The following is a 72,089-nucleotide window of genomic DNA, read 5'->3' on the forward strand; positions in this document are numbered from 1 at the left end:
AAAAAAAAAGCAACACACCACTCCCGGGAGGGCTCGAAACTCCAACCTTTCGGTCAACAGCCGATCGCGCTAGCCCATTGCGCCACGGAGACAGTCTTGCTCATCTCTCACCACCATCAGATCATATCGTCAAAGCTATCAGCCCAAAGAAAAAAAAGCACCGCACCACCACCGGGTGGGCTCGAACCTCCAACTTTTCGGTTAACAGCCGATCGCGCTAGCCAATTGCGCCATGGAGACAGTCTTGCTCCGCTCTCACCACCATCAGAACATATCTTCAAAGCTATCATCGCAAAAAAAAAAGCAACACACCACTCCCGGGAGGGCTCGAAACTCCAACCTTTCGGTCAACAGCCGATCGCGCTAGCCCATTGCGCCACGGAGACAGTCTTGCTCATCTCTCACCACCATCGGATCATATCATCAAAGCTATCAGCCCAAAGAAAAAAAAGCACCGCACCACCACCGGGTGGGCTCGAACCTCCAACTTTTCGGTTAACAGCCGATCGCGCTGGCTATTGCGCCACGGAGACAGTCCTGCTCCACTCTCACCACAATTAGAACATATCTTCAAAACTATCAGCCCAAAGAAAAAAAGTGCCGCACCACCACTGGGTGGGCTCGAACCTCCGACTTTTCGGTTAACAGCCGATCGCGCTAGCCAATTTCGCCACGGAGACAGTCCTGCTCCACTCTCACCACCATCAGAACATATCTTCAAAGCTATCAGCCCAAAGAAAAAAAACCACCGCACCACCACCGGGTGGGCTCGAACCTCCAACCTTTCGGTTAACAGCCAATCGCGCTAGCCAATTGCGCCACGGAGACAGTCCTGCTCCACTCTCACCACCATCAGAACATATCTTCAAAGCTATCAGCACAAAGAAAAGAAGCGCCGCACCACCCCCGGGTGGGCTCGAACCTCCAACCTTTCGGTTAACAGCCGATCGCGCTAGCCAACTGCGCCACGGAGACAGTCGTGCTCCACTCTCACCACCATCAGAACATATCTTCAAAGCTATCAGGGCAAAGAAAAAAGCAACACACCACTCCTGGGAGGGATCGAAACTCCAACCTTTCGGTTAACAGCCGATCGCGCTAGCCAATTGCGCCACGGAGACAGTCCTGCTCTACTCTCACCACCATCAGAACATATCTTCAAAGCTATCAGCCCAAAGAAAAAAAAGCGCCGCACCACTGCCGGGTGGGCTCGAAACTCCTACCTTTCGGTCAACAGCCGATCGCGCTAGCAAATTGCGCCACGGAGACAGTCCTGCTTCACTCTCACCACCATCAGAACATATCTTCAAAGCTATCAGCCCAAAGAAAAAAAAGCGCCATACCACCACCGGGTGGGCTCGAACCTCCGACCTTTTGGTTAACACCGATCGCGCTCGCCAATTGCGCAATGGAGACAGTCCTGCTCCACTCTCACCAACATCAGAAGATATCTTCAAAGCTATCAACCCACAGAAAAAAAAGCGCCGCACAACCACCAGGTAGGCTACAACCTCCGAATTTTCGGTTAACAGCCGATCGCGCTAGCAAATTGCGCCACGGAGACAGTCCTGCTTCACTCTCACCACCATCAGAACATATCTTCAAAGCTATCAGCCCAAAGAAAAAACAGCGCCATACCACCACCGGGTCGGCTTGAACCTCCGACCTTTTGGTTAACACCGATCGCGCTCGCCAATTGCGCCATAGAGACAGTCCTGCTCCACTCTCACCACCATCAGAAGATATCTTCAAAGCTATCAGCCCAAAGAAAAAAAGCACCGCACCACCACCGGGTGAGCTCGAACCTCCAACTTTTCGGTTAACAGCCGATCACGCTAGCCAATTGCGCCACGGAGACAGTCCTGCTCCACTCTGACCACCATCAGAACATATCTTCAAAGCTATCAACCCACAGAAAAAAAAAGCACCGCACAACCACCGGGTAGGCTCCAACCTCCGAATTTTCGGTTAACAGCCGATCGCGCTAGCCAATTGCGCCACGAAGACAGTCCTGCTCCACTCTCACCACCATAAGAACATATCTTCAAAGCTATCAGCCCAAAGAAAAAAAAGCGCCGCACCACCACTGGGTGGGCTCGAACCTCCGACCTTTTGGTTAACAGCCGATCGCGCTAGCCATTGCGCCACGGAGACAATCCTGCCCCACTCTCACCACCATCAGAACATATCTTCAAAGCTATCAGCCCAAAGAAAAAAAAGCGACGCACCACCACCGGGTGGGCTCGAACCTCCAACTTTCCGGTTAACAGGCGATCACGCAAGCCAATTGCGCCACGGAGACAGTCCTGCTCCACTCTCACCACCATCAGAACATATCTTCAAAGCTATCAGCCCACAGAAAAAAAGCGCCGCACCACCACTGGTTGGGCTCGAACCAACAACCTTTCGGTTAACAGCCGATCGCGCAAGCCAATTTTGCCATGGAGACAGTCCTGCTCCACTCTCACCACCATCAGAACATATCTTCAAAGCTATCAGCCCAAAGAAAAAAAAAGCGCCATACCACCACAGGGTGGGCTCGAACCTCCGACCTTTTGGTTAACAGCCGATCGCGCTAGCCAATTGCGCCATGGAGACAGTCCTGCTCCACTCTCACCACCATCAGAACATATCTTCAAAGCTATCAGCCCAAAGAAAAAAAAGCACCGCACCACCACCAGGTGGGCTCGAACCTCCAACTTTTCGGTTAACAGCCGATCACGCGAGCCAATTGCGCCACGGAGACAGTCCTGCTCCACTCTCACCACCATCAGAACATATCTTCAAAGCTATCAGCCCACAGAAAAAAAAGCGCCACACAATCACCGGGTAGGCTCGAACCTCCGACTTTTCGGTTAACAGCCGATCGCGATAGCCAATTGCGCCACGGAGACAGTCCTGCTCCACTCTCACCACCATAAGAACATATCTTCAAAGCTATCAGCCCAAAGAAAAAAAATCGCCGCACCACCACTGGGTGGGCTCGAACCTCCAATCTTTTGGTTAACAGCCGATCGCGCTAGCCAATTGCGCCACGGAGACAGTCCTGCTCCACTCTCACCACCATCAGAACATATTTTCAAAGCTATCAGCCCAAAGAAAAAAAAGCGCCGCACCACCACCGGGTGGGCTCGAACCTCAGACTTTCCGGTTAACAGCCGATCAAGCTAGCCAATTGCGCCACGGAGATAGTCCTGCTCCACTCTCACCACCATCAGAACATATCTTCAAATCTATCAGCCCACAGAAAAAAAAGCGCTGCACAACCACCGGGTAGGCTCGAACCTCCAACTTTTCGGTTAACAGCCGATCGCGCTAGCCAATTGCGCCACGGAGACAGACCTGCTCCACTCTCACCACCATAAGAACATATCATCAAGGCTATCAGCCCGAAGAAAAAAAAGCGCCACACCACCACTGGGTGGGCTCGAACCTCCGACCTTTTGGTTAACAGCCGATCGCGCTAGCCAATTGCGCCACGGAGACAGTCCTGCTCCACTCTCACCACCGTCAGAACATTTCTTCAGAGCTATCAGCCCAAAGAAAAAAAAAGCGCTGCACCACCACCGGGTGGGCTCGAACCTCCAACCTTACGGTTAACAGCCGATCGCGCTAGCCCATTGCGCCACGGAGACAGTCTTGCTCCACTCTCACCACCATCAGAACATATCTTCAAAGCTATCAGCGCAAAGAAAAAAGCAACACACCACTCCCGGGAGGGCTCGAAACTCCAACCTTTCGGTCAACAGCCGATCGCGCTAGCCCATTGCGCCACGGAGACAGTCTTGCTCCCTTCTCACCACCATCAGAACATAACTTCAAAGCTATCAGCCCAAAGAAAAAAAAGCACCGCACCACCACCATGTGGGCTCGAACCTCCAACCTTTTGGTTAACAGCTGATCGCGCTAGCCAATTGCACCACGGAGACAGTCGTGCTTCACTCTCACCACCATCAGAACATATCTTCAAAGCTATCAGTGCAAAGAAAAAAGCAAAACACCACTCCCGGGAGGGCTCGAACCTCCAACTTTTCGGTTAACAGCCGATCGCGCTGGCCAATTGCGCCACGGAGAAAGTCCTGCTCCACTCTCACCACCGTCAGACCATTTCTTCAGAGCTATCACCCCAAAGAAAAAAAAAGCGCCGCACCACCACCGGGTGGGCTCGAACCTCCAACCTTTCGGTTAACAGCCGATCGTGCTAGCCAATTGCCCCACGGTGACAGTCGTGCTCCACTCTCACCACCATCAGAACATATCTTCAAAGCTATCAGCCCATAGAAAAAAAAGCGCCACACCACCACCGGGTGGGCTCGAACCTCCAACTTTTCGGTTAACAGCCGATTGCGCTAGCCAATTGCGCCACGGGGACCGTCCTGCTCCACTCTCACCACCGTCAGACCATTTCTTCAGAGCTATCACCCCAAAGAAAAAAAAAGCGCCACACCACCGCCGGGTGGGCTCGAAACTCCAACCTTTCGGGTAACAGCCGATCGCGCTAGCCAATTGCCCCACGGAGACAGTCGTGCTCCACTCTCACCACCGTCAGAACATTTCTTCAGAGCTATCACCCCAAAGAAAAAAAAGCGCCGCACCACCACCGGTTGGGCTAGAACCTCCAACCTTTCGGTTAACAGCCGATCGCGCTAGCCAATTGCGCCACGAAGACAGTCCTGCTCCACTCTCACCACCATCAGAAGATATCTTCAAAGCTATTACCGCAAAGAAAAAAGCAACACACCACTCCCGGGAGGGCTCAAAACTCCAACCTTTCGGTTAACAGCCGATCGCGCTAGCCCATTGCGCCACGGAGACAGTCTTGCTCCACTCTCACCACCATCATAACATATCTTCAAAGCTATCATCGCAAAGTAAAAAGCAACACACCACTCCCGGGAGGGCTCGAAACTCCAACCTTTTGGTCAACAGCTGATCGCGCTAGCCCATTGCGCCACGGAGACAGTCTTGCTCATCTCTCACCACCATCAGATCATATCATCAAAGCTATCAGCCCAAAGAAAAAAAAGCACCGCACCACCACCGGGTGGGATCGAACCTCCAACTTTTCGCTTAACAGCCGATCGCGCTGGCCAATTGCGCCACGGAGACAGTCCTGCTCCACTCTCACCACAATTAGAACATATCTTCAAAGCTATCAGCCCAAAGAAAAAAAAAGCGCCGCACCACCACCGGGTGGGCTGGAACCTCCAACCTTTCGGTTAACAGCAGATCGCGCTAGCCAATTGCGCCACGGAGACAATCGTGCTCCACTCTCACCACCATCAGAACATATCTTCAAAGCTATCAGCGCAAAGAAAAAAAAGCGCCGCACCATCAGTGGGTGGGCTCGAACCTCCAACCTTTCGGTTAACAGCCGATCGCGCAAGCCAATTTTGCCATGGAGACAGTCCTGCTCCACTCTCACCACCATCACAACATATCTTCAAAGGTATCAGCCCAAAAAAAAGCGCCGCACCACCACTGGGTGGGCTCGAACCTCCGACTTTTCGGTTAACAGCCGATCGCGCTAGCCAATTTCGCCACGGAGAAAGTCCTGCTCCACTCTCACCACCATCAGAACATATCTTCAAAGCTATCAGCCCAAAGAAAAAAAACCACCGCACCACCACCGGGTGGGCTCGAACCTCCAACCTTTCGGTTAACAGCCAATCGCGCTAGCCAATTGCGCCACGGAGACAGTCCTGCTCCACTCTCACCACCATCAGAACATATCTTCAAAGCTATCAGCACAAAAAAAGAAGCGCCGCACCACCACCGGGTGGGCTCGAACCTCCAACCTTTCGGTTAACAGCCGATCGCGCTAGCCAACTGCGCCACGGAGACAGTCGTGCTCCACTCTCACCACCATCAGAACATATCTTCAAAGCTATCAAGGCAAAGAAAAAAGCAACACACCACTCCTGGGAGGGATCGAAACTCCAACCTTTCGGTTAACAGCCGATCGCGCTAGCCAATTGCGCCACGGAGACAGTCCTGCTCTACTCTCACCACCATCAGAACATATCTTCAAAGCTATCAGCCCAAAGAAAAAAAAGCGCCGCACCACTGCCGGGTGAGCTCGAAACTCCTACCTTTCGGTTAACAGCCGATCGCGCTAGCAAATTGCGCCACGGAGACAGTCCTGCTTCACTCTCACCACCATCAGAACATATCTTCAAAGCTATCAGCCCAAAGAAAAAAAAGCGTCATACCACCACCGGGTGGGCTCAAACCTCCGACCTTTTGGTTAACACCGATCGCGCTCGCCAATTGCGCAATGGAGACAGTCCTGCTCCACTCTCACCACCATCAGAAGATATCTTCAAAGCTGTCAGCCCAAAGAAAAAAAGCACCGCACCACCACCGGGTGGGCTCAAACCTACAACTTTTCGGTTAACAGCCGATCACGCTAGCCAATTGCGCCACGGAGACAGTCCTGCTCCACTCTCACCACCATCAGTACATATCTTCAAAGCTATCAACCCACAAAAAAAAAGCGCCGCACAACCACCAGGTAGGCTCCAACCTCCGAATTTTCGGTTAACAGCCGATCGCGCTAGCAAATTGCGCCACGGAGACAGTCCTGCTTCACTCTCACCACCATCAGAACATATCTTCAAAGCTATCAGCCCAAAGAAAAAACAGCGCCATACCACCACCGGGTCGGCTTGAACCTCCGACCTTTTGGTTAACACCGATCGCGCTCGCCAATTGCGCCATAGAGACAGTCCTGCTCCACTCTCACCACCATCAGAAGATATCTTCAAAGCTATCAGCCCAAAGAAAAAAAGAACCGCACCACCACCGGGCGAGCTCGAACCTCCAACTTTTCGGTTAACAGCCGATCACGCTAGCCAATTGCGCCACGGAGACAGTCCTGCTCCACTCTGACCACCATCAGAACATATCTTCAAAGCTATCAACCCACAGAAAAAAAAAGCACCGCACAACCACCGGGTAGGCTCCAACCTCCGAATTTTCGGTTAACAGCCGATCGCGCTAGCCAATTGCGCCACGAAGACAGTCCTGCTCCACTATCACCACCATCAGAACATATCTTCAAAGCTATCAGCCCAAAGAAAAAAAAGCGACGCACCACCACCGGGTGGGCTCGAACCTCCAACTTTCCGGTTAACAGCCGATCACGCAAGCCAATTGCGCCACGGAGACAGTCCTGCTCCACTCTCACCACCATCAGAACATATCTTCAAAGCTATCAGCCCACAGAAAAAAAAGCGCCGCACAACCACCGGGTAGGCTCGAACCTCCAACTTTTCGGTTAACAGCCGATCGCGCTAGCCAATTGGGCCACGGAGACAGTCCTGCTCCACTCTCACCACCATAAGAACATATCTTCAAAGCTATCAGCCCGAAGAAAAAAGCAACACACCACTCCCGGGAGGGCTCGAAACTCCAACCTTTCGGTCAACAGCCGATCGCGCTAGCCCATTGCGCCACGGAGACAGTCTTGCTCATCTCTCACCACCATCAGATCATATCGTCAAAGCTATCAGCCCAAAGAAAAAAAAGCACCGCACCACCACCGGGTGGGCTCGAACCTCCAACTTTTCGGTTAACAGCCGATCGCGCTAGCCAATTGCGCCATGGAGACAGTCTTGCTCCGCTCTCACCACCATCAGAACATATCTTCAAAGCTATCATCGCAAAAAAAAGCAACACACCACTCCCGGGAGGGCTCGAAACTCCAACCTTTCGGTCAACAGCCGATCGCGCTAGCCCATTGCGCCACGGAGACAGTCTTGCTCATCTCTTACCACCATCGGATCATATCATCAAAGCTATGAGCCCAAAGAAAAAAAAGCACCGCACCACCACCGGGTGGGCTCGAACCTCCAACTTTTCGGTTAACAGCTGATCGCGCTGGCTATTGCGCCACGGAGACAGTCCTGCTCCACTCTCACCACAATTAGAACATATCTTCAAAGCTATCAGCCCAAAGAAAAAAAGTGCCGCACCACCACTGGGTGGGCTCGAACCTCCGACTTTTCGGTTAACAGCCGATCGCGCTAGCCAATTTCGCCACGGAGACAGTCCTGCTCCACTCTCACCACCATCAGAACATATCTTCAAAGCTATCAGCCCAAAGAAAAAAACCACCGCACCACCACCGGGTGGGCTCGAACCTCCAACCTTTCGGTTAACAGCCAATCGCGCTAGCCAATTGCGCCACGGAGACAGTCCTGCTCCACTCTCACCACCATCAGAACATATCTTCAAAGCTATCAGCACAAAGAAAAGAAGCGCCGCACCACCCCCGGGTGGGCTCGAACCTCCAACCTTTCGGTTAACAGCCGATCGCGCTAGCCAACTGCGCCACGGAGACAGTCGTGCTCCACTCTCACCACCATCAGAACATATCTTCAAAGCTATCAGGGCAAAGAAAAAAGCAACACACCACTCCTGGGAGGGATCGAAACTCCAACCTTTCGGTTAACAGCCGATCGCGCTAGCCAATTGCGCCACGGAGACAGTCCTGCTCTACTCTCACCACCATCAGAACATATCTTCAAAGCTATCAGCCCAAAGAAAAAAAAGCGCCGCACCACTGCCGGGTGGGCTCGAAACTCCTACCTTTCGGTTAACAGCCGATCGCGCCAGCAAATTGCGCCACGGAGACAGTCCTGCTTCACTCTCACCACCATCAGAACATATCTTCAAAGCTATCAGCCCAAAGAAAAAAAAGCGCCATACTACCACCGGGTGGGCTCGAACCTCCGACCTTTTGGTTAACACCGATCGCGCTCGCCAATTGCGCAATGGAGACAGTCCTGCTCCACTCTCACCACCATCAGAAGATATCTTCAAAGCTGTCAGCCCAAAGAAAAAAAGCACCGCACCACCACCGGGTGGGCTCAAACCTACAACTTTTCGGTTAACAGCCGATCACGCTAGCCAATTGCGCCACGGAGACAGTCCTGCTCCACTCTCACCACCATCATAACATATCTTCAAAGCTATCATCGCAAAGTAAAAAGCAACACACCACTCCCGGGAGGGCTCGAAACTCCAACCTTTTGGTCAACAGCTGATCGCGCTAGCCCATTGCGCCACGGAGACAGTCTTGCTCATCTCTCACCACCATCAGATCATATCATCAAAGCTATCAGCCCAAAGAAAAAAAAGCACCGCACCACCACCGGGTGGGATCGAACCTCCAACTTTTCGCTTAACAGCCGATCGCGCTGGCCAATTGCGCCACGGAGACAGTCCTGCTCCACTCTCACCACAATTAGAACATATCTTCAAAGCTATCAGCCCAAAGAAAAAAAAAAGCGCCGCACCACCACCGGGTGGGCTGGAACCTCCAACCTTTCGGTTAACAGCAGATCGCGCTAGCCAATTGCGCCACGGAAACAATCGTGCTCCACTCTCACCACCAACAGAACATATCTTCAAAGCTATCAGCGCAAAGAAAAAAAAGCGCCGCCCATCAGTGGGTGGGCTCGAACCTCCAACCTTTCGGTTAACAGCCGATCGCGCAAGCCAATTTTGCCATGGAGACAGTCCTGCTCCACTCTCACCACCATCACAACATATCTTCAAAGGTATCAGCCCAAAAAAAAGCGCCGCACCACCACTGGGTGGGCTCGAACCTCCGACTTTTCGGTTAACAGCCGATCGCGCTAGCCAATTTCGCCACGGAGACAGTCCTGCTCCACTCTCACCACCATCAGAACATATCTTCAAAGCTATCAGCCCAAAGAAAAAAAACCACCGCACCACCACCGGGTGGGCTCGAACCTCCAACCTTTCGGTTAACAGCCAATCGCGCTAGCCAATTGCGCCACGGAGACAGTCCTGCTCCACTCTCACCACCATCAGAACATATCTTCAAAGCTATCAGCACAAAGAAAAGAAGCGCCGCACCACCACCGGGTGGGCTCGAACCTCCAACCTTTCGGTTAACAGCCGATCGCGCTAGCCAACTGCGCCACGGAGACAGACGTGCTCCACTCTCACCACCATCAGAACATATCTTCAAAGCTATCAGGGCAAAGAAAAAAGCAACACACCACTCCTGGGAGGGATCGAAACTCCAACCTTTCGGTTAACAGCCGATCGCGCTAGCCAATTGCGCCACGGAGACAGTCCTGCTCTACTCTCACCACCATCAGAACATATCTTCAAAGCTATCAGCCCAAAGAAAAAAAAGCGCCGCACCACTGCCGGGTGGGCTCGAAACTCCTACCTTTCGGTTAACAGCCGATCGCGCTAGCAAATTGCGCCACGGAGACAGTCCTGCTTCACTCTCACCACCATCAGAACATATCTTCAAAGCTATCAGCCCAAAGAAAAAAAAGCGCCATACCACCACCGGGTGGGCTGGAACCTCCGACCTTTTAGTTAACACCGATAGCGCTCGCCAATTGCGCAATGGAGACAGTCCTGCTCCACTCTCACCACCATCAGAAGATATCTTCAAAGCTGTCAGCCCAAAGAAAAAAAGCACCGCACCACCACCGGGTGGGCTCGAACCTACAACTTTTCGGTTAACAGCCGATCACGCTAGCCAATTGCGCCACGGAGACAGTCCTGCTCCACTCTCACCACCATCAGTACATATCTTCAAAGCTATCAACCCACAGAAAAAAAAGCGCCGCACAACCACCAGGTAGGCTCCAACCTCCGAATTTTCGGTTAACAGCCGATCGCGCTAGCAAATTGCGCCACGGAGACAGTCCTGCTTCACTCTCACCACCATCAGAACATATCTTCAAAGCTATCAGCCCAAAGAAAAAACAGCGCCATACCACCACCGGGTCGGCTTGAACCTCCGACCTTTTGGTTAACACCGATCGCGCTCGCCAATTGCGCCATAGAGACAGTCCTGCTCCACTCTCACCACCATCAGAAGATATCTTCAAAGCTATCAGCCCAAAGAAAAAAAGCACCGCACCACCACCGGGCGAGCTCGAACCTCCAACTTTTCGGTTAACAGCCGATCACGCTAGCCAATTGCGCCACGGAGACAGTCCTGCTCCACTCTGACCACCATCAGAACATATCTTCAAAGCTATCAACCCACAGAAAAAAAAGCACCGCACAACCACCGGGTAGGCTCCAACCTCCGAATTTTCGGTTAACAGCCGATCGCGCTAGCCAATTGCGCCACGAAGACAGTCCTGCTCCACTCTCACCACCATAAGAACATATCTTCAAAGCTATCAGCCCAAAGAAAAAAAAGCGCCGCACCACCACTGGGTGGGCTCGAACCTCCGACCTTTTGGTTAACAGCCGATCGCGCTAGCCATTGCGCCACGGAGACAATCCTGCTCCACTCTCACCACCATCAGAACATATCTTCAAAGCTATCAGCCCAAAGAAAAAAAAGCGACGCACCACCACCGGGTGGGCTCGAACCTCCAACTTTCCGGTTAACAGCCGATCACGCAAGCCAATTGCGCCACGGAGACAGTCCTGCTCCACTCTCACCACCATCAGAACATATCTTCAAAGCTATCAGCCCACAGAAAAAAAAGCGCCGCACAACCACCGGGTAGGCTCGAACCTCCAACTTTTCGGTTAACAGCCGATCGCGCTAGCCAATTGCGCCGCGGAGACAGTCCTGCTCCACTCTAACCACCATAAGAACATATCTTCAAAGCTATCAGCCCGAAGAAAAAAGCAACACACCACTCCCGGGAGGGCTCGAAACTCCAACCTTTCGGTCAACAGCCGATCGCGCTAGCCCATTGCGCCACGGAGACAGTCTTGCTCATCTCTCACCACCATCAGATCATATCGTCAAAGCTATCAGCCCAAAGAAAAAAAAGCACCGCACCACCACCGGGTGGGCTCGAACCTCCAACTTTTCGGTTAACAGCCGATCGCGCTAGCCAATTGCGCCATGGAGACAGTCTTGCTCCGCTCTCACCACCATCAGAACATATCTTCAAAGCTATCATCGCAAAAAAAAAGCAACACACCACTCCCGGGAGGGCTCGAAACTCCAACCTTTCGGTCAACAGCCGATCGCGCTAGCCCATTGCGCCACGGAGACAGTCTTGCTCATCTCTTACCACCATCGGATCATATCATCAAAGCTATCAGCCCAAAGAAAAAAAAGCACCGCACCACCACCGGGTGGGCTCGAACCTCCAACTTTTCGGTTAACAGCCGATCGCGCTGGCTATTGCGCCACGGAGACAGTCCTGCTCCACTCTCACCACAATTAGAACATATCTTCAAAGCTATCAGCCCAAAGAAAAAAAGTGCCGCACCACCACTGGGTGGGCTCGAACCTCCGACTTTTCGGTTAACAGCCGATCGCGCTAGCCAATTTCGCCACGGAGACAGTCCTGCTCCACTCTCACCACCATCAGAACATATCTTCAAAGCTATCAGCCCAAAGAAAAAAAACCACCGCACCACCACCGGGTGGGCTCGAACCTCCAACCTTTCGGTTAACAGCCAATCGCGCTAGCCAATTGCGCCACGGAGACAGTCCTGCTCCACTCTCACCACCATCAGAACATATCTTCAAAGCTATCAGCACAAAGAAAAGAAGCGCCGCACCACCCCCGGGTGGGCTCGAACCTCCAACCTTTCGGTTAACAGCCGATCGCGCTAGCCAACTGCGCCACGGAGACAGTCGTGCTCCACTCTCACCACCATCAGAACATATCTTCAAAGCTATCAGGGCAAAGAAAAAAGCAACACACCACTCCTGGGAGGGATCGAAACTCCAACCTTTCGGTTAACAGCCGATCGCGCTAGCCAATTGCGCCACGGAGACAGTCCTGCTCTACTCTCACCACCATCAGAACATATCTTCAAAGCTATCAGCCCAAAGAAAAAAAAGCGCCGCACCACTGCCGGGTGGGCTCGAAACTCCTACCTTTCGGTTAACAGCCGATCGCGCCATCAAATTGCGCCACGGAGACAGTCCTGCTTCACTCTCACCACCATCAGAACATATCTTCAAAGCTATCAGCCCAAAGAAAAAAAAGCGCCATACCACCACCGGGTGGGCTCGAACCTCCGACCTTTTGGTTAACACCGATCGCGCTCGCCAATTGCGCAATGGAGACAGTCCTGCTCCACTCTCACCACCATCAGAAGATATCTTCAAAGCTGTCAGCCCAAAGAAAAAAAGCACCGCACCACCACCGGGTGGGCTCGAACCTACAACTTTTCGGTTAACAGCCGATCACGCTAGCCAATTGTGCCACGGAGACAGTCCTGCTCCACTCTCACCACCATCAGAACATATCTTCAAAGCTATCAGCCAAAAGAAAAAACAGCGCCATACCACCACCGGGTCGGCTTGAACCTCCGACCTTTTGGTTAACACCGATCGCGCTCGCCAATTGCGCCATAGAGACAGTCCTGCTCCACTCTCACCACCATCAGAAGATATCTTCAAAGCTATCAGCCCAAAGAAAAAAAGCACCGCACCACCACCGGGCGAGCTCGAACCTCCAACTTTTCGGTTAACAGCCGATCACGCTAGCCAATTGCGCCACGGAGACAGTCCTGCTCCACTCTGACCACCATCAGAACATATCTTCAAAGCTATCAACCCACAGAAAAAAAAAAGCACCGCACAACCACCGGGTAGGCTCCAACCTCCGAATTTTCGGTTAACAGCCGATCGCGCTAGCCAATTGCGCCACGGAGACAGTCCTGCTGCACTCTCACCACCATAAGAACATATCTTCAAAGCTATCAGCCCAGAGAAAAAAAAGCGCCGCACCACCACTGGGTGGGCTCGAACCTCCGACCTTTTGGTTAACAGCCGATCGCGCTAGCCAATTGCGCCGCGGAGACAGTCCTGCTCCACTCTCACCACCATAAGAACATATCTTCAAAGCTATCAGCCCGAAGAAAAAAGCAACACACCACTCCCGGGAGGGCTCGAAACTCCAACCTTTCGGTCAACAGCCGATCGCGCTAGCCCATTGCGCCACGGAGACAGTCTTGCTCATCTCTCACCACCATCAGATCATATCGTCAAAGCTATCAGCCCAAAGAAAAAAAAGCACCGCACCACCACCGGGTGGGCTCGAACCTCCAACTTTTCGGTTAACAGCCGATCGCGCTAGCCAATTGCGCCATGGAGACAGTCTTGCTCCGCTCTCACCACCATCAGAACATATCTTCAAAGCTATCATCGCAAAAAAAAGCAACACACCACTCCCGGGAGGGCTCGAAACTCCAACCTTTCGGTCAACAGCCGATCGCGCTAGCCCATTGCGCCACGGAGACAGTCTTGCTCATCTCTTACCACCATCGGATCATATCATCAAAGCTATCAGCCCAAAGAAAAAAAAGCACCGCACCACCACCGGGTGGGCTCGAACCTCCAACTTTTCGGTTAACAGCCGATCGCGCTGGCTATTGCGCCACGGAGACAGTCCTGCTCCACTCTCACCACAATTAGAACATATCTTCAAAGCTATCAGCCCAAAGAAAAAAAGTGCCGCACCACCACTGGGTGGGCTCGAACCTCCGACTTTTCGGTTAACAGCCGATCGCGCTAGCCAATTTCGCCACGGAGACAGTCCTGCTCCACTCTCACCACCATCAGAACATATCTTCAAAGCTATCAGCCCAAAGAAAAAAACCACCGCACCACCACCGGGTGGGCTCGAACCTCCAACCTTTCGGTTAACAGCCAATCGCGCTAGCCAATTGCGCCACGGAGACAGTCCTGCTCCACTCTCACCACCATCAGAACATATCTTCAAAGCTATCAGCACAAAGAAAAGAAGCGCCGCACCACCCCCGGGTGGGCTCGAACCTCCAACCTTTCGGTTAACAGCCGATCGCGCTAGCCAACTGCGCCACGGAGACAGTCGTGCTCCACTCTCACCACCATCAGAACATATCTTCAAAGCTATCAGGGCAAAGAAAAAAGCAACACACCACTCCTGGGAGGGATCGAAACTCCAACCTTTCGGTTAACAGCCGATCGCGCTAGCCAATTGCGCCACGGAGACAGTCCTGCTCTACTCTCACCACCATCAGAACATATCTTCAAAGCTATCAGCCCAAAGAAAAAAAAGCGCCGCACCACTGCCGGGTGGGCTCGAAACTCCTACCTTTCGGTTAACAGCCGATCGCGCCAGCAAATTGCGCCACGGAGACAGTCCTGCTTCACTCTCACCACCATCAGAACATATCTTCAAAGCTATCAGCCCAAAGAAAAAAAAGCGCCATACCACCACCGGGTGGGCTCGAACCTCCGACCTTTTGGTTAACACCGATCGCGCTCGCCAATTGCGCAATGGAGACAGTCCTGCTCCACTCTCACCACCATCAGAAGATATCTTCAAAGCTGTCAGCCCAAAGAAAAAAAGCACCGCACCACCACCGGGTGGGCTCGAACCTACAACTTTTCGGTTAACAGCCGATCACGCTAGCCAATTGCGCCACGGAGACAGTCCTGCTCCACTCTCACCACCATCAGTACATATCTTCAAAGCTATCAACCCACAGAAAAAAAAGCGCCGCACAACCACCAGGTAGGCTCCAACCTCCGAATTTTCGGTTAACAGCCGATCGCGCTAGCAAATTGCGCCACGGAGACAGTCCTGCTTCACTCTCACCACCATCAGAACATATCTTCAAAGCTATCAGCCAAAAGAAAAAACAGCGCCATACCACCACCGGGTCGGCTTGAACCTCCGACCTTTTGGTTAACACCGATCGCGCTCGCCAATTGCGCCATAGAGACAGTCCTGCTCCACTCTCACCACCATCAGAAGATATCTTCAAAGCTATCAGCCCAAAGAAAAAAAGCACCGCACCACCACCGGGCGAGCTCGAACCTCCAACTTTTCGGTTAACAGCCGATCACGCTAGCCAATTGCGCCACGGAGACAGTCCTGCTCCACTCTGACCACCATCAGAACATATCTTCAAAGCTATCAACCCACAGAAAAAAAAAGCACCGCACAACCACCGGGTAGGCTCCAACCTCCGAATTTTCGGTTAACAGCCGATCGCGCTAGCCAATTGCGCCACGAAGACAGTCCTGCTCCACTCTCACCACCATAAGAACATATCTTCAAAGCTATCAGCCCAAAGAAAAAAAAGCGCCGCACCACCACTGGGTGGGCTCGAACCTCCGACCTTTTGGTTAACAGCCGATCGCGCTAGCCATTGCGCCACGGAGACAATCCTGCTCCACTCTCACCACCATCAGAACATATCTTCAAAGCTATCAGCCCAAAGAAAAAAAAGCGACGCACCACCACCGGGTGGGCTCGAACCTCCAACTTTCCGGTTAACAGCCGATCACGCAAGCCAATTGCGCCACGGAGACAGTCCTGCTCCACTCTCACCACCATCAGAACATATCTTCAAAGCTATCAGCCCACAGAAAAAAAAGCGCCGCACAACCACCGGGTAGGCTCGAACCTCCAACTTTTCGGTTAACAGCCGATCGCGCTAGCCAATTGCGCCGCGGAGACAGTCCTGCTCCACTCTCACCACCATAAGAACATATCTTCAAAGCTATCAGCCCGAAGAAAAAAGCAACACACCACTCCCGGGAGGGCTCGAAACTCCAACCTTTCGGTCAACAGCCGATCGCGCTAGCCCATTGCGCCACGGAGACAGTCTTGCTCATCTCTCACCACCATCAGATCATATCGTCAAAGCTATCAGCCCAAAGAAAAAAAAGCACCGCACCACCACCGGGTGGGCTCGAACCTCCAACTTTTCGGTTAACAGCCGATCGCGCTAGCCAATTGCGCCATGGAGACAGTCTTGCTCCGCTCTCACCACCATCAGAACATATCTTCAAAGCTATCATCGCAAAAAAAAAGCAACACACCACTCCCGGGAGGGCTCGAAACTCCAACCTTTCGGTCAACAGCCGATCGCGCTAGCCCATTGCGCCACGGAGACAGTCTTGCTAATCTCTCACCACCATCGCATCTTATCATCAAAGCTATCAGCCCAAAGAAAGAAAAGCACCGCACCACCACCGGGTGGGCTCGAACCTCCAACTTTTCGGTTAACAGCCGATCGCGCTGGCTATTGCGCCACGGAGACAGTCCTGCTCCACTCTCACCACAATTAGAACATATCTTCAAAGCTATCAGCCCAAAGAAAAAAAGTGCCGCACCACCACCGGGTGGGCTCGAACCTCCAACCTTTCGGTTAACAGCAGATCGCGCTAGCCAATTGCGCCACGGAGACAGTCCTGCTCCACTCTCACCACCATCAGAACATATCTTCAAAGCTATCAGCCCACAGAAAAAAAAGCGCCGCACAACCACCGGGTAGGCTCGAACCTCCAACTTTTCGGTTAACAGCCGATCGCGCTAGCCAATTGCGCCACGGAGACAGTCCTGCTCCACTCTCACCACCATAAGAACATATCTTCAAAGCTATCAGCCCGAAGAAAAAAGCAACACACCACTCCCGGGAGGGCTCGAAACTCCAACCTTTCGATCAACAGCCGATCGCGCTAGCCCATTGCGCCACGGAGACAGTCTTGCTCATCTCCCACCACCATCAGATCATATCGTCAAAGCTATCAGCCCAAAGAAAAAAGAGCACCGCACCACCACCGGGTGGGCTCGAACCTCCAACTTTTCGGTTAACAGCCGATCGCGCTAGCCAATTGCGCCATGGAGACAGTCTTGCTCCGCTCTCACCACCATCAGAACATATCTTCAAAGCTATCATCGCAAAAAAAAAGCAACACACCACTCCCGGGAGGGCTCGAAACTCCAACCTTTCGGTCAACAGCCGATCGCGCTAGCCCATTGCGCCACGGAGACAGTCTTGCTCATCTCTCACCACCATCGGATCATATCATCAAAGCTATCAGCCCAAAGAAAAAAAAGCACCGCACCACCACCGGGTGGGCTCGAACCTCCAACTTTTCGGTTAACAGCCGATCGCGCTGGCTATTGCGCCACGGAGACCGTCCTGCTCCACTCTCACCACAATTAGAACATATCTTCAAAGCTATCAGCCCAAAGAAAAAAAGTGCCGCACCACCACCGGGTGGGCTCGAACCTCCAACCTTTCGGTTAACAGCAGATCGCGCTAGCCAATTGCGCCACGGAGACAATCGTGCTCCACTCTCACCACCATCAGAACATAACTTTAAAGCTATCAGCGCAAAGAAAAAAAAGCGCCGTACCACCACCGGGTGGGCTCGAACCTCTAACCTTTCGGTTAACAGCCGATCGCGCAAGCCAATTTCGCCATAGAGACAGTCCTGCTCCACTCTCACCACCATCAGAACATATCTTCAAAGGTATCAGCCCAAAGAAAAAAAAGCGCCGCACCACCACTGGGTGGGCTCGAACCTCCGACTTTTCGGTTAACAGCCGATCGCGCTAGCCAATTGCGCCACGGAGACAGTCCTGCTCCACTCTCACCTCCATCAGAACATATCTTCAAAGCTATCAGCCCAAAGAAAAAAAACCACCGCACCACCACCGAGTGGGCTCGAACCTCCAACCTTTCGGTTAACAGCCAATCGCGCTAGCCAATTGCGCCACGGAGACAGTCCTGCTCCACTCTCACCACCATCAGAACATATCTTCAAAGCTATCAGCACAAAGAAAAAAAACGCCGCACCACCACCGGGTGGGCTCGAATCTCCAACCTTTCGGTTAACAGCCGATCGCGCTAGCCAACTGCTCCACGGAGACAGTCGTGCTCCACTCTCACCACCATCAGAACATATCTTCAAAGCTATCAGCAAAAGAAAAAAAGCGCCGCACCACCGCCGGGTGGGCTCGAAACTCCAACCTTTCGATTAACAGCCGATCGCGCTAGCCAATTGCGCCACGGAGACAGTCCTGCTTCACTCTCAACACCATCAGAACATATCTTCAAAGCTATCAGCCCAAAGAAAAAAAAGCGTCATACCACCACCGGGTGGGCTCCAACCTCCAACCTTTCGGTTAACAGCCAATCGCGCAAGCCAATTGCGCCACGGAGACAGTCCTGCTCCACTCTCACCACCGTCAGAACATATCTTCAAAGCTATCAGCCCAAAGAAAAAAAAGCGCCGCGCCACTACCGGGTGGGCTCGAACCTCCAAACTTTCGGTTAACAGCCGATCGCGCTAGCCAACTGCGCCACGGAGACAGTCCTGCTCCACTCTAACCACCATCAGAACATATCTTCAAAGCTATCAGCGCAAAGAAAAAATCAACACACCACTCCCGGGAGGGCTCGAAACTCCAACGTTTCGGTTAACAGCCGATCGCGCTAGCCCATTACGCCACGGAGACAGTCCTGCTTCACTCTCACCACCATAAGAACATATCTTCAAAGCTATCAGTCCAAAGAAAAAAAAGCACCGCACCACCACCGGGTGGGCTAGAACCTCCAACTTTTCGGTTAACAGCCGATCGCGCTGGCTATTGCGCCACGGAGACAGTCCTGCTCCACTCTCACCACAATTAGAACATATCTTCAAAGCTATCAGCCCAAAGAAAAAAAGTGCCGCACCACCACCGGGTGGGCTCGAACCTCCAACCTTTCGGTTAACAGCAGATCGCGCTAGCCAATTGCGCCACGGAGACAATCGTGCTCCACTCTCACCACCATCAGAACATAACTTTAAAGCTATCAGCGCAAAGAAAAAAAAGCCCCGTACCACCACCGGGTGGGCTCGAACCTCTAACCTTTCGGTTAACAGCCGATCGCGCAAGCCAATTTCGCCATAGAGACAGTCCTGCTCCACTCTCACCACCATCAGAACATATCTTCAAAGGTATCAGCCCAAAGAAAAAAAAGCGCTGCACCACCACTGGGTGGGCTCGAACCTCCGATTTTTCGGTTAACAGCCGATCGCGCTAGCCAACTGCGCCATGGAGACAGTCGTGCTCCACTCTCACCACCATCAGAACATATCTTCAAAGCTATCAGGGCAAAGAAAAAAGCAACACACCACTCCTGGGAGGGATCGAAACTCCAACCTTTCGGTTAACAGCCGATCGCGCTAGCCAATTGCGCCACGGAGACAGTCCTGCTCTACTCTCACCCCCATCAGAACATATCTTCAAAGCTATCAGCCCAAAGAAAAAAAAGCGCCGCACCACTGCCGGGTGGGCTCGAAACTCCTACCTTTCGGTTAACAGCCGATCGCGCTAGCAAATTGCGCCACGGAGACAGTCCTGCTTCACTCTCACCACCATCAGAACATATCTTCAAAGCTATCAGCCCAAAGAAAAAAAAGCGCCATACCACCAACGGGTGGGCTCGAACCTCCGACCTTTTGGTTAACACCGATCGCGCTCGCCAATTGCGCAATGGAGACAGTCCTGCTCCACTCTCACCACCATCAGAAGATATCTTCAAAGCTGTCAGCCCAAAGAAAAAAAGCACCGCACCACCACCGGGTGGGCTCGAACCTACAACTTTTCGGTTAACAGCCGATCACGCTAGCCAATTGCGCCACGGAGACAGTCCTGCTCCACTCTCACCACCATCAGTACATATCTTCAAAGCTATCAACCCACAGAAAAAAAAGCGCCGCACAACCACCAGGTAGGCTCCAACCTCCGAATTTTCGGTTAACAGCCGATCGCGCTAGCAAATTGCGTCACGGAGACAGTCCTGCTTCACTCTCACCACCATCAGAACATATCTTCAAAGCTATCAGCCCAAAGAAAAAACAGCGCCATACCACCACCGGGTCGGCTTGAACCTCCGACCTTTTGGTTAACACCGATCGCGCTCGCCAATTGCGCCATAGAGACAGTCCTGCTCCACTCTCACCACCATCAGAAGATATCTTCAAAGCTATCAGCCCAAAGAAAAAAAGCACCGCACCACCACCGGGTGAGCTCGAACCTCCAACTTTTCGGTTAACAGCCGATCACGCTAGCCAATTGCGCCACGGAGACAGTCCTGCTCCACTCTGACCACCATCAGAACATATCTTCAAAGCTATCAACCCACAGAAAAAAAAAGCACCGCACAACCACCGGGTAGGCTCCAACCTCCGAATTTTCGGTTAACAGCCGATCGCGCTAGCCAATTGCGCCACGAAGACAGTCCTGCTCCACTCTCACCACCATAAGAACATATCTTCAAAGCTATCAGCCCAAAGAAAAAAAAGCGCCGCACCACCACTGGGTGGGCTCGAACCTCCGACCTTTTGGTTAACAGCCGATCGCGCTAGCCATTGCGCCACGGAGACAATCCTGCTCCACTCTCACCACCATCAGAACATATCTTCAAAGCTATCAGCCCAAAGAAAAAAAAGCGACGCACCACCACCGGGTGGGCTCGAACCTCCAACTTTCCGGTTAACAGCCGATCACGCAAGCCAATTGCGCCACGGAGACAGTCCTGCTCCACTCTCACCACCATCAGAACATATCTTCAAAGCTATCAGCCCACAGAAAAAAAAGCGCCGCACAACCACCGGGTAGGCTCGAACCTCCAACTTTTCGGTTAACAGCCGATCGCGCTAGCCAATTGCGCCACGGAGACAGTCCTGCTCCACTCTCACCACCATAAGAACATATCTTCAAAGCTATCAGCCCGAAGAAAAAAGCAACACACCACTCCCGGGAGGGCTCGAAACTCCAACCTTTCGGTCAACAGCCGATCGCGCTAGCCCATTGCGCCACGGAGACAGTCTTGCTCATCTCTCACCACCATCAGATCATATCGTCAAAGCTATCAGCCCAAAGAAAAAAAAGCACCGCACCACCACCGGGTGGGCTCGAACCTCCAACTTTTCGGTTAACAGCCGATCGCGCTAGCCAATTGCGCCATGGAGACAGTCTTGCTCCGCTCTCACCACCATCAGAACATATCTTCAAAGCTATCATCGCAAAAAAAAAGCAACACACCACTCCCGGGAGGGCTCGAAACTCCAACCTTTCGGTCAACAGCCGATCGCGCTAGCCCATTGCGCCACGGAGACAGTCTTGCTCATCTCTCACCACCATCGGATCATATCATCAAAGCTATCAGCCCAAAGAAAAAAAAGCACCGCACCACCACCGGGTGGGCTCGAACCTCCAACTTTTCGGTTAACAGCCGATCGCGCTGGCTATTGCGCCACGGAGACCGTCCTGCTCCACTCTCACCACAATTAGAACATATCTTCAAAGCTATCAGCCCAAAGAAAAAAAGTGCCGCACCACTACCGGGTGGGCTCGAACCTCCAACCTTTCGGTTAACAGCAGATCGCGCTAGCCAATTGCGCCACGGAGACAATCGTGCTCCACTCTCACCACCATCAGAACATAACTTTAAAGCTATCAGCGCAAAGAAAAAAAAGCGCCGTACCACCACCGGGTGGGCTCGAACCTCTAACCTTTCGGTTAACAGCCGATCGCGCAAGCCAATTTCGCCATAGAGACAGTCCTGCTCCACTCTCACCACCATCAGAACATATCTTCAAAGGTATCAGCCCAAAGAAAAAAAAGCGCCGCACCACCACTGGGTGGGCTCGAACCTCCGACTTTTCGGTTAACAGCCGATCGCGCTAGCCAATTGCGCCACGGAGACAGTCCTGCTTCACTCTCAACACCATCAGAACATATCTTCAAAGCTATCAGCCCAAAGAAAAAAAAGCGTCATACCACCACCGGGTGGGCTCCAACCTCCAACCTTTCGGTTAACAGCCAATCGCGCAAGCCAATTGCGCCACGGAGACAGTCCTGCTCCACTCTCACCACCGTCAGAACATATCTTCAAAGCTATCAGCCCAAAGAAAAAAAAGCGCCGCGCCACTACCGGGTGGGCTCGAACCTCCAAACTTTCGGTTAACAGCCGATCGCGCTAGCCAACTGCGCCACGGAGACAGTCCTGCTCCACTCTAACCACCATCAGAACATATCTTCAAAGCTATCAGCGCAAAGAAAAAATCAACACACCACTCCCGGGAGGGCTCGAAACTCCAACGTTTCGGTTAACAGCCGATCGCGCTAGCCCATTACGCCACGGAGACAGTCCTGCTTCACTCTCACCACCATAAGAACATATCTTCAAAGCTATCAGTCCAAAGAAAAAAAAGCACCGCACCACCACCGGGTGGGCTAGAACCTCCAACTTTTCGGTTAACAGCCGATCGCGCTGGCTATTGCGCCACGGAGACAGTCCTGCTCCACTCTCACCACAATTAGAACATATCTTCAAAGCTATCAGCCCAAAGAAAAAAAGTGCCGCACCACCACCGGGTGGGCTCGAACCTCCAACCTTTCGGTTAACAGCAGATCGCGCTAGCCAATTGCGCCACGGAGACAATCGTGCTCCACTCTCACCACCATCAGAACATAACTTTAAAGCTATCAGCGCAAAGAAAAAAAAGCCCCGTACCACCACCGGGTGGGCTCGAACCTCTAACCTTTCGGTTAACAGCCGATCGCGCAAGCCAATTTCGCCATAGAGACAGTCCTGCTCCACTCTCACCACCATCAGAACATATCTTCAAAGGTATCAGCCCAAAGAAAAAAAAGCGCCGCACCACCACTGGGTGGGCTCGAACCTCCGACTTTTCGGTTAACAGCCGATCGCGCTAGCCAACTGCGCCATGGAGACAGTCGTGCTCCACTCTCACCACCATCAGAACATATCTTCAAAGCTATCAGGGCAAAGAAAAAAGCAACACACCACTCCTGGGAGGGATCGAAACTCCAACCTTTCGGTTAACAGCCGATCGCGCTAGCCAATTGCGCCACGGAGACAGTCCTGCTCTACTCTCACCACCATCAGAACATATCTTCAAAGCTATCAGCCCAAAGAAAAAAAAGCGCCGCACCACTGCCGGGTGGGCTCGAAACTCCTACCTTTCGGTTAACAGCCGATCGCGCTAGCAAATTGCGCCACGGAGACAGTCCTGCTTCACTCTCACCACCATCAGAACATATCTTCAAAGCTATCAGCCCAAAGAAAAAAAAGCGCCATACCACCAACGGGTGGGCTCGAACCTCCGACCTTTTGGTTAACACCGATCGCGCTCGCCAATTGCGCAATGGAGACAGTCCTGCTCCACTCTCACCACCATCAGAAGATATCTTCAAAGCTGTCAGCCCAAAGAAAAAAAGCACCGCACCACCACCGGGTGGGCTCGAACCTACAACTTTTCGGTTAACAGCCGATCACGCTAGCCAATTGCGCCACGGAGACAGTCCTGCTCCACTCTCACCACCATCAGTACATATCTTCAAAGCTATCAACCCACAGAAAAAAAAGCGCCGCACAACCACCAGGTAGGCTCCAACCTCCGAATTTTCGGTTAACAGCCGATCGCGCTAGCAAATTGCGTCACGGAGACAGTCCTGCTTCACTCTCACCACCATCAGAACATATCTTCAAAGCTATCAGCCCAAAGAAAAAACAGCGCCATACCACCACCGGGTCGGCTTGAACCTCCGATCTTTTGGTTAACACCGATCGCGCTCGCCAATTGCGCCATAGAGACAGTCCTGCTCCACTCTCACCACCATCAGAAGATATCTTCAAAGCTATCAGCCCAAAGAAAAAAAGCACCGCACCACCACCGGGTGAGCTCGAACCTCCAACTTTTCGGTTAACAGCCGATCACGCTAGCCAATTGCGCCACGGAGACAGTCCTGCTCCACTCTGACCACCATCAGAACATATCTTCAAAGCTATCAACCCACAGAAAAAAAAAAGCACCGCACAACCACCGGGTAGGCTCCAACCTCCGAATTTTCGGTTAACAGCCGATCGCGCTAGCCAATTGCGCCACGAAGACAGTCCTGCTCCACTCTCACCACCATAAGAACATATGTTCAAAGCTATCAGCCCAAAGAAAAAAAAGCGCCGCACCACCACTGGGTGGGCTCGAACCTCCGACCTTTTGGTTAACAGCCGATCGCGCTAGCCATTGCGCCACGGAGACAATCCTGCTCCACTCTCACCACCATCAGAACATATCTTCAAAGCTATCAGCCCAAAGAAAAAAAAGCGACGCACCACCACCGGGTGGGCTCGAACCTCCAACTTTCCGGTTAACAGCCGATCACGCAAGCCAATTGCGCCACGGAGACAGTCCTGCTCCACTCTCACCACCATCAGAACATATCTTCAAAGCTATCAGCCCACAGAAAAAAAAGCGCCGCACAACCACCGGGTAGGCTCGAACCTCCAACTTTTCGGTTAACAGCCGATCGCGCTAGCCAATTGCGCCACGGAGACAGTGCTGCTCCACTCTCACCACCATAAGAACATATCTTCAAAGCTATCAGCCCGAAGAAAAAAGCAACACACCACTCCCGGGAGGGCTCGAAACTCCAACCTTTCGGTCAACAGCCGATCGCGCTAGCCCATTGCGCCACGGAGACAGTCTTGCTCATCTCTCACCACCATCAGATCATATCGTCAAAGCTATCAGCCCAAAGAAAAAAAAGCACCGCACCACCACCGGGTGGGCTCGAACCTCCAACTTTTCGGTTAACAGCCGATCGCGCAAGCCAATTGCGCCACGGAGACAGTCCTGCTCCACTCTCACCACCATCAGAACATATCTTCAAAGCTATCAGCGCAAAGAAAAAAGCAAACCACCACTCCCGGGAGGGCTCGAACCTCCAACTTTTCGGTTAACAGCCGATCGCGCTGGCCAATTGCGCCACGGAGAAAGTTCTGCTCAACTCTCACCACTATTAGAACATATCTTCAAAGCTATCAGCACAAAGAAAAAAAAAGCGCAGCACCACCACCGGGTGGGCTCGAACCTCCAACCTTTCGGTTAACCGCAGATCGCGCTAGCTAATTGCGCCACGGAGACAATCGTGCTCCACTCTCACCACCATCAGAACATATCTTCAAAGCTATCAGCGCAAAAAAAAGCAACACACCCCACCCGGGAGGGCTCGAACCTCCAAATTTTCGGTTAACAGCCAATCGCGCTAGCCAATTGCGCCACGCAAACCGTCCTGCTCCACTCTCACCACAATTGGAACATATCTTCAAAGCTATCAGCCCAAAGAAAAAAAAAGCGCCGCACCACCACCGGTTGGGCTCGAACCTCCAACATTTCGGTTAACAGCAGATCGCGCTAGCCAATTGCGCCACGGAGACAATCGTGCTCCACTCTCACCACCATCAGAACATATCTTCAAAGCTATCAGCGCAAAAAAAGCAACACACCCCACCCGGGAGGGCTCGAACCTCCAAATTTTCGGTTAACAGCCGATCGCGCTAGCCAATTGCGCCACGCGGACCGTTCTGCTCCACTCTCACCACCGTAAGACCATTTCTTCAGAGCTACCACCCCAAAGAAAAAAAAGCGCCGCACCACCACCGGGTGGGCTCGAACCTTCAACCTTTCGGTTAACAGACGATCGCGCTAGCCAATTGCCCCACGGAGACAGTCGTGCTCCACTCTCACCACCGTCAGAACCTTTCTTCAGAGCTATCACCCCAAAGAAAAAAAAGCGCCGCACCACCACCGGTTGGGCTCGAACCTCCAACCTTTCGGTTAACAGCCGATCGCGCCAGCCAATTGCGCCACGAAGACGGTCGTGCTCCACTCTCACCACCATCAGAACATATCTTCAAAGCTATTACAGCAAAGAAAAAAGCAACACACCACTCCCGGGAGGGCTCAAAACTCTAACCTTTCGGTTAACAGCCGATCGCGCTAGCCCAATGCGCCACGGAGGCAGTCTTGCTCCACTCTCACCATCATCAGAACTTATCTTCAAAGCTATGAGCGCAAAGAAAAAAAGCGCTGCACCACCACCAGGTGGGCTCGAACCTCCAACCGTTCGGTTAACAGCCGATCGCGCTAGCAAATTGCGCCACGGAGACAGTCTTGCTCCACTCTCACCACCATCAGAACATATCTTCAAAGCGATCAGCGCAAAGAAAAAAGCAACACACCACTCCCGGGAGGGCTCGAAACTCCAACCTTTCGGTCAACAGCCGATCGCGCTAGCCCATTGCGCCACGAAGACAGTCCTGCTCCACTCTCACGACCATTAGAACATATCTTCAAAGCTATCAGCCAAAAAAAAGCGCCGCACCACCACCGAATGGGCTCGAACCTCCAACCTTTCGGTTAACGGCCGATCGCGCTAGCCAAGTGATCCACGGAGACAATAGTGCTCCACGCTCACCACCATCAGAACATATCTTCAAAGCTATCAGCGCAAAGAAAAAAGCAACACACCCCACCCGGGAGGGCTCAAACCTCCAACTTTTCGGTTAACAGCCGATCGCGCTAGCCAATGGCGCCACGGGGACATTCCTGCTCCACTCTCACCACCGTCAGAACATTTCTTCAGAGCTACCAGCCCAAAGAAAAAAAAGCGCCGCACCACCACCGGGTGGGCTAGAACCTCCAACCTTTCGGTTAACAGCCGATCGCGCTAGCCTATTGCGCCAAAGAGACAGTCGTGCTCCACTCTCACCACCATCAGAAAATATCTTCAAAGCTATTACCGCAAAGAAAAAAGCAACACACTACTCCCGCGAGGGCTCGAAACTCCAACCTTTCGGTTAACAGCCGATCGCGCTAGCCAATTGCGCCACGGAGACAATCGTGCTCCACTCTCACCACCATCAGAACATATCTTCAAAGCTATCAGCGCGAAAAAAAGCAACACACCCCACCCGGGAGGGCTCGAAACTCCAACCTTTCGGTCAACAGCCGATCGCGCTAGCCCATTGCGCCACGGAGACAGGCTTGCTCCACTCTCACCACCATCAGTACATATCTTCAAAGCTATCAGCCCAAAGAAAAAAAAGCGCCGCACCACCACCGGTTGGGCTCGAACCTCCAACCTTTCGCTTAACAGGAGATCGCGCTAGCCAATTGCGCCACGGAGACAATCGTGCTCCACTCTCACCACCATCAGAACATATCTTCAAAGTTATCAGCGCAAAAAAAAGCAACACACCCCACCCGGGAGGGCTCGAACCTCCAAATTTTCGGTTAACAGCCGATCGCGCTAGCCAATTGCGCCACGCGGACCGTCCTGCTCCACTCTCACCACCGTCAGACCATTTCTTCAGAGCTACCACCCCAAAGAAAAAAAAAGCGCCGCACCACCACCGGGTGGGCTCGAACCTTTAACCTTTCGGTTAACAGACGATCGCGCTAGCCAATTGCCCTACGGAGACAGTCGTGCTCCACTCTCACCACCGTCAGAACATTTCTTCAGAGCTATCACCCCAAAGAAAAAAAAGCGCCGCACCACCACCGGTTGGGCTCGAACCTCCAACCTTTCGGTTAACAGCCGATCGCGCTAGCCAATTGCGCCACGAAGACGGTCCTGCTCCACTCTCACCACCATCAGAACATATCTTCAAAGCTATTACCGCAAAGAAAAAAGCAACACACCACTCCCGGGAGGGCTCAAAACTCTAACCTTTCGGTTAACAGCCGATCGCGCTAGCCCATTGCGCCACGGAGGCAGTCTTGCTCCACTCTCACCATCATCAGAACTTATCTTCAAAGCTATGAGCGCAAAGAAAAAGAAGCGCTGCACCACCACCAGGTGGGCTCGAACCTCCAACCTTTCGGTTAACGGCCGATCGCGCTAGCCAATTGATCCACGGAGACAATAGTGCTCCACGCTCACCATCATCAGAACATATCTTCAAAGCTATCAGCGCAAAGAAAAAAGCAACACATCCCACCCGGGAGGGCTCGAACCTCCAACTTTTCGGTCAACAGCCGATCGCGCTAGCCAATGGCGCCACGGGGACAGTCCTGCTCCACTCTCACCACCGTCAGAACATTTCTTCAGAGCTATCAGCCCAAAGAAAAAAAAGCGCCGCACCACCACCGGGTGGGCTCGAACGTCCAACGTTTCGGTTAACAGCCGATCGCGCTAGCCTATTGCGCCAAAGAGACAGTCGTGCTCCAGTCTCACCACCGTCAGACCATTTCTTCAGAGCTATCACCCCAAAGAAAAAAAAGCGCCGCACACCACCGGGTTGGCTCGAACCTCAAACCTTTCGGTTAACAGCCGATCGCGCTAGCCAATTGCGCCACGAAGACAGTCCTGCTCCACTCTCACCGCCATCAGAATATATCTTCAAAGCTATTACCGCAAAGAAAAAAGCCACACACCACTCCCGGGAGGGCTCGAACCTCCAACCTTTCAGTTAACAGCCTATCGCGCTAGCCCAATGCGCCAAGGAGACAGGGTTGCTCCACTCTCAACACCATCGGAACATATCTTCAAAGCTATCAGCGCAAAGAAAAAAAGCGCCGCACCACGACCGGGTTGGCTCGAACCTCCAACCTTTCGGTTAACAGCCGATCGCGCTAGCCAATTGCGCCACGGAGACAGTCCTGCTCCACTCTCACCACCATCCGAACATATCTTCAAAGCTATCAGCATAAACAAAAAAGCAACACACCACTCCCGGGAGGGCTCGAAACTCCAACCTTTCGGTTAACAGCCGATCACGCTAGCCCATTGCGCCACGGGGACAGTCTTGCTCCACTCTCACCTGCATCAGAACATATCTTCAAAGCTATCATCGCAAAGAAAAAAAAGCGCCGCACCACCACCGGGTGGGCTCGAACCTCCAACCTTTCGGTTAACAGCCGATCGCGCAAGCCAATTGCGCCACGGAGACAGTCCTGCTCCACTCTCACCACCATCAGAACATATCTTCAAAGCTATCAGCGCAAAGAAAAAAGCAAACCACCACTCCCGGGAGGGCTCGAACCTCCAACTTTTCGGTTAACAGCCGATCGCGCTGGCCAATTGCGCCACGGAGAAAGTTCTGCTCAACTCTCACCACTATTAGAACATATCTTCAAAGCTATCAGCACAAAGAAAAAAAAAGCGCAGCACCACCACCGGGTGGGCTCGAACCTCCAACCTTTCGGTTAACCGCAGATCGCGCTAGCTAATTGCGCCACGGAGACAATCGTGCTCCACTCTCACCACCATCAGAACATATCTTCAAAGCTATCAGCGCAAAAAAAAGCAACACACCCCACCCGGGAGGGCTCGAACCTCCAAATTTTCGGTTAACAGCCAATCGCGCTAGCCAATTGCGCCACGCAAACCGTCCTGCTCCACTCTCACCACAATTGGAACATATCTTCAAAGCTATCAGCCCAAAGAAAAAAAAAGCGCCGCACCACCACCGGTTGGGCTCGAACCTCCAACATTTCGGTTAACAGCAGATCGCGCTAGCCAATTGCGCCACGGAGACAATCGTGCTCCACTCTCACCACCATCAGAACATATCTTCAAAGCTATCAGCGCAAAAAAAGCAACACACCCCACCCGGGAGGGCTCGAACCTCCAAATTTTCGGTTAACAGCCGATCGCGCTAGCCAATTGCGCCACGCGGACCGTTCTGCTCCACTCTCACCACCGTAAGACCATTTCTTCAGAGCTACCACCCCAAAGAAAAAAAAGCGCCGCACCACCACCGGGTGGGCTCGAACCTTCAACCTTTCGGTTAACAGACGATCGCGCTAGCCAGTTGCCCCACGGAGACAGTCGTGCTCCACTCTCACCACCGTCAGAACCTTTCTTCAGAGCTATCACCCCAAAGAAAAAAAAGCGCCGCACCACCACCGGTTGGGCTCGAACCTCCAACCTTTCGGTTAACAGCCGATCGCGCCAGCCAATTGCGCCACGAAGACGGTCGTGCTCCACTCTCACCACCATCAGAACTTATCTTCAAAGCTATTACAGCAAAGAAAAAAGCAACACACCACTCCCGGGAGGGCTCAAAACTCTAACCTTTCGGTTAACAGCCGATCGCGCTAGCCCAATGCGCCACGGAGGCAGTCTTGCTCCACTCTCACCATCATCAGAACTTATCTTCAAAGCTATGAGCGCAAAGAAAAAAAGCGCTGCACCACCACCAGGTGGGCTCGAACCTCCAACCGTTCGGTTAACAGCCGATCGCGCTAGCAAATTGCGCCACGGAGACAGTCTTGCTCCACTCTCACCACCATCATAACATATCTTCAAAGCGATCAGCGCAAAGAAAAAAGCAACACACCACTCCCGGGAGGGCTCGAAACTCCAACCTTTCGGTCAACAGCCGATCGCGCTAGCCCATTGCGCCACGAAGACAGTCCTGCTCCACTCTCACGACCATTAGAACATATCTTCAAAGCTATCAGCCAAAAAAAAGCGCCGCACCACCACCGAATGGGCTCGAACCTCCAACCTTTCGGTTAACGGCCGATCGCGCTAGCCAAGTGATCCACGGAGACAATAGTGCTCCACGCTCACCACCATCAGAACATATCTTCAAAGCTATCAGCGCAAAGAAAAAAGCAACACACCCCACCCGGGAGGGCTCAAACCTCCAACTTTTCGGTTAACAGCCGATCGCGCTAGCCAATGGCGCCACGGGGACATTCCTGCTCCACTCTCACCACCGTCAGAACATTTCTTCAGAGCTACCAGCCCAAAGAAAAAAAAGCGCCGCACCACCACCGGGTGGGCTAGAACCTCCAACCTTTCGGTTAACAGCCGATCGCGCTAGCCTATTGCGCCAAAGAGACAGTCGTGCTCCACTCTCACCACCGTCAGACCATTTCTTCAGAGCTATCACCCCAAAGAAAAAAAAAGCGGCGCACACCACCGGGTTGGCTCGAACCTCCAACTTTTCGGTTAACAGCCGATCACGCTAGCCAATTGCGCCACGGAGACAGTCCTGCTCCACTCTCACCACCATCCGAACATATCTTTAAAGCTATCAGCATAAACAAAAAAGCAACACACCACTCCCGGGAGGGCTCGAAACTCCAACCTTCCGGTTAACAGCCGATCACGCTAGCCCATTGCGCCACGGGGACAGTCTTGCTCCACTCTCACCTGCATCAGAACATATCTTCAAAGCTATCAGCGCAAAGAAAAAAAAAGCGCCGCACCACCACCCGGTGGGCTCGAACCTCCAACCTTTCGGTTAACAGCCGATCGCGCAAGCCAATTGCGCCACGGAGACAGTCCTGCTCCACTCTCACCACCATCAGAACATATCTTCAAAGCTATCAGCGCAAAGAAAAAAGCAAACCACCACTCCCGGGAGGGCTCGAACCTCCAACTTTTCGGTTAACAGCCGATCGCGCTGGCCAATTGCGCCACGGAGAAAGTCCTGCTCAACTCTCACCACTATTAGAACATACCTTCAAAGCTATCAGCACAAAGAAAAAAAAGCGCCGCACCACCACCGGGTGGGCTCGAACCTCCAACCTTTCGGTTAACCGCAGATCGCGCTAGCCAATTGCGCCACGGAAACAATAGTGCTCCACGCTCACCACCATCAGAACATATCTTCAAAGCTATCAGCGCAAAGAAGAAAGCAACACACCCCACCCGGGAGGGCTCAAACCTCCAACTTTTCGGTTAACAGCCGATCGCGCTAGCCAATGGCGCCACGGGGACAGTCCTGCTCCTCCCTCTCACCACCGTCAGAACATTTCTTCGGAGCTATCAGCCCAAAGAAAAAAAAGCGCCGCACCACCACCGCGTGGGCTCGAACCTCCAACCTTTCGGTTAACAGCTGATCGCGCTAGCCTATTGCGCCAAAGAGACAGTCGTGCTCCACTCTCACCACCGTCAGACCATTTCTTCAGAGCTATCACCCCAAAGAAAAAAAAGCGGCGCACACCACCGGGTTGGCTCGAACCTCCAACTTTTCGGTTAACAGCCGATCGCGCTGGCCAATTGCGCCACGGAGAAAGTCCTGCTCAACTCTCACCACAATTAGAACATATCTTCAAAGCTATCAGCCCAAAGAAAAAAAAGCGCCGCACCACCACCGGGTGGGCTCGAACCTCCAACCTTTCGGTTAACAGCCGATCGCGCTAGCCAATTGCCCCACGGAAACAGTCGTGCTCCACTCTCACCACCGTCAGAACATTTCTTCAGAGCTATCACCCCAAAGAAAAAAAAGCGCCGCACCACCACTGGTTGTGCTCGAACCTCCAACCTTTCGGTTAACAGCCGATCGCGCTAGCCAATTGCGCCACGGAGACAGTCCTGCTCCACTCTCACCACCATGAGAACATATCTTCAAAGCTATTACCGCAAAGAAAAAAAGCAACACACCACTCCCGGGAGGGCTCAAAACTCCAACCTTTCGGTTAACAGCCGATCGCGCTAGCCCATTGCGCCACGGATACAGTCGTGCTCCACTCTCACCACCATCAGAACATATCTTCAAAGGTATCAGCCCAAAGAAAAAAAAGCGCCGCACCACCACCGGGTGAGCTCGAACCTCCGACTTTTCGATTAACAGCCGATCGCGCTAGCCAATCGCGCCACGGAGACAGTCCTGCTCAACTCTCACCACCATCAGAACATATCTTCAAAGCTATCAGCGCAAAGAAAAAAGCAACACACCACTCCCGGGAGGGATCGAAACTCCAACCTTTCGGTTAACAGCCGATCGCGCTAGCCAATTGCGCCACGGAGACAGTCCTGCTCTACTCTCACCACCATCAGAACATATCTTCAAAGCTATCAGCCCAAAGAAAAAAAAGCGCCGCACCACCGCCGGGTGGGCTCGAAACTCCAACCTTTCGGTTAACAGCCGATCGCGCAAGCCAATTGCGCCACGGAGACAGTCCTGCTCCACTCTCACCACCATCAGAACATATCTTCAAAGCTATTACCGCAAAGAAAAAAGCAACACACCACTCCCGGGAGGGCTCAAAACTCTAACCTTTCGGTTAACAGCCGATCGCGCTAGCCCAATGCGCCACGGAGGCAGTCTTGCTCCACTCTCACCATCATCAGAACTTATCTTCAAAGCTATGAGCGCAAAGAAAAAGAAGCGCTGCACCACCACCAGGTGGGCTCGAACCTCAAACCGTTCGGTTAACAGCCGATCGCGCTAGCCAATTGCCCCACGGAGACAGTCGTGCTCCACTCTCACCACCGTCAGAACAAGAGCTATCACCCCAAAGAAAAAAAAAGCCGCACCACCACCGGTTGGGCTCGAACCTCCAACCTTTCAGTTAACAGCCGATCGCGCTAGCCCATTGCGCCACGGAGACAGTCTTGCTCCACTCTCACCACCATCAGAACATATCTTCAAAGCTATCAGCGCAAAGAAAAAAGCAACACACCACTCCCGAGAGGGCTCGAAACTCCAACCTTTCGGTTAACAGCCGATCACGCTAGCCAATTGCGCCACGAAGACAGTCCTGCTCCACTCTCACCACCATCAGAAAATATCTTCAAAGCTATTACCGCAAAGAAAAAAGCAACACACTACTCACGCGAGGGCTCGAAACTCCAACCTTTCGGTTAACAGCCGATCGCGCTAGCCAATTGCGCCACGGAGACAATCGTGCTCCACTCTCACCACCATCAGAACATATCTTCAAAGCTATCAGCGCGAAAAAAAGCAACACACCCCACCCGGGAGGGCTCGAAACTCCAACCTTTCGGTCAACAGCCGATCGCGCTAGCCCATTGCGCCACGGAGACAGGCTTGCTCCACTCTCACCACCATAAGTACATATCTTCAAAGCTATCAGCCCAAAGAAAAAAAAGCGCCGCACCACCACCTGGTGGGCTCGAACCTCCAACCTTTCGGTTAACAGCAGATCGCGCTAGCCAATTGCGCCACGGAGACAATCGTGCTCCACTCTCACCACCATCAGAACATATCTTCAAAGCTATCAGCCCAAAGAATAAAAAAGCGCCGCACCACCACCGGTTGGGCTCGAACCTCCAACCTTTCGCTTAACAGGAGATCGCGCTAGCCAATTGCGCCACGGAGACAATCGTGCTCCACTCTCACCACCATCAGAACATATCTTCAAAGTTATCAGCGCAAAAAAAAAAGCAACACACCCCACCCGGGAGGGCTCGAACCTCCAAATTTTCGGTTAACAGCCGATCGCGCTAGCCAATTGCGCCACGCGGACCGTCCTGCTCCACTCTCACCACCGTCAGACCATTTCTTCAGAGCTACCACCCCAAAGAAAAAAAAAGCGCCGCACCACCACCGGGTGGGCTCGAACCTTTAACCTTTCGGTTAACAGACGATCGCGCTAGCCAATTGCCCTACGGAGACAGTCGTGCTCCACTCTCACCACCGTCAGAACATTTCTTCAGAGCTATCACCCCAAAGAAAAAAAAGCGCCGCACCACCACCGGTTGGGCTCGAACCTCCAACCTTTCGGTTAACAGCCGATCGCGCTAGCCAATTGCGCCACGAAGACGGTCCTGCTCCACTCTCACCACCATCAGAACATATCTTCAAAGCTATTACCGCAAAGAAAAAAGCAACACACCACTCCCGGGAGGGCTCAAAACTCTAACCTTTCGGTTAACAGCCGATCGCGCTAGCCCATTGCGCCACGGAGGCAGTCTTGCTCCACTCTCACCATCATCAGAACTTATCTTCAAAGCTATGAGCGCAAAGAAAAAGAAGCGCTGCACCACCACCAGGTGGGCTCGAACCTCCAACCTTTCGGTTAACGGCCGATCGCGCTAGCCAATTGATCCACGGAGACAATAGTGCTCCACGCTCACCACCATCAGAACATATCTTCAAAGCTATCAGCGCAAAGAAAAAAGCAACACATCCCACCCGGGAGGGCTCGAACCTCCAACTTTTCGGTCAACAGCCGATCGCGCTAGCCAATGGCGCCACGGGGACAGTCCTGCTCCACTCTCACCACCGTCAGAACATTTCTTCAGAGCTATCAGCCCAAAGAAAAAAAAGCGCCGCACCACCACCGGGTGGGCTCGAACCTCCAACGTTTCGGTTAACAGCCGATCGCGCTAGCCTATTGCGCCAAAGAGACAGTCGTGCTCCAGTCTCACCACCGTCAGACCATTTCTTCAGAGCTATCACCCCAAAGAAAAAAAAGCGCCGCACACCACCGGGTTGGCTCGAACCTCCAACCTTTCGGTTAACAGCCGATCGCGCTAGCCAATTGCGCCACGAAGACAGTCCTGCTCCACTCTCACCGCCATCAGAACATATCTTCAAAGCTATTACCGCAAAGAAAAAAGCCACACACCACTCCCGGGAGGGCTCGAACCTCCAACCTTTCAGTTAACAGCCTATCGCGCTAGCCCAATGCGCCAAGGAGACAGGGTTGCTCCACTCTCAACACCATCGGAACATATCTTCAAAGCTATCAGCGCAAAGAAAAAAAGCGCCGCACCACGACCGGGTTGGCTCGAACCTCCAACCTTTCGGTTAACAGCCGATCGCGCTAGCCAATTGCGCCACGGAGACAGTCCTGCTCCACTCTCACCACCATCCGAACATATCTTCAAAGCTATCAGCATAAACAAAAAAGCAACACACCACTCCCGGGAGGGCTCGAAACTCCAACCTTTCGGTTAACAGCCGAGAGAGAGAGAGAGAGAGAGAGAGATTAATGAAAGAGGAAGAGACAAAAAGGACGCTATTTTCTGCCTCCCGTCGCGGGGGCACGGCTCAGCGCCTTTAGGGATCGGGGAAGGGGAAGTAAAGATGATAGGAAGAAGAGAGGAAGGAAAGAAAAAGTGAATGTCATGGCAAGAGAACGTCTTGTCAGTACAGTCAGTAGTGCGAGTGAAAAAAGTCCGTCTATAAGGCGGCGAGGTCCGCGCAAGCACAGAACTCGAGGAAGGCTCGAAGGGCTTTCGTCTTCGAGCGCGCGGGAAAAAGTATGTCTTCCATTGTTTCGGCAGGTAGTCCAAGCAGACGATAGCGGCTTACCAGTGCGCAACGCTCAGTGGCCAGGTCAGGGCAGGAGCAAACAATATGCTGCAGCGTTTCGTCATCACCGCACCTTCGGCACGCTGGCGATGAAGAGCGACCCGCGGAATACATGCGTGCCGCAGGCCAGACGCTGCCAGTAACAGCCGATCACGCTAGCCCATTGCGCCACGGGGACAGTCTTGCTCCACTCTCACCTGCATCAGAACATATCTTCAAAGCTATCAGCGCAAAGAAAAAAAAGCGCCGCACCACCACCGGGTGGGCTCGAACCTCCAACCTTTCGGTTAACAGCCGATCGCGCAAGCCAATTGCGCCACGGAGACAGTCCTGCTCCACTCTCACCACCATCAGCACATATCTTCAAAGCTATCAGCGCAAAGAAAAAAGCAAACCACCACTCCCGGGAGGGCTCGAACCTCCAACTTTTCGGTTAACAGCCGATCGCGCTGGCCAATTGCGCCACGGAGAAAGTTCTGCTCAACTCTCACCACTATTAGAACATATCTTCAAAGCTATCAGCACAAAGAAAAAAAAAGCGCCGCACCACCACCGGGTGGGCTTGAACCTCCAACCTTTCGGTTAACCGCAGATCGCGCTAGCTAATTGCGCCACGGAGACAATCGTGCTCCACTCTCACCACCATCAGAACATATCTTCAAAGCTATCAGCGCAAAAAAAAGCAACACACCCCACCCGGGAGGGCTCGAACCTCCAAATTTTCGGTTAACAGCCAATCGCGCTAGCCAATTGCGCCACGCAAACCGTCCTGCTCCACTCTCACCACAATTGGAACATATCTTCAAAGCTATCAGCCCAAAGAAAAAAAAGCGCCGCACCACCACCGGTTGGGCTCGAACCTCCAACATTTCGGTTAACAGCAGATCGCGCTAGCCAATTGCGCCACGGAGACAATCGTGCTCCACTCTCACCACCATCAGAACATATCTTCAAAGCTATCAGCGCAAAAAAAGCAACACACCCCACCCGGGAGGGCTCGAACCTCCAAATTTTCGGTTAACAGCCGATCGCGCTAGCCAATTGCGCCACGCGGACCGTTCTGCTCCACTCTCACCACCGTAAGACCATTTCTTCAGAGCTACCACCCCAAAGAAAAAAAAGTGCCGCACCACCACCGGGTGGGCTCGAACCTTCAACCTTTCGGTTAACAGACGATCGCGCTAGCCAATTGCCCCACGGAGACAGTCGTGCTCCACTCTCACCACCGTCAGAACATTTCTTCAGAGCTATCACCCCAAAGAAAAAAAAGCGCCGCACCACCACCGGTTGGGCTCGAACCTCCAACCTTTCGGTTAACAGCCGATCGCGCCAGCCAATTGCGCCACGAAGACGGTCGTGCTCCACTCTCACCACCATCAGAACATATCTTCAAAGCTATTACAGCAAAGAAAAAAGCAACACACCACTCCCGAGAGGGCTCAAAACTCTAACCTTTCGGTTAACAGCCGATCGCGCTAGCCCAATGCGCCACGGAGGCAGTCTTGCTCCACTCTCACCATCATCAGAACTTATCTTCAAAGCTATGAGCGCAAAGAAAAAAAGCGCTGCACCACCACCAGGTGGGCTCGAACCTCCAACCGTTCGGTTAACAGCCGATCGCGCTAGCAAATTGCGCCACGGAGACAGTCTTGCTCCACTCTCACCACCATCAGAACATATCTTCAAAGCGATCAGCGCAAAGAAAAAAGCAACACACCACTCCCGGGAGGGCTCGAAACTCCAACCTTTCGGTCAACAGCCGATCGCGCTAGCCCATTGCGCCACGAAGACAGTCCTGCTCCACTCTCACGACCATTAGAACATATCTTCAAAGCTATCAGCCAAAAAAAAAGCGCCGCACCACCACCGAATGGGCTCGAACCTCCAACCTTTCGGTTAACGGCCGATCGCGCTAGCCAAGTGATCCACGGAGACAATAGTGCTCCACGCTCACCACCATCAGAACATATCTTCAAAGCTATCAGCGCAAAGAAAAAAGCAACACACCCCACCCGGGAGGGCTCAAACCTCCAACTTTTCGGTTAACAGCCGATCGCGCTAGCCAATGGCGCCACGGGGACATTCCTGCTCCACTCTCACCACCGTCAGAACATTTCTTCAGAGCTACCAGCCCAAAGAAAAAAAAGCGCCGCACCACCACCGGGTGGGCTAGAACCTCCAACCTTTCGGTTAACAGCCGATCGCGCTAGCCTATTGCGCCAAAGAGACAGTCGTGCTCCACTCTCACCACCGTCAGACCATTTCTTCAGAGCTATCACCCCAAAGAAAAAAAAAGCGGCGCACACCACCGGGTTGGCTCGAACCTCCAACTTTTCGGTTAACAGCCGATCAGGCTAGCCAATTGCGCCACGGAGACAGTCCTGCTCCACTCTCACCACCATCCGAACATATCTTCAAAGCTATCAGCATAAACAAAAAAGCAACACACCACTCCCGGGAGGGCTCGAAACTCCAACCTTCCGGTTAACAGCCGATCACGCTAGCCCATTGCGCCACGGGGACAGTCTTGCTCCACTCTCACCTGCATCAGAACATATCTTCAAAGCTATCAGCGCAAAGAAAAAAAAAGCGCCGCACCACCACCCGGTGGGCTCGACCCTCCAACCTTTCGGTTAACAGCCGATCGCGCAAGCCAATTGCGCCACGGAGACAGTCCTGCTCCACTCTCACCACCATCAGAACATATCTTCAAAGCTATCAGCGCAAAGAAAAAAGCAAACCACCACTCCCGGGAGGGCTCGAACCTCCAACTTTTCGGTTAACAGCCGATCGCGCTGGCCAATTGCGCCACGGAGAAAGTCCTGCTCAACTCTCACCACTATTAGAACATACCTTCAAAGCTATCAGCACAAAGAAAAAAAAAGCGCCGCACCACCACCGGGTGGGCTCGAACCTCCAACCTTTCGGTTAACCGCAGATCGCGCTAGCCAATTGCGCCACGGAAACAATCGTGCTCCACTCTCACCACCATCAGAACATATCTACAAAGCTATCAGCGCAAAAAAAAGCAACACACCCCACCCGGGAGGGCTCGAACCTCCAAATTTTCGGTTAACAGCCAATCGCACTAGCCAATTGCGCCACGCAAACCGTCCTGCTCCACTCTCACCACAATTAGAACATATCTTCAAAGCTATCAGCCCAAAGAAAAAAAAAGCGCCGCACCACCACCGGTTGGGCTCGAACCTCCAACCTTTCGGTTAACAGCAGATCGCGCTAGCCAATTGCGCCACGGAGGCAATCGTGCTCCACTCTCACCACCATCAGAACATATCTTCAAAGCTATCAGCGCAAAAAAAAAGCAACACACCCCACCCGGGAGGGCTCGAACCTCCAAATTTTCGGTTAACAGCCGATCGCGCTAGCCAATTGCGCCACGCGGACCGTCCTGCTCCACTCTCACCACCGTCAGACCATTTCTTCAGAGCTACCACCCCAAAGAAAAAAAAAGCGCCGCACCACCACCGGGTGGGCTCGAACCTTCAACCTTTCGGTTAACAGACGATCGCGCTAGCCAATTGCCCCACGGAGACAGTCGTGCTCCACTCTCACCACCGTCAGAACATTTCTTCAGAGCTATCACCCCAAAGAAAAAAAAGCACCGCACCACCACCGGTTGGGCTCGAACCTCCAACCGTTCGGTTAACAGCCGATCGCGCTAGCCAATTGCGCCACGAAGACGGTAGTGCTCCACTCTCACCACCATCAGAACATATCTTCAAAGCTATTACCGCAAAGAAAAAAGCAACACACCACTCCCGGGAGGGCTCAAAACTCTAACCTTTCGGTTAACAGCCGATCGCGCTAGCCCAATGCGCCACGGAGGCAGTCTTGCTCCACTCTCACCATCATCAGAACTTATCTTCAAAGCTATGAGCGCAAAGAAAAAGAAGCGCTGCACCACCACCAGGTGGGCTCGAACCTCCAACCGTTCGGTTAACAGCCGATCGCGCTAGCAAATTGCGCCACGGAGACAGTCTTGCTCCACTCTCACCACCATCAGAACATATCTTCAAAGCGATCAGCGCAAAGAAAAAAGCAACATACCACTCCCGGGAGGGCTCGAAACTCCAACCTTTCGGTCAACAGCCGATCGCGCTAGCCCATTGCGCCACGAAGACAGTCCTGCTCCACTCTCACGACCATTAGAACATATCTTCAAAGCTATCAGCCAAAAAAAAGCGCCGCACCACCACCGGGTGGGCTCGAACCTCCAACGTTTCGGTTAACGGCCAATCGCGCTAGCCAAGTGATCCACGGAGACAATAGTGCTCCACGCTCACCACCATCAGAACATATCTTCAAAGCTATCAGCGCAAAGAAAAAAGCAACACACCCCACCCGGGAGGGCTCAAACCTCCAACTTTTCGGTTAACAGCCGATCGCGCTAGCCAATGGCGCCACGGGGACAGTCCTGCTCCACTCTCACCACCGTCAGAACATTTCTTCAGAGCTATCAGCCCAAAGAAAAAAAAGCGCCGCACCACCACCGGGTGGGCTCGAACCTCCAACCTTTCGGTTAACAGCCGATCGCGCTAGCCTATTGCGCCAAAGAGACAGTCGTGCTCCACTCTCACCACCGTCAGACCATTTCTTCAGAGCTATCACCCCAAAGAAAAAAAAAAGCGGCGCACACCACCGGGTTGGCTCGAACCTCAAACTTTTCGGTTAACAGCCGATCGCGCAAGCCAATTGCGCCACGGAGACAGTCCTGCTCCACTCTCACCACCATCCGAACATATCTTCAAAGCTATCAGCATAAACAAAAAAGCAACACACCACTCCCGGGAGGGCTCGAAACTCCAACCTTTCGGTTAACAGCCTATCACGCTAGCCCATTGCGCCACGGGGACAGTCTTGCTCCACTCTCACCTGCATCAGAACATATCTTCAAAGCTATCAGCGCAAAGAAAAAAAAAAGCGCCGCACCACCACCGTGTGGGCTCGAACCTCCAACCTTTCGGTTAACAGCCGATCGCGCAAGCCAATTGCGCCACGGAGAAAGTCCTGCTCCACTCTCACCACCATCAGAACATATCTTCAAAGCTATCAGCGCAAAGAAAAAAGCAAACCACCACTCCCGGGAGGGCTCGAACCTCCAAATTTTCGGTTAACAGCCGATCGCGCTGGCCAATTGCGCCACGGAGAAAGTCCTGCTCAACTCTCACCACAATTAGAACATATCTTCAAAGCTATCAGCCCAAAGAAAAAAAAAGCGCCGCACCACCACCGGGTGGGCTCGAACCTCCAACCTTTCGGTTAACAGCCGATCGCGCTAGCCAATTGCCCCACGGAGACAGTCGTGCTCCACTCTCACCACCGTCAGAACATTTCTTCAGAGCTATCACCCCAAAGAAAAAAAAGCGCCGCACCACCACTGGTTGGGCTCGAACCTCCAACCTTTCGGTTAACAGCCGATCGCGCTAGCCAATTGCGCCACGGAGACAGTCCTGCTCCACTCTCACCACCATGAGAACATATCTTCAAAGCTATTACCGCAAAGAAAAAAAGCAACACACCACTCCCGGGATGGCTCAAAACTCCAACCTTTCGGTTAACAGCCGATCGCGCTAGCCCATTGCGCCACGGATACAGTCGTGCTCCACTCTCACCACCATCAGAACATATCTTCAAAGCTATCAGCGCAAAGAAAAAAGCAACACACCACTCCCGGGAGGGCTCGAAACTCCAACCTTTCGGTCAACAGCCGATCGCGCTTGCCCATTGCGCCACGGAGACAGTCTTGCTCATCTCTCACCACCATCGGAACATATCTTCAAAGCTATCAGCCAAAAGAAAAAAAGCACCGCACCACCACCGGGTGGGCTCGAACCTCCGACTTTTCGGTTAACAGCCGATCGCGCAAGCCAATTGCGCCACGGAGACAGTCCTGCTCCACTCTCACCACAATTAGAACATATCTTCAAAGCTAAATGGTTCATGTTAATGGCCATCTTTCAACGCCCAAGTTAATTAACGTCGGTGTTCCACAGGGATCAATTTTAGGCCCACTTTTATTTTTGATGTTTATTAATGATCTACCTACAATTCTTACAAGGACCAAGGCATACTTTACGCTGACGACACAACCATCTTTCAGTCATAATCAGTTTCTTCACTCCAGTCTGACCTCAACACAGATTTACATAACATAACTTTATGGTGCCAGGCCAATTATCTTCAGATCAATACTACTAAAACCGTGTTTATGTTTTTCCATTCCCCGCGCATTTCACTTGACATACAACCTTCCCTTCACATTGGTAATACCGTCATAAACATTTCCAGTGAAGCGCGGTTTCTTGGCGTCATCTTAGATAGCGAACTAAAATTTCATAAACATGCAGCATCACTCGCTAAAAAGATTGCATTTGGTATTCACGTTATCATCAAGACACGAACTTATTTTCCGCCTCACATCATACGTACTTTGTATTTTGCTATATTCATAGCCATTTTTCGTATTGCGTATCATCTTGGGCCAACACATATTTCACGCACATCGAACGTTTGCAGCGACTTCAGAATCAAGCAGTTAGATTAATGACTTTCAGCCCATTTTACTTCTCCTGCAGCTCGTTGTTTTCTCAGCTTAACATACTCCCATTGAGACAATTACTTTGTCATAGAATGTCCATTGTCGCCTTTAGACTCATCACGCATGACATTTTTATTGCATGCATTGATCATCGTCACTTAACTAATGGTAACATCACCAGGTTTTCTCAGTGCTATAATCTTCTTTTGCCGGCCGTAAGGACAAACTACGGCAAGTTCTCAACCTTATTTACTAGCATAGCCATTTGGAATTCATTGCCTTTTGAATTGAAATCATCGCATAACATCCATATTTTCACTTCGCGTAGTAAGAAATATTACGTTCAGGAATTAATCAACTCATCCGATTTGTGAAATTAACTGTTAATAGCTCTCCACAGTTCTGTGCTTTTTTAGCACTTCAATTTGCCATTGTATAATTGATAACACTGATAATGAAACGTGTTACATTTGTCACGTAGAGTTCATTAATATTGTTTTTTGTCTTAACTTGCTTTTGATTGTTTCCTTGTTATTTTTCAATAGTGAGTATTACCATTATGTTGTGTATTGATCGTGTTTTTATTGTTAATCAAGATTATTCATTATTACTCACAAGACCGTATACTATTGCTGTATTTTTTGTAATTACCCCATCCATGTAGCCACAGGAGGTCCCCCTGTCAGTTTCTCTGAAACTTTGGGACCTCCTGCTGTAATAACGCTAACCATGTAACTCAACTGAACTATTTAATAAACTTGACTTGACTTGACTTGACTTGACTATCAGCCTAAAGAAAAAAAAGCGCCGCACCACCGCCGGGTGGGCTCGGACCTCCAACCTTTCGGTTAACAGCAGATCGCGCTAGCCAATTGCGCCACGGAGACAATCGTGCTCCACTATCACCACCATCAGAACATATCTTCAAAGCTATCAGCCCACAGAAAAAAAAGCGCCGCACAACCACCGGGTAGGCTCGAACCTCCAACTTTTCGGTTAACAGCCGATCGCGCTAGCCAATTGCGCCACGGAGACAGTCCTGCTCCACTCTCACCACCATCAGAACATATCTTCAAAGGTATCAGCCCAAAGAAAAAAAAGCGCCGCACCACCACCGGGTGAGCTCGAACCTCCGACTTTTCGATTAACAGCCGATTGCGCTAGCCAATTGCGCCACGGAGACAGTCCTGCTCCACTCTCACCACCATCAGAACATATCTTCAAAGCTATCAGCGCAAAGAAAAAAGCAACACACCACTCCCGGGAGGGATCGAAACTCCCACCTTTCGGTTAACAGCCGATCGCGCTAGCCAATTGCGCCACGGAGACAGTCCTGCTCTACTCTCACCACCATCAGAACATACCTTCAAAGCTATCAGCCCAAAGAAAAAAAAGCGCCGCACCACCGCCGGGTGGGCTCGAAACTCCAACCTTTCGGTTAACAGCCGATTGCGCAAGCCAATTGCGCCACGGAGACAGTCCTGCTCCACTCTCACCACCATCGGAACATATGTTTAAAGCTGTCAGCCCAAAGAAAAAAAGCGCCATACCACCACCGGGTGGGCTCGAACCTCCGACCTTTTGGTTAACAGCCGATCGCGCTAGCCAATTGCGCCATGGAGACAGTCCTGCTCCACTCTCACCACCATCAGAACATATCTTCAAAGCTATCAGCCCAAAGAAAAAAAAGCGCCGCACCACCACCGGGTGGGCTCGAACCTCCAACTTTTCGGTTAACAGCCGATCACGCTAGCCAATTGCGCCACGGAGACAGTCCTGCTCCACTCTCACCACCATCAGAACATATCTACAAAGCTATCAGCCCACAGGAAAAAAAGCGCCGCACAACCACCGGGTAGGCTCGAACCTCCAACTTTTCGGTTAACAGCCGATCGCGCTAGCCAATTGCGCCACGGAGACAGTCCTGCTCCACTCTCACCACCATAAGAACATATCTTCAAAGCTATTAGCCCAAAGAAAAAAAAGCGCCGCACCACCACCGGGTGGGCTCGAACCTCCAACTTTTCGGTTAGTAGCCGATCACGCTAGCCAATTGCGCCGCGGAGACAGTCGTGCTTCACTCTCACCACCGTCAGAACATTTCTTCAGAGCTATCACCCCAAAGAAAAAAAAAGCACCGCACCAGCACCGGTTGGGCTCGAACCTCCAACCTTTCGATTAACAGCCGATCGCGCTAGCCAACTGCGCCACGGAGACAGGCCTGCTCCACTCTCACCACCATCAGAACATATCTTCAAAGCTATCAGCCCAAAGAAAAAAAGCGCCATACCGCCACCGGGTGGGCTCGAACCTCCGACCTTTTGGTTAACAGCCAATCGCGCTAGCCAATCGCGCCACGGAGACAGTCCTGCCCCACTTTCACCACCATCAGAACATATCTTCAAAGCTATCAGCCCACAGAAAAAAAAGCGCCGCACAACCACCGGGTAGGCTCGAACCTCCAACTTTTCGGTTAACAGCCGATCGCGCTAGCCAATTGCGCCACGGAGACAGTCCTGCTCCACTCTCACCACCATAAGAACATATCTTCAAAGCTATCAGCCCAAAGAAAAAAAAGCGCCGCACCACCACCGGGTGGGCTCGAACCTCCGACCTTTTGGATAACAGCCGATCGCTCTAGCTAATTGCGCCACGGAGACAGTCCTGCTCCACTCTCACCACCATAAGAACATATCTTCAAAGCTATCAGCCCAAAGAAAAAAAGCGCCGCACCACCACCGGGTGGGCTCGAACCTCCAACCTTTCGGTTACCAGCCAATCGCGCTAGCCAATTGCCCCACGGAGACAGTCGTGCTCCACTCTCACCACCGTCAGAACATTTCTTCAGAGCTATCACCCCAAAGAAAAAAAAAGCACCGCACCACCACCGGTAGGGCTCGAACCTCCAACCTTTCGGTTAACAGCCGATCGCGCTAGCCCATTGCGCCACGGAGACACTCCTGCTCCACTCTCACCACCATCAGAACATATTTCAAAGCTATCAGCCCAAAGAAAAAAAGCGCCATACCACCACCGGGCGGGCTCGAACCTCCGACCTTTTGGTTAACAGCTGATCGCGCTAGCCAATCGCGCCATGGAGACAGTCCTGCTCCACTCTCACCACCATCACACATATCTTCAAAGCTATCAGCTCAAAGAAAAAAAAGCGCCGCACCACCTCCGGGTGGGCTCGAACCTCCAACTTTTCGGTTAACAGCCGATCACGCTAGCCAATTGCGCCACGGAGACACTCCTGCTCCACTCTCACCACCATCAGAACATATCTTCAAAGCTATCAGCTCACAGAAAAAAAAGTGCCGCACAACCACAGGGTAGGCTCGAACCTCCAACTTTTTGGTTAACAGCCGATCGCGCTAGCCAATTGCGCCATGGAGACAGTCCTGCTCCACTCTCACCACCATAAGAACATATCTTCAAAGCTATCAGCCCAAAGAAAAAAAAAGCGCCGCACCACCACCGGGTCGGCTCGAACCTCCGACCTTTTGGATAACAGCCGATCGCTCTAGCTAATTGCGCCACGGAGACAGTCCTGCTCCACTCTCACCACCATCAGAACATATCTTCAAAGCTATCAGCCCAAAGAAAAAAAAGCGCCGCACCACCACCGGGTGGGCTCGAACCTCCAACTTTTCGGTTAACAGCCGATCACGCTAGCGAATTGCGCCACGGAGACAGTCCTGCTCCACTTTCACCACCGCCATAACATATCTTCAAAGCTATCAGCCCAAAGAAAAAAAAGCGCCGCACCACCACCGGGTGGGCTCGAACCTCCAACTTCTCGGTTAACAGCCGATCACGCTAGCCAATTGCGCCACGGAGACAGTTCTGCTCCACTCTCACCACCATCAGAACATATCTTCAAAGCTATCAGCCCACAGAAAAAAAAGCGCCGCACAACCACCGGGTAGGCTCGAACCTCCAACTTTTCGGTTAACAGCCGATCGCGCTAGCCAATTGCGCCACGGAGACAGTCCTGCTCCAATCTCACCACCATAAGAACATATCTTCAAAGCTATCAGCCCAAAGAAAAAAAAGCGCCGCACCACCACCGGGTGGGCTCGAACTTCCAACCTTTCGGTTAACAGCCAATCGCGCTAGCCAATTGCCCCACAGAGACAGTCGTGCTCCTCTCTCACCACCGTCAGAACATTTCTTCAGAGCTATCACCCCCCAAAAAAAAGCACCGCACCACCACCGGTTGGGCTCGAACCTCCAAACTTTCGGTTAACAGCCGATCGCACTAGCAAATTGCGCCACGGAAACAGTCCTGCTCCACTCTCACCACCATCAGAACATATCTTCAAAGCTATCAGCCCAAAAAAAAAAGCGCCATACCACCACCGGGTGGGCTCGAACCTCCGACCTTTTGGTTAACAGCCGATCGCGCTAGCCAATCGCGCCATGGAGACAGTCCTGCTCCACTCTCACCACCATCACACATATCTTCAAAGCTATCAGCCCAAAGAAAAAAAAGCGCCGCACCACCACCGGGTGGGCTCGAAACTCCAACTTTTCATTTAACAGCCGATCACGCTAGCCAATTGCGCCACGGAGGCAGTCCTGCTCCACTCTCACCACCATCAGAACATATCTTCAAAGCTATCAGCTCACAGAAAAAAAAAGCGCCGCACAACCACCGGGTAGGCTCGAACTTCCGACCTTTTGGTTAACAGCCGATCGCTCTAGCCAATTGCGCCACGGAGACAGTCCTGCTCCACTCTCACCACCATCAGAACATATCTTCAAAGCTATCAGCCCAAAGAAAAAAAAGCGCCGCACCACCACCGTGTGGGCTCGAACCTCCAACTTTTCGGTTAAGAGCCGATCACGCTAGCCAATTGCGCCACGGAGACAGTGCTGCTCCACTCTCACCACCATCATAACATATCTTTAAAGCTATCAGCCCAAAGAAAAAAAAGCGCCGCACCACCACCGGGTGGGCTCGAACCTCCAACTTTTCGGTTAACAGCCGATCACGCTAGCCAATTGCGCCACGGAGACAGTCCTGCTCCACTCTCACCACCATCAGAACATATCTTCAAAGCTATCAGCCCACAGAAAAAAAAGCGCCGCACAACCACAGGGTAGGCTCGAACCTCCAACTTTTCGGTTAACAGCCGATCGCGCTAGCCAATTGCGCCACGGAGACAGTCCTGCTCCACTCTCACCACCATAAGAACATGTCTTCAAAGCTATCAGCCCAAAGAAAAAAAAGCGCCGCACCACCACCGGGTGGGCTCGAACCTCCAACCTTTCGATTAACAGCCAATCGCGCTAGCCAATTGCCCCACGGAGACAGTCCTGCTCCACTCTCACCACCGTCACACGTAACTTCAAAGCTATCAGCCCAAAGAAAAAAAAGCGCCGCACCACCACCGGGTGGGCTCGAACCTCCGACCTTTTGGTTAACAGCCGATCGCTCTACCCAATATCGCCACGGAGACTGTCCTGCTCCACTCTCACCACCATCAGAACATATCTTCAAAGCTATCAGCCCAAAGAAAAAAAGCGCCGCACCAACACCGGGTGGGCTCGAACCTCCAACTTTTCGGTTAACAGCCGATTGCGCTAGCCAATTGCCCCACGGAGACAGTCGTGCTCCACTCTCACCACCATCAGAACATTTCTTCAGAGCGATCACCCCAAAGAAAAAAATAGCGCCGCACCACCACCGGTTGGGCTCGAACCTCCAACTTTTCGGTTAACAGCCGATCGCGCTAGCCAATTGCACCACGAAGACAGTCCTGCTCCACTCTCACCACCATCAGAACATATCTTCAAAGCCATTACCGCAAAGAAAAAAGCAACACACCACTCCCGGGAGGGCTCGAAACTCCAACCTTTCGGTTAACAGCCGATCGCGCTAGCCCATTGCGCCACGGAGGCAGTCTTGCTCCACTCTCACCATCATCAGAACATATCTTCAAAGCTATCAGCGCAAAGAAAAAAAAGCGCCGCACCCCCACCGGTTGGGCTCGAACCTCCAACCTTTCGGTTAACAGCCGATCGCGCTAGCGAATTGCGCCACAAAGACAGTCCTGCTCCACTCTCACCACCATCAGAACATATCTTCAAAGCTATTACCGCAAAGAAAAAAGCAACACACCACTCCCGGGGGGGGCTCAAAACTCCAACCTTTCGATCAACAGCTGATCGCGCTAGCCCATTGCGCCACGGAGACAGTCTTGCTCCACTCTCACCACCATCAGAACATATCTTCAAAGCTATCAGCGCAAAGAAAAAAGCAACACACCACTCCCGAGAGGGCTCGAAACTCCAACCTTTCGATCAACAGCCGATCGCGCTAGCCAATCGCGCCATGGAGACAGTCCTGCTCCACTCTCACCACCATCACACATATCTTCAAAGCTATCAGCCCAAAGAAAAAAAAAGCGCCGGACCACCACTGGGTGGGCTCGATCCTCCAACTTTTCATTTAACAGCCGATCACGCTAGCCAATTGCGCCACGGAGACAGTCCTGCTCCATTCTCACCACCATCAGAACATATCTTCAAAGCTATCAGCCCAAAGAAAAAAAAGCGCCGCACCACCACCGAGTGGGCTCGAACCTCCAACTTTTCGGTTAAGAGCCGATTGCGCTAGCCAATTGCGCCACGGAGACAGTCTTGCTCCACTCTCACCACCATCAGAACATATCTTCAAAGCTATCAGCGCAAAGAAAAAAGCAACACACCACTCCCGAGAGGGCTCGAAACTCCAACCTTTCGATCAACAGCTGATCGCGCTAGCCCATTGCGCCACGGAGACAGTCTTGCTCATCTCTCACCACCATCAGAACATATCTTCAAAGCTATCAACCCAAAGAAAAAAAGCACCCCACCACCACCGGGTGGGCTCGAACCTCCAACTTTTCGGTTAACAGCCGATCGCGCTGTCCAATTGCGCCACAAAGACAGTCCTGCTCCACTCTCACCACCATCAGAACATATCTTCAAAGCTATTACCGCAAAGAAAAAAGCAACACACCACTCCCGGGAGGGCTCAAAACTCCAACCTTTCGGTTAACAGCCGATTGCGCTAGCCCATTGCGCCACGGAGACAGTCTTGCTCCACTCTCACCACCATCAGAACATATCTTCAAAGCTATCAGCGCAAAGAAAAAAGCAACACACCACTCCCGGGAGGGCTCAAAACTCCAACCTTTCGGTCAACAGCCGATCGCGCTAGCCAATTGCGCCACGGAGACAGTCTTGCTCCACTCTCACCATCATCAGAACATATCTTCAAAGCTATCAGCCCAAAGAAAAAAAGCACCCCACCACCACCGGTTGGGCTCGAACCTCCAACTTTTCGGTTAACAGCCGATCACGCTAGCCAATTGCGCCACGGAGGCAGTCCTGCTCCACTCTCACCACCATGAGAACATATCTTCAAAGCTATCAGCCCACAGAAAAAAAAGCGCCGCACAACCACCGGGTAGGCTCGAACCTCCGACCTTTTGTTTAACAGCCGATCGCTCTAGCTAATTGCTCCACGGAGACAGTCCTGCTCCACTCTCACCACCATCAGAACATATCTTCAAAGCTATCAGCCCAAAGAAAAAAAAAGCGCCGCACCACCACCGGGTGGGCTCGAACCTCCAACTTTTCGGTTAAGAGCCGATTGCGCTAGCCCATTGCGCCACGAAGACAGTCTTGCTCCACTCTCACCACCATCAGAACATATCTTCAAAGCTATCAGCGCAAAGAAAAAAGCAACACACCACTCCGGAGAGGGCTCGAAACTTCAACCTTTCGATCAACAGCTGATCGCGCTAGCCCATTGCGCCACGGAGACAGTCTTGCTCATCTCTCACCACCATCAGAACATATCTTCAAAGCTATCAGCCCAAAGAAAAAAAGCACCCCACCTCCACCAGTTGGGCTCGAACCTCCAACTTTTCGGTTAACAGCCGATCGCGCTGGCCAATTGCGCCACAAAGACAGTCCTGCTCCACTCTCACCACCATCAGAACATATCTTCAAAGCTATTACCGCAAAGAAAAAAGCAACACACCACTCCCGGGAGGGCTCAAAACTCCAACCTTTCGGTTAACAGCCGATTGCGCTAGCCCATTGCGCCACGGAGACAGTCTTGCTCCACTCTCACCACCATCAGAACATAACTTCAAAGCTATCAGCGCAAAGAAAAAAGCAACACACCACTTCCGGGAGGGCTCAAAACTCCAACCTTTCGGTCAACAGCCGATCGCGCTAGCCCATTGCGCCACGGAGACAGCTTGCTCCACTCTCACCATCATCAGAACATATCTTCAAAGCTATCAGTGCAAAGAAAAAAAAGCGCCGCACCCCCACCGGTTGGGCTCGAACCTCCAACCTTTAGGTTAACAGCCGATCGCGCTAGCCAATTGCGCCACGAAGACAGTCCTGCTCCACTCTCACCACCATCAGAACATATCTTCAAAGCTATTACCGCAAAGAAAGAAGCAACACACCACTCCCGGGAGGGCTCAAAACTCCAACCTTTCGGTTACCAGCCGATTGCCGTAGCCCATTGCGCCACGGAGACAGTCTTGCTCCACTATCACCACCATCAGAACATATCTTCAAAGCTATCAGCGCAAAGAAAAAAGTAACACACCACTCCCGGGAGGGCTCAAAACTCCAACCTTTCGGTCAACAGCCGATCGCGCTAGCCCATTGCGCCACGGAGACAGTCTTGCTCATCTCTCACCACCATCAGAACATATCTTCAAAGCTATCAGCCCAAAGAAAAAAAGCACCGCACCACCACCGGGTGGGCTCGAACCCCCAACCTTTCGGTTAACAGCCGATCGCGCTAGCCAATTGCGCCACTGAGACAGTCCGTTCCACTCTCACCACCATCAGAGCATATCTTCAAAGCTATCAGCCCAAAGAAAAAAAACCACCGCACCACCACCGCGGGGGCTCGAACCTCCAACCTTTCGGTTAACAGCCAATCGCGCTAGCCAATTGCGCCACGGAGACAGTCCTGCTCCACTCTCACCACCATCAGAACATATCTTCAAAGCTATCAGCCCAAAGAAAAAAAAGCGCCGCACCACCACCGGGTGGGCTCGAACCTCCAACTTTTCGGTTAACAGCCGATCACGCTAGCCAATTGCGCCACGGAGACAGTCCTGCTCCACTCTCACCACCATCAGAACATATCTTCAAAGCTATCAGCGCAAAGAAAAAAGCAACACACCACTCCCGGGAGGGATCGAAACTCCAACCTTTCAGTTAACAGCCGATCGCGCTAGCCAATTGTGCCACGGAGACAGTCCTGCTCTACTCTCACCACCATCAGAACATATCTTCAAAGCTATCAGCCCCAAAAAAAGCGCCGCACCACCGCCGGGTGGGCTCGAAACTCCAACCTTTCGGTTAACAGCCGATCGCGCTAGCCAATTGCGCCACGGAGACAGTCCTGCTCCACTCTCACCACCATCAGAACATATCTTCAAAGCTATCAGCCCAAAGAAAAAAAGCGCCATACCACCACCGGGTGGGCTCGAACCTCCGACCTTTTGATTAACAGCCGATCGCGCTAGCCAATTTGGCCATGGAGACAGTCCTGCTCCACTCTCACCACCATCAGAACATATCTCAAAGCTATCAGCCCAAAGAAAAAAAAAGCGCCGCACCACCACCGGGTGGGCTCGAACCTCCAACTTTTCGGTTAACAGCCGATCACGCTAGCCAATTGCGCCATGGATACAGTCCTGCTCCACTCTCACCACCATCAGAACATATCTTCAAAGCTATCAGCCCACAGAGAAAAAAGCGCCGCACAACCACCGGGTAGGCTCGAACCTCCCACTTTTCGGTTAACAGCCGATCGCACTAGCCAATTGCGCCACGGAGACAGTCCTGCTCCACTCTCACCACCATAAGAACATATCTTCAAAGCTATCAGCCCAAAGAAAAAAAAGCGCCGCACCACCACTGGGTGGGCTCGAACCTCCGACCTTTTGGTTAACAGCCGATCGCGCTAGCCAATTGCGCCACGGAGACGGTCCTGCTCCAGTCTCACCACCATCAGAACATATCTTCAAAGCTATCTGCGCAAAGAAAAAAAAGCGCCGCACCACCACCGGTTGGGCTCGAACCTCCAACCTTTCGGTTAACAGCCGATCGCGCTAGCCAATTGCGCCACGGAAACAGTCCTGCTCCACTCTCACCACCATAAGAACATATCTTCAAAGCTATCACCCCAAAGAGAAAAAAGCGCCGCACCACCACCGGGTGGGCTCGAACCTCCAACCTTTCGGTTAACAGCCGATCGCGCAAGCCAATTGCCCCACGGAAACAGTCGTGCTCCACTCTCACCACCGTCAGAACATTTCTTCAGAGCTATCACCCCAAAGAAAAAAAAGCGCCGCACCACCACTGGTTGGGCTCGAACCTCCAACCTTTCGGTTAACAGCCGATCGCGCTAGCCAATTGCGCCACGGAGACAGTCCTGCTCCACTCTCACCACCATGAGAACATATCTTCAAAGCTATTACCGCAAAGAAAAAAAGCAACACACCACTCCCGGGAGGGCTCAAAACTCCAACCTTTCGGTTAACAGCCGATCGCGCTAGCCCATTGCGCCACGGATACAGTCGTGCTCCACTCTCACCACCATCAGAACATATCTTCAAAGGTATCAGCCCAAAGAAAAAAAAGCGCCGCACCACCACCGGGTGAGCTCGAACCTCCGACTTTTCGATTAACAGCCGATCGCGCTAGCCAATCGCGCCACGGAGACAGTCCTGCTCAACTCTCACCACCATCAGAACATATCTTCAAAGCTATCAGCGCAAAGAAAAAAGCAACACACCACTCCCGGGAGGGATCGAAACTCCAACCTTTCGGTTAACAGCCGATCGCGCTAGCCAATTGCGCCACGGAGACAGTCCTGCTTTACTCTCACCACCATCAGAACATATCTTCAAAGCTATCAGCCCAAAGAAAAAAAAGCGCCGCACCACCGCCGGGTGGGCTCGAAACTCCAACCTTTCGGTTAACAGCCGATCGCGCAAGCCAATTGCGCCACGGAGACAGTCCTGCTCCACTCTCACCACCATCAGAACATATCTTCAAAGCTATTACCGCAAAGAAAAAGCAACACACCACTCCCGGGAGGGCTCAAAACTCTAACCTTTCGGTTAACAGCCGATCGCGCTAGCCCAATGCGCCACGGAGGCAGTCTTGCTCCACTCTCACCATCATCAGAACTTATCTTCAAAGCTATGAGCGCAAAGAAAAAGAAGCGCTGCACCACCACCAGGTGGGCTCGAACCTCAAACCGTTCGGTTAACAGCCGATCGCGCTAGCCAATTGCCCCACGGAGACAGTCGTGCTCCACTCTCACCACCGTCAGAACAAGAGCTATCACCCCAAAGAAAAAAAAAAGCCGCAGCACCACCGGTTGGGCTCGAACCTCCAACCTTTCAGTTAACAGCCGATCGCGCTAGCCCATTGCGCCACGGAGACAGTCTTGCTCCACTCTCACCACCATCAGAACATATCTTCAAAGCTATCAGCGCAAAGAAAAAAGCAACACACCACTCCCGAGAGGGCTCGAAACTCCAACCTTTCGGTTAACAGCCGATCACGCTAGCCAATTGCGCCACGAAGACAGTCCTGCTCCACTCTCACCACCATCAGAAAATATCTTCAAAGCTATTACCGCAAAGAAAAAAGCAACACACTACTCCCGCGAGGGCTCGAAACTCCAACCTTTCGGTTAACAGGCGATCGCGCTAGCCAATTGCGCCACGGAGACAATCGTGCTCCACTCTCACCACCATCAGAACATATCTTCAAAGCTATCAGCGCGAAAAAAAGCAACACACCCCACCCGGGAGGGCTCGAAACTCCAACCTTTCGGTCAACAGCCGATCGCGCTAGCCCATTGCGCCACGGAGACAGGCTTGCTCCACTCTCACCACCATCAGTACATATCTTCAAAGCTATCAGCCCAAAGAAAAAAAAGCGCCGCACCACCACCTGGTGGGCTCGAACCTCCAACCTTTCGGTTAACAGCAGATCGCGCTAGCCAATTGCGCCACGGAGACAATCGTGCTCCACTCTCACCACCATCAGAACATATCTTCAAAGCTATCAGCCCAAAGAATAAAAAAGCGCCGCACCACCACCGGTTGGGCTCGAACCTCCAACCTTTCGCTTAACAGGAGATCGCGCTAGCCAATTGCGCCACGGAGACAATCGTGCTCCACTCTCACCACCATCAGAACATATCTTCAAAGTTATCAGCGCAAAAAAAAGCAACACACCCCACCCGGGAGGGCTCGAACCTCCAAATTTTCGGTTAACAGCCGATCGCGCTAGCCAATTGCGCCACGCGGACCGTCCTGCTCCACTCTCACCACCGTCAGACCATTTCTTCAGAGCTACCACCCCAAAGAAAAAAAAAGCGCCGCACCACCACCGGGTGGGCTCGAACCTTTAACCTTTCGGTTAACAGACGATCGCGCTAGCCCATTGCGCCACGGAGACAGTCTTGCTCCACTCTCACCACCATCAGAACATATCTTCAAAGCTATCAGCGCAAAGAAAAAAGCAACACACCACTCCCGAGAGGGCTCGAAACTCCAACCTTTCGGTTAACAGCCGATCACGCTAGCCAATTGCGCCACGAAGACAGTCCTGCTCCACTCTCACCACCATCAGAAAATATCTTCAAAGCTATTACCGCAAAGAAAAAAGCAACACACTACTCCCGCGAGGGCTCGAAACTCCAACCTTTCGGTTAACAGGCGATCGCGCTAGCCAATTGCGCCACGGAGACAATCGTGCTCCACTCTCACCACCATCAGAACATATCTTCAAAGCTATCAGCGCGAAAAAAAGAACCACACCCCACCCGGGAGGGCTCGAAACTCCAACCTTTCGGTCAACAGCCGATCGCGCTAGCCCATTGCGCCACGGAGACAGGCTTGCTCCACTCTCACCACCATCAGTACATATCTTCAAAGCTATCAGCCCAAAGAAAAAAAAGCGCCGCACCACCACCTGGTGGGCTCGAACCTCCAACCTTTCGGTTAACAGCAGATCGCGCTAGCCAATTGCGCCACGGAGACAATCGTGCTCCACTCTCACCACCATCAGAACATATCTTCAAAGCTATCAGCCCAAAGAATAAAAAAGCGCCGCACCACCACCGGTTGGGCTCGAACCTCCAACCTTTCGCTTAACAGGAGATCGCGCTAGCCAATTGCGCCACGGAGACAATCGTGCTCCACTCTCACCACCATCAGAACATATCTTCAAAGTTATCAGCGCAAAAAAAAGCAACACACCCCACCCGGGAGGGCTCGAACCTCCAAATTTTCGGTTAACAGCCGATCGCGCTAGCCAATTGCGCCACGCGGACCGTCCTGCTCCACTCTCACCACCGTCAGACCATTTCTTCAGAGCTACCACCCCAAAGAAAAAAAAAGCGCCGCACCACCACCGGGTGGGCTCGAACCTTTAACCTTTCGGTTAACAGACGATCGCGCTAGCCAATTGCCCTACGGAGACAGTCGTGCTCCACTCTCACCACCGTCAGAACATTTCTTCAGAGCTATCACCCCAAAGAAAAAAAAGCGCCGTAACACCACCGGTTGGGCTCGAACCTCCAACCTTTCGGTTAACAGCCGATCGCGCTAGCCAATTGCGCCACGAAGACGGTCCTGCTCCACTCTCACCACCATCAGAACATATCTTCAAAGCTATTACCGCAAAGAAAAAAGCAACACACCACTCCCGGGAGGGCTCAAAACTCTAACCTTTCGGTTAACAGCCGAACGCGCTAGCCCATTGCGCCACGGAGGCAGTCTTGCTCCACTCTCACCATCATCAGAACTTATCTTCAAAGCTATGAGCGCAAAGAAAAAGAAGCGCTGCACCACCACCAGGTGGGCTCGAACCTCCAACCTTTCGGTTAACGGCCGATCGCGCTAGCCAATTGATCCACGGAGACAATAGTGCTCCACGCTCACCACCATCAGAACATATCTTCAAAGCTATCAGCGCAAAGAAAAAAGCAACACATCCCACCCGGGAGGGCTCGAACCTCCAACTTTTCGGTCAACAGCCGATCGCGCTAGCCAATGGCGCCACGGGGACAGTCCTGCTCCACTCTCACCACCGTCAGAACATTTCTTCAGAGCTATCAGCCCAAAGAAAAAAAAGCGCCGCACCACCACCGGGTGGGCTCGAACCTCCAACGTTTCGGTTAACAGCCGATCGCGCTAGCCTATTGCGCCAAACAGACAGTCGTGCTCCAGTCTCACCACCGTCAGACCATTTCTTCAGAGCTATCACCCCAAAGAAAAAAAAGCGCCGCACACCACCGGGTTGGCTCGAACCTCCAACCTTTCGGTTAACAGCCGATCGCGCTAGCCAATTGCGCCACGAAGACAGTCCTGCTCCACTCTCACCGCCATCAGAACATATCTTCAAAGCTATTACCGCAAAGAAAAAAGCGCCGCACCACCACCGGGTGGGCTAGAACCTCCAACCTTTCGGTTAACAGCCGATCGCGCTAGCCTATTGCGCCAAAGAGACAGTCGTGCTCCACTCTCACCACCGTCAGACCATTTCTTCAGAGCTATCACCCCAAAGAAAAAAAAAGCGGCGCACACCACCGGGTTGGCTCGAACCTCCAACTTTTCGGTTAACAGCCGATCACGCTAGCCAATTGCGCCACGGAGACAGTCCTGCTCCACTCTCACCACCATCCGAACATATCTTCAAAGCTATCAGCATAAACAAAAAAGCAACACACCACTCCCGGGAGGGCTCGAAACTCCAACCTTCCGGTTAACAGCCGATCACGCTAGCCCATTGCGCCACGGGGACAGTCTTGCTCCACTCTCACCTGCATCAGAACATATCTTCAAAGCTATCAGCGCAAAGAAAAAAAAAGCGCCGCACCACCACCCGGTGGGCTCGAACCTCCAACCTTTCGGTTAACAGCCGATCGCGCAAGCCAATTGCGCCACGGAGACAGTCCTGCTCCACTCTCACCACCATCAGAACATATCTTCAAAGCTATCAGCGCAAAGAAAAAAGCAAACCACCACTCCCGGGAGGGCTCGAACCTCCAACTTTTCGGTTAACAGCCGATCGCGCTGGCCAATTGCGCCACGGAGAAAGTCCTGCTCAACTCTCACCACTATTAGAACATACCTTCAAAGCTATCAGCACAAAGAAAAAAAAAGCGCCGCACCACCACCGGGTGGGCTCGAACCTCCAACCTTTCGGTTAACCGCAGATCGCGCTAGCCAATTGCGCCACGGAAACAATCGTGCTCCACTCTCACCACCATCAGAACATATCTACAAAGCTATCAGCGCAAAAAAAAGCAACACACCCCACCCGGGAGGGCTCGAACCTCCAAATTTTCGGTTAACAGCCAATCGCACTAGCCAATTGCGCCACGCAAACCGTCCTGCTCCACTCTCACCACAATTAGAACATATCTTCAAAGCTATCAGCCCAAAGAAAAAAAAAGCGCCGCACCACCACCGGTTGGGCTCGAACCTCCAACCTTTCGGTTAACAGCAGATCGCGCTAGCCAATTGCGCCACGGAGGCAATCGTGCTCCACTCTCACCACCATCAGAACATATCTTCAAAGCTATCAGCGCAAAAAAAAAGCAACACACCCCACCCGGGAGGGCTCGAACCTCCAAATTTTCGGTTAACAGCCGATCGCGCTAGCCAATTGCGCCACGCGGACCGTCCTGCTCCACTCTCACCACCGTCAGACCATTTCTTCAGAGCTACCACCCCAAAGAAAAAAAAAGCGCCGCACCACCACCGGGTGGGCTCGAACCTTCAACCTTTCGGTTAACAGACGATCGCGCTAGCCAATTGCCCCACGGAGACAGTCGTGCTCCACTCTCACCACCGTCAGAACATTTCTTCAGAGCTATCACCCCAAAGAAAAAAAAGCGCCGCACCACCACCGGTTGGGCTCGAACCTCCAACCGTTCGGTTAACAGCCGATCGCGCTAGCCAATTGCGCCACGAAGACGGTCGTGCTCCACTCTCACCACCATCAGAACATATCTTCAAAGCTATTACCGCAAAGAAAAAAGCAACACACCACTCCCGGGAGGGCTCAAAACTCTAACCTTTCGGTTAACAGCCGATCGCGCTAGCCCAATGCGCCACGGAGGCAGTCTTGCTCCACTCTCACCATCATCAGAACTTATCTTCAAAGCTATGAGCGCAAAGAAAAAGAAGCGCTGCACCACCACCAGGTGGGCTCGAACCTCCAACCGTTCGGTTAACAGCCGATCGCGCTAGCAAATTGCGCCACGGAGACAGTCTTGCTCCACTCTCACCACCATCAGAACATATCTTCAAAGCGATCAGCGCAAAGAAAAAAGCAACATACCACTCCCGGGAGGGCTCGAAACTCCAACCTTTCGGTCAACAGCCGATCGCGCTAGCCCATTGCGCCACGAAGACAGTCCTGCTCCACTCTCACGACCATTAGAACATATCTTCAAAGCTATCAGCCAAAAAAAGCGCCGCACCACCACCGGGTGGGCTCGAACCTCCAACCTTTCGGTTAACGGCCGATCGCGCTAGCCAAGTGATCCACGGAGACAATAGTGCTCCACGCTCACCACCATCAGAACATATCTTCAAAGCTATCAGCGCAAAGAAAAAAGCAACACACCCCACCCGGGAGGGCTCAAACCTCCAACTTTTCGGTTAACAGCCGATCGCGCTAGCCAATGGCGCCACGGGGACAGTCCTGCTCCACTCTCACCACCGTCAGAACATTTCTTCAGAGCTATCAGCCCAAAGAAAAAAAAGCGCCGCACCACCACCGGGTGGGCTCGAACCTCCAACCTTTCGGTTAACAGCCGATCGCGCTAGCCTATTGCGCCAAAGAGACAGTCGTGCTCCACTCTCACCACCGTCAGACCATTTCTTCAGAGCTATCACCCCAAAGAAAAAAAAAAGCGGCGCACACCACCGGGTTGGCTCGAACCTCAAACTTTTCGGTTAACAGCCGATCGCGCAAGCCAATTGCGCCACGGAGACAGTCCTGCTCCACTCTCACCACCATCCGAACATATCTTCAAAGCTATCAGCATAAACAAAAAAGCAACACACCACTCCCGGGAGGGCTCGAAACTCCAACCTTTCGGTTAACAGCCTATCACGCTAGCCCATTGCGCCACGGGGACAGTCTTGCTCCACTCTCACCTGCATCAGAACATATCTTCAAAGCTATCAGCGCAAAGAAAAAAAAAGCGCCGCACCACCACCGTGTGGGCTCGAACCTCCAACCTTTCGGTTAACAGCCGATCGCGCAAGCCAATTGCGCCACGGAGAAAGTCCTGCTCCACTCTCACCACCATCAGAACATATCTTCAAAGCTATCAGCGCAAAGAAAAAAGCAAACCACCACTCCCGGGAGGGCTCGAACCTCCAAATTTTCGGTTAACAGCCGATCGCGCTGGCCAATTGCGCCACGGAGAAAGTCCTGCTCAACTCTCACCACAATTAGAACATATCTTCAAAGCTATCAGCCCAAAGAAAAAAAAAAGCGCCGCACCACCACCGGGTGGGCTCGAACCTCCAACCTTTCGGTTAACAGCCGAGCGCGCTAGCCAATTGCCCCACGGAGACAGTCGTGCTCCACTCTCACCACCGTCAGAACATTTCTTCAGAGCTATCACCCCAAAGAAAAAAAAGCGCCGCACCACCACTGGTTGGGCTCGAACCTCCAACCTTTCGGTTAACAGCCGATCGCGCTAGCCAATTGCGCCACGGAGACAGTCCTGCTCCACTCTCACCACAATTAGAACATATCTTCAAAGCTAAATGGTTCATGTTAATGGCCATCTTTCAACGCCCAAGTTAATTAACGTCGGTGTTCCACAGGGATCAATTTTAGGCCCACTTTTATTTTTGATGTTTATTAATGATCTACCTACAATTCTTACAAGGACCAAGGCATACTTTACGCTGACGACACAACCATCTTTCAGTCATAATCAGTTTCTTCACTCCAGTCTGACCTCAACACAGATTTACATAACATAACTTTATGGTGCCAGGCCAATTATCTTCAGATCAATACTACTAAAACCGTGTTTATGTTTTTCCATTCCCCGCGCATTTCACTTGACATACAACCTTCCCTTCACATTGGTAATACCGTCATAAACATTTCCAGTGAAGCGCGGTTTCTTGGCGTCATCTTAGATAGCGAACTAAAATTTCATAAACATGCAGCATCACTCGCTAAAAAGATTGCATTTGGTATTCACGTTATCATCAAGACACGAACTTATTTTCCGCCTCACATCATACGTACTTTGTATTTTGCTATATTCATAGCCATTTTTCGTATTGCGTATCATCTTGGGCCAACACATATTTCACGCACATCGAACGTTTGCAGCGACTTCAGAATCAAGCAGTTAGATTAATGACTTTCAGCCCATTTTACTTCTCCTGCAGCTCGTTGTTTTCTCAGCTTAACATACTCCCATTGAGACAATTACTTTGTCATAGAATGTCCATTGTCGCCTTTAGACTCATCACGCATGACATTTTTATTGCATGCATTGATCATCGTCACTTAACTAATGGTAACATCACCAGGTTTTCTCAGTGCTATAATCTTCTTTTGCCGGCCGTAAGGACAAACTACGGCAAGTTCTCAACCTTATTTACTAGCATAGCCATTTGGAATTCATTGCCTTTTGAATTGAAATCATCGCATAACATCCATATTTTCACTTCGCGTAGTAAGAAATATTACGTTCAGGAATTAATCAACTCATCCGATTTGTGAAATTAACTGTTAATAGCTCTCCACAGTTCTGTGCTTTTTTAGCACTTCAATTTGCCATTGTATAATTGATAACACTGATAATGAAACGTGTTACATTTGTCACGTAGAGTTCATTAATATTGTTTTTTGTCTTAACTTGCTTTTGATTGTTTCCTTGTTATTTTTCAATAGTGAGTATTACCATTATGTTGTGTATTGATCGTGTTATTATTGTTAATCAAGATTATTCATTATTACTCACAAGACCGTATACTATTGCTGTATTTTTTGTAATTACCCCATCCATGTAGCCACAGGAGGTCCCCCTGTCAGTTTCTCTGAAACTTTGGGACCTCCTGCTGTAATAACGCTAACCATGTAACTCAACTGAACTATTTAATAAACTTGACTTGACTTGACTTGACTTGACTATCAGCCTAAAGAAAAAAAAAGCGCCGCACCACCGCCGGGTGGGCTCGGACCTCCAACCTTTCGGTTAACAGCAGATCGCGCTAGCCAATTGCGCCACGGAGACAATCGTGCTCCACTATCACCACCATCAGAACATATCTTCAAAGCTATCAGCGCAAAGAAAAAAACGCGCCGCACCACCACCGGGTGGGCTCGAACCTCCAACCTTTCGGTTAACAGCCGATCGCGCAAGCCAATTGCGCCACGGAGACAGTCCTGCTCCACTCTCACCACCATCAGAACATATCTTCAAAGGTATCAGCCCAAAGAAAAAAAAAGCGCCGCACCACCACCGGGTGAGCTCGAACCTCCGACTTTTCGATTAACAGCCGATTGCGCTAGCCAATTGCGCCACGGAGACAGTCCTGCTCCACTCTCACCACCATCAGAACATATCTTCAAAGCTATCAGCGCAAAGAAAAAAGCAACACACCACTCCCGGGAGGGATCGAAACTCCCACCTTTCGGTTAACAGCCGATCGCGCTAGCCAATTGCGCCACGGAGACAGTCCTGCTCTACTCTCACCACCATCAGAACATACCTTCAAAGCTCTCAGCCCAAAGAAAAAAAAAGCGCCGCACCACCGCCGGGTGGGCTCGAAACTCCAACCTTTCGGTTAACAGCCGATTGCGCAAGCCAATTGCGCCACGGAGACAGTCCTGCTCCACTCTCACCACCATCGGAACATATGTTTAAAGCTGTCAGCCCAAAGAAAAAAAGCGCCATACCACCACCGGGTGGGCTCGAACCTCCGACCTTTTGGTTAACAGCCGATCGCGCTAGCCAATTGCGCCATGGAGACAGTCCTGCTCCACTCTCACCACCATCAGAACATATCTTCAAAGCTATCAGCCCAAAGAAAAAAAAGCGCCGCACCACCACCGGGTGGGCTCGAACCTCCAACTTTTCGGTTAACAGCCGATCACGCTAGCCAATTGCGCCACGGAGACAGTCCTGCTCCACTCTCACCACCATCAGAACATATCTACAAAGCTATCAGCCCACAGGAAAAAAAGCGCCGCACAACCACCGGGTAGGCTCGAACCTCCAACTTTTCGGTTAACAGCCGATCGCGCTAGCCAATTGCGCCACGGAGACAGTCCTGCTCCACTCTCACCACCGTAAGAACATATCTTCAAAGCTATTAGCCCAAAGAAAAAAAAGCGCCGCACCACCACCGGGTGGGCTCGATCCTCCAACTTTTCGGTTAGTAGCCGATCACGCTAGCCAATTGCGCCGCGGAGACAGTCGTGCTTCACTCTCACCACCGTCAGAACATTTCTTCAGAGCTATCACCCCAAAGAAAAAAAAAGCACCGCACCAGCACCGGTTGGGCTCGAACCTCCAACCTTTCGATTAACAGCCGATCGCGCTAGCCAACTGCGCCACGGAGACAGTCCTGCTCCACTCTCACCACCATCAGAACATATCTTCAAAGCTATCAGCCCAAAGACAAAAAGCGCCATACCGCCACCGGGTGGGCTCGAACCTCCGACCTTTTGGTTAACAGCCAATCGCGCTAGCCAATCGCGCCACGGAGACAGTCCTGCCCCACTTTCACCACCATCAGAACATATCTTCAAAGCTATCAGCCCACAGAAAAAAAAGCGCCGCACAACCACCGGGTAGGCTCGAACCTCCAACTTTTCGGTTAACAGCCGATCGCGCTAGCCAATTGCGCCACGGAGACAGTCCTGCTCCACTCTCACCACCATAAGAACATATCTTCAAAGCTATCAGCCCAAAGAAAAAAAAGCGCCGCACCACCACCGGGTGGGCTCGAACCTCCGACCTTTTGGATAACAGCCGATCGCTCTAGCTAATTGCGCCACGGAGACAGTCCTGCTCCACTCTCACCACCATCAGAACATATCTTCAAAGCTATCAGCCCAAATAAAAAAAGCGCCGCACCACCACCGGGTGGGCTCGAACCTCCAACTTTTCGGTTAACAGCCGATCACGCTAGCCAATTGCGCCACGGAGACAGTCCTGCTCCACTCTCACTACCGCCATAACATATCTTAAAAGCTATCAGCCCAAAGAAAAAAAAGCGCCGCACCACCACCGGGTGGGCTCGAACCTCAAACTTTTCGGTTAACAGCCGATCACGCTAGCCAATTGCGCCACGGAGACAGTTCTGCTCCACTCTCACCACCATCAGAACATATCTTCAAAGCTATCAGCCCACAGAAAAAAAAGCGCCGCACAACCACCGGGTAGGCTCGAACCTCCAACGTTTCGGTTAACAGCCGATCGCGCTAGCCAATTGCGCCACGAAGACAGTCCTGCTCCACTCTCACCACCATAAGAACATATCTTCAAAGCTATCAGCCCAAAGAAAAAAAGCGCCGCACCACCACCGGGTGGGCTCGAACCTCCAACCTTTCGGTTACCAGCCAATCGCGCTAGCCAATTGCCCCACGGAGACAGTCGTGCTCCACTCTCACCACCGTCAGAACATTTCTTCAGAGCTATCACCCCAAAGAAAAAAAAAAGCACCGCACCACTACCGGTAGGGCTCGAACCTCCAACCTTTCGGTTAACAGCCGATCGCGCTAGCCCATTGCGCCACGGAGACACTCCTGCTCCACTCTCACCACCATCAGAACATATCTTCAAAGCTATCAGCCCAAAGAAAAAAAGCGCCATACCACCACCGGGCGGGCTCGAACCTCCGACCTTTTGGTTAACAGCTGATCGCGCTAGCCAATCGCGCCATGGAGACAGTCCTGCTCCACTCTCACCACCATCACACATATCTTCAAAGCTATCAGCTCAAAGAAAAAAAAGCGCCGCACCACCTCCGGGTGGGCTCGAACCTCCAACTTTTCGGTTAACAGCCGATCACGCTAGCCAATTGCGCCACGGAGACAGTCCTGCTCCACTCTCACCACCATCAGAACATATCTTCAAAGCTATCAGCTCACAGAAAAAAAAGTGCCGCACAACCACAGGGTAGGCTCGAACCTCCAACTTTTTGGTTAACAGCCGATCGCGCTAGCCAATTGCGCCATGGAGACAGTCCTGCTCCACTCTCACCACCATAAGAACATATCTTCAAAGCTATCAGCCCAAAGAAAAAAAAAGCGCCGCACCACCACCGGGTCGGCTCGAACCTCCGACCTTTTGGATAACAGCCGATCGCTCTAGCTAATTGCGCCACGGAGACAGTCCTGCTCCACTCTCACCACCATCAGAACATATCTTCAAAGCTATCAGCCCAAAGAAAAAAAAGCGCCGCACCACCACCGGGTGGGCTCGAACCTCCAACTTTTCGGTTAACAGCCGATCACGCTAGCGAATTGCGCCACGGAGACAGTCCTGCTCCACTTTCACCACCGCCATAACATATCTTCAAAGCTATCAGCCCAAAGAAAAAAAAGCGCCGCACCACCACCGGGTGGGCTCGAACCTCCAACTTCTCGGTTAACAGCCGATCACGCTAGCCAATTGCGCCACGGAGACAGTTCTGCTCCACTCTCACCACCATCAGAACATATCTTCAAAGCTATCAGCCCACAGAAAAAAAAGCGCCGCACAACCACCGGGTAGGCTCGAACCTCCAACTTTTCGGTTAACAGCCGATCGCGCTAGCCAATTGCGCCACGGAGACAGTCCTGCTCCAATCTCACCACCATAAGAACATATCTTCAAAGCTGTCAGCCCAAAGAAAAAAAAGCGCCGCACCACCACCGGGTGGGCTCGAACTTCCAACCTTTCGGTTAACAGCCAATCGCGCTAGCCAATTGCCCCACAGAGACAGTCGTGCTCCTCTCTCACCACCGTCAGAACATTTCTTCAGAGCTATCACCCCCCCCAAAAAAAGCACCGCACCACCACCGGTTGGGCTCGAACCTCCAAACTTTCGGTTAACAGCCGATCGCACTAGCAAATTGCGCCACGGAAACAGTCCTGCTCCACTCTCACCACCATCAGAACATATCTTCAAAGCTATCAGCCCAAAGAAAAAAAGCGCCATACCACCACCGGGTGGGCTCGAACCTCCGACCTTTTGGTTAACAGCCGATCGCGCTAGCCAATCGCGCCATGGAGACAGTCCTGCTCCACTCTCACCACCATCACACATATCTTCAAAGCTATCAGCCCAAAGAAAAAAAAAGCGCCGCACCACCACCGGGTGGGCTCGAAACTCCAACTTTTCATTTAACAGCCGATCACGCTAGCCAATTGCGCCACGGAGGCAGTCCTGCTCCACTCTCACCACCATCAGAACATATCTTCAAAGCTATCAGCTCACAGAAAAAAAAAGCGCCGCACAACCACCGGGTAGGCTCGAACTTCCGACCTTTTGGTTAACAGCCGATCGCTCTAGCCAATTGCGCCACGGAGACAGTCCTGCTCCACTCTCACCACCATCAGAACATATCTTCAAAGCTATCAGCCCAAAGAAAAAAAAGCGCCGCACCACCACCGTGTGGGCTCCAACCTCCAACTTTTCGGTTAAGAGCCGATCACGCTAGCCAATTGCGCCACGGAGACAGTGCTGCTCCACTCTCACCACCATCATAACATATCTTTAAAGCTATCAGCCCAAAGAAAAAAAAGCGCCGCACCACCACCGGGTGGGCTCGAACCTCCAACTTTTCGGTTAACAGCCGATCACGCTAGCCAATTGCGCCACGGAGACAGTCCTGCTCCACTCTCACCACCATCAGAACATATCTTCAAAGCTATCAGCCCACAGAAAAAAAAGCGCCGCACCACCACCGGGTGGGCTCGAACCTCCGACCTTTTGGTTAACAGCCGATCGCTCTACCCAATATCGCCACGGAGACTGTCCTGCTCCACTCTCACCACCATCAGAACATATCTTCAAAGCTATCAGCCCAAAGAAAAAAAGCGCCGCACCAACACCGGGTGGGCTCGAACCTCCAACTTTTCGGTTAACAGCCGATTGCGCTAGCCAATTGCCCCACGGAGACAGTCGTGCTCCACTCTCACCACCATCAGAACATTTCTTCAGAGCGATCACCCCAAAGAAAAAAATAGCGCCGCACCACCACCGGTTGGGCTCGAACCTCCAACTTTTCGGTTAACAGCCGATCGCGCTAGCCAATTGCACCACGAAGACAGTCCTGCTCCACTCTCACCACCATCAGAACATATCTTCAAAGCCATTACCGCAAAGAAAAAAGCAACACACCACTCCCGGGAGGGCTCGAAACTCCAACCTTTCGGTTAACAGCCGATCGCGCTAGCCCATTGCGCCACGGAGGCAGTCTTGCTCCACTCTCACCATCATCAGAACATATCTTCAAAGCTATCAGCGCAAAGAAAAAAAAGCGCCGCACCCCCACCGGTTGGGCTCGAACCTCCAACCTTTCGGTTAACAGCCGATCGCGCTAGCGAATTGCGCCACAAAGACAGTCCTGCTCCACTCTCACCACCATCAGAACATATCTTCAAAGCTATTACCGCAAAGAAAAAAGCAACACACCACTCCCGGGGGGGGGCTCAAAACTCCAACCTTTCGATCAACAGCTGATCGCGCTAGCCCATTGCGCCACGGAGACAGTCTTGCTCCACTCTCACCACCATCAGAACATATCTTCAAAGCTATCAGCGCAAAGAAAAAAGCAACACACCACTCCCGAGAGGCCTCGAAACTCCAACCTTTCGATCAACAGCCGATCGCGCTAGCCAATCGCGCCATGGAGACAGTCCTGCTCCACTCTCACCACCATCACACATATCTTCAAAGCTATCAGCCCAAAGAAAAAAAAAGCGCCGGACCACCACTGGGTGGGCTCGATCCTCCAACTTTTCATTTAACAGCCGATCACGCTAGCCAATTGCGCCACGGAGACAGTCCTGCTCCACTCTCACCACCATCAGAACATATCTTCAAAGCTATCAGCCCAAAGAAAAAAAAGCGCCGCACCACCACCGAGTGGGCTCGAACCTCCAACTTTTCGGTTAAGAGCCGATTGCGCTAGCCCATTGCGCCACGGAGACAGTCTTGCTCCACTCTCACCACCATCAGAACATATCTTCAAAGCTATCAGCGCAAAGAAAAAAGCAACACACCACTCCCGAGAGGGCTCGAAACTCCAACCTTTCGATCAACAGCTGATCGCGCTAGCCCATTGCGCCACGGAGACAGTCTTGCTCATCTCTCACCACCATCAGAACATATCTTCAAAGCTATCAACCCAAAGAAAAAAAGCACCCCACCACCACCGGGTGGGCTCGAACCTCCAACTTTTCGGTTAACAGCCGATCGCGCTGTCCAATTGCGCCACAAAGACAGTCCTGCTCCACTCTCACCACCATCAGAACATATCTTCAAAGCTATTACCGCAAAGAAAAAAGCAACACACCACTCCCGGGAGGGCTCAAAACTCCAACCTTTCGGTTAACAGCCGATTGCGCTAGCCCATTGCGCCACGGAGACAGTCTTGCTCCACTCTCACCACCATCAGAACATATCTTCAAAGCTATCAGCGCAAAGAAAAAAGCAACACACCACTCCCGGGAGGGCTCAAAACTCCAACCTTTCGGTCAACAGCCGATCGCGCTAGCCAATTGCGCCACGGAGACAGTCTTGCTCCACTCTCACCATCATCAGAACATATCTTCAAAGCTATCAGCCCAAAGAAAAAAAGCACCCCACCACCACCGGTTGGGCTCGAACCTCCAACTTTTCGGTTAACAGCCGATCACGCTAGCCAATTGCGCCACGGAGGCAGTCCTGCTCCACTCTCACCACCATGAGAACATATCTTCAAAGCTATCAGCCCACAGAAAAAAAAGCGCCGCACAACCACCGGGTAGGCTCGAACCTCCGACCTTTTGTTTAACAGCCGATCGCTCTAGCTAATTGCTCCACGGAGACAGTCCTGCTCCACTCTCACCACCATCAGAACATATCTTCAAAGCTATCAGCCCAAAGAAAAAAAAAGCGCCGCACCACCACCGGGTGGGCTCGAACCTCCAACTTTTCGGTTAAGAGCCGATTGCGCTAGCCCATTGCGCCACGAAGACAGTCTTGCTCCACTCTCACCACCATCAGAACACATCTTCAAAGCTATCAGCGCAAAGAAAAAAGCAACACACCACTCCCGAGAGGGCTCGAAACTTCAACCTTTCGATCAACAGCTGATCGCGCTAGCCCATTGCGCCACGGAGACAGTCTTGCTCATCTCTCACCACCATCAGAACATATCTTCAAAGCTATCAGCCCAAAGAAAAAAAGCACCCCACCACCACCAGTTGGGCTCGAACCTCCAACTTTTCGGTTAACAGCCGATCGCGCTGGCCAATTGCGCCACGGAGACAGTCTTGCTCCACTCTCACCACCATCAGAACATAACTTCAAAGCTATCAGCGCAAAGAAAAAAGCAACACACCACTCCCGGGAGGGCTCAAAACTCCAACCTTTCGGTCAACAGCCGATCGCGCTAGCCCATTGCGCCACGGAGACAGCTTGCTCCACTCTCACCATCATCAGAACATATCTTCAAAGCTATCAGTGCAAAGAAAAAAAAGCGCCGCACCCCCACCGGTTGGGCTCGAACCTCCAACCTTTAGGTTAACAGCCGATCGCGCTAGCCAATTGCGCCACGAAGACAGTCCTGCTCCACTCTCACCACCATCAGAACATATCTTCAAAGCTATTACCGCAAAGAAAGAAGCAACACACCACTCCCGGGAGGGCTCAAAACTCCAACCTTTCGGTTACCAGCCGATTGCCGTAGCCCATTGCGCCACGGAGACAGTCTTGCTCCACTATCACCACCATCAGAACATATCTTCAAAGCTATCAGCGCAAAGAAAAAAGTAACACACCACTCCCGGGAGGGCTCAAAACTCCAACCTTTCGGTCAACAGCCGATCGCGCTAGCCCATTGCGCCACGGAGACAGTCTTGCTCATCTCTCACCACCATCAGAACATATCTTCAAAGCTATCAGCCCAAAGAAAAAAAGCACCGCACCACCACCGGGTGGGCTCGAACCCCCAACCTTTCGGTTAACAGCCGATCGCGCTAGCCAATTGCGCCACTGAGACAGTCCGTTCCACTCTCACCACCATCAGAGCATATCTTCAAAGCTATCAGCCCAAAGAAAAAAAACCACCGCACCACCACCGCGGGGGCTCGAACCTCCAACCTTTCGGTTAACAGCCAATCGCGCTAGCCAGTTGCGCCACGGAGACAGTCCTGCTCCACTCTCACCACCATCAGAACATATCTTCAAAGCTATCAGCCCAAAGAAAAAAAAGCGCCGCACCACCACCGGGTGGGCTCGAACCTCCAACTTTTCGGTTAACAGCCGATCACGCTAGCCAATTGCGCCACGGAGACAGTCCTGCTCCACTCTCACCACCATCAGAACATATCTTCAAAGCTATCAGCGCAAAGAAAAAAGCAACACACCACTCCCGGGAGGGATCGAAACTCCAACCTTTCAGTTAACAGCCGATCGCGCTAGCCAATTGTGCCACGGAGACAGTCCTGCTCTACTCTCACCACCATCAGAACATATCTTCAAAGCTATCAGCCCCAAAAAAAGCGCCGCACCACCGCCGGGTGGGCTCGAAACTCCAACCTTTCGGTTAACAGCCGATCGCGCTAGCCAATTGCGCCACGGAGACAGTCCTGCTCCACTCTCACCACCATCAGAACATATCTTCAAAGCTATCAGCCCAAAGAAAAAAAGCGCCATACAACCACCGGGTGGGCTCGAACCTCCGACCTTTTGATTAACAGCCGATCGCGCTAGCCAATTTGGCCATGGAGACAGTCCTGCTCCACTCTCACCACCATCAGAACATATCTCAAAGCTATCAGCCCAAAGAAAAAAAAAGCGCCGCACTACCACCGGGTGGGCTCGAACCTCCAACTTTTCGGTTAACAGCCGATCACGCTAGCCAATTGCGCCATGGATACAGTCCTGCTCCACTCTCACCACCATCAGAACATATCTTCAAAGCTATCAGCCCACAGAGAAAAAAGCGCCACACAACCACCGGGTAGGCTCGAACCTCCCACTTTTCGGTTAACTGCCGATCGCACTAGCCAATTGCGCCACGGAGACAGTCCTGCTCCACTCTCACCACCATAAGAACATATCTTCAAAGCTATCAGCCCAAAGAAAAAAAAGCGCCGCACCACCACTGGGTGGGCTCGAACCTCCGACCTTTTGGTTAACAGCCGATCGCGCTAGCCAATTGCGCCACGGAGACGGTCCTGCTCCAGTCTCACCACCATCAGAACATATCTTCAAAGCTATCTGCGCAAAGAAAAAAAAGCGCCGCACCACCACCGGTTGGGCTCGAACCTCCAACCTTTCGGTTAACAGCCGATCGCGCTAGCCAATTGCGCCACGGAAACAGTCCTGCTCCACTCTCACCACCATAAGAACATATCTTCAAAGCTATCACCCCAAAGAGAAAAAAGCACCGCACCACCACCGGTTGGGCTCGAATCTCCAACCTTTCGGTTAACAGCCGATCGCGCTAGCCAATCGCGCCATGGAGACAGTCCTGCTCCACTCTCACCACCATCACACATATCTTCAAAGCTATCAGCCCAAAGAAAAAAAAGCGCCGCACCACCTCTGGGTGGGGTCGAACCTCCAACTTTTCGGTTAACAGCCGATCACGCTAGCCAATTGCGCCACGGAGA

This window comes from Rhipicephalus microplus, chromosome 3, assembly GCF_043290135.1.
Source record: "Rhipicephalus microplus isolate Deutch F79 chromosome 3, USDA_Rmic, whole genome shotgun sequence".
In the NCBI taxonomy this organism is placed as follows: domain Eukaryota; kingdom Metazoa; phylum Arthropoda; class Arachnida; order Ixodida; family Ixodidae; genus Rhipicephalus; species Rhipicephalus microplus.